Source organism: Populus alba, chromosome 14, assembly GCF_005239225.2.
Source record: "Populus alba chromosome 14, ASM523922v2, whole genome shotgun sequence".
In the NCBI taxonomy this organism is placed as follows: Eukaryota; Viridiplantae; Streptophyta; class Magnoliopsida; order Malpighiales; family Salicaceae; genus Populus; species Populus alba.
Window position 1 is genome coordinate 22734746 of NC_133297.1, and position 72089 is coordinate 22806834.

The window sequence follows — 72089 nt, forward strand, 5'->3', positions numbered from 1 at the left end:
CAAGGCACTCTCTGCTTGTTTGGTTTAGGTTTTTGTTGGGAAGGAGGAAGGGAAGAGCAACATGCAGCTGATGCAGACAACTTTGGGAAAAGGAAGGGTCACCTTCTCTCTCCTCCTTGTATTTATACTCCCTATTAAATGAGGTAGGGTGTTTGAGGTAGGTTTATATGTGTTCTTATCCTTGTTTTGGTCTCTCTAAAACTGGTTTTACCCCTCCCTCCCAGCTCCTTAAGACAATTCAATTGCTTTCCCTAACTTTTAATAAAACTGTGTCGCTGCCGATTCAGGAATCGGCAACCAAAACTGCATCGCTGCTCAGGAAATTAGCAGCGATGGTGGAGTCATCAATTATATATATATTTGGTGTTTATATAATGGATATTGGAATCTCATAGAGCCATACTACGTTGTTTATGTAAATCTTGGCAAGCTTGTCTACCAAATCGGTCATCTTTATGGGTAAGAATAATACGGAGTTCGTCAAGTGATCTACGATGACCCATATTGTATCATTTCCTCTCCTACCTTTGGGAAATCTAGACATAAAATCCATGGTGATCATCTCCCACTTCCATTCTAGAATTTGTAATGGTTGCAATGGTCCTGCGGGTCTTTGGTACATCCGCCTCTTTAATCTTCATCTGATAGTACCCTGACCTTAAATCTATTTTTGAAAATGCTCTGACTCTCTTTATTTTATCAAATAAATCATCTATTTATGGTAGAGGATACTTATTTTTCATCGTTAATTTGTTCAACTAACAGTAGTCAATATAAAGCCTATTGGTTCCATCTTTCCTTCTTACGAATAGAACTAGCACTCCCCAAAGAGAATTATGGGGCCGTATAAACCCTTTGTCTAGTAACTCTTGCAGTTGAGTCTTTAGCTCATTCAATTCTATCGAAGCCATCCAGTATGGTTGTTGGGCTATATGTGGGATTCTAGGGAAAGTATCTATAGACACTTCTACCTCTCACTCTAGAGATAGTCCTAGTAGTTCTTCAGGAAACACGTCTAGGAATTCCTTCACCATATGAATATCCTTCAGTCGTGGACCTTTGTCATCTGAGTTTAAAATGTAAGTGAGGTATCCCAAACATCTTGTTGCTACCCAATTTTTGATCCATGTTTTGATAAATTTTCAAAAAATAAAAAAAATAAGGGTTTACATGTTGCAATAACATAGAGCATCAGGGCTAATATCAAGAAACCAATATGTAGGAGATAATTACTAAATCATATATAATTACTGCAATATAAATACCATATATATATGATTTGATTCGTGCTGGTTATGGAAAATAATCACTACACTATAAAATACCATAAATATAGAATTTGTTGGTGCTGGTTATAGAAAACAATCTCTGCAATAATTATTGCAATATTTCCTTAAATAGCACTTGTAGATATTTTTTATATAAGTGAACCTCCAACTATATGCAAAGGGGAAGAAAAAAATTACTGAGGACAAATTTTATAAAGAGAGATATTTAGGGCAGCCACAAAAAAACCCAAAACCTAATTTTTTCTCCGGGTCGAAACTAAGTCGTCGCCCCCATCTTTCTAATTTTTTTCCCTCTCTAAGCCAGCCACCAGCGAGAGCCCCTCCATTTCTCCATCTCAGCCACTGCACCCCCATAGACACCCGACCACAACACCAACACTCTTTTCTCCCCGATTCCAGCCTTTTCCCTTTGGTTTTCTTCTTCCCCTCAACCCCTACATGCACGACCTTCCCTTTTCAGCTGAACACAAACTCACGGTCTTCTTTCCTAACCAAGAGGCAGATGGCACTGCTCTCCCTCTCCACAATAGCCATCACTGCTCCTCCTCCTTTCTCAACTAAAACTTTCCCTCTGCACACAAGCTTCTCTTCTCCCTTCGCCAAACATCATTCCCCCAACTTGCAACCACTGTGAACACCACTTATAGGCCTTCCCTCTCTATCAACATGACAACCAGAAATGAGCTAAGCCACTTGCCCAGCTATAGCCTCCTTCGCAGCCATATCCTTCCTCAGCTACAGTAATGGAACCAGCAGAAGCTACACCATTCCTCAACCGCAGTAGCAAAAGCCATCCTTCCCTTCTAGCAACACGAGAAACAGAGGAGAAATATCGACTAGCCAGTGGGCCACCATTTCCCATTTCATCTACAACTGTGCCTGAAACAAGCAGCAACAATAGCCAGCAAGCCTGGCTCCACCGTGAACAACGAGCAGAGGCATCCTTCATGAGCAGCAACCAGTCGTCTTCCTCCACTTTGCCTCCAGCCTTTGCCTCGCCAGGTAAGTCATTCTTTCCCTGTTCTGTTTTGCATTTAGTAAAGGATTTGGACACTGTGCGAAGGTAAATTAATTACCTTCGCATTATGCAGTGCATGTGTGAGTAATTCACGCATGCAATCTGCAACAGTGCCCAACCGGGTCACTGGTTTGGGCCAGTGACCCGGCTAGGCCTGCTGGGTTCAGCCCCGCCACATGGGCCGAGCTGGACCCAACAAAAAAAAAAAACGAGTAATACCGTTGGTTTTCTCATATATTTAGTTTATGGTTTGTTATTTTTTATATTGTGGAAATACAAATCTGATATTAAAATACCCGGTTTTTCCACGAAATGTTGCAATATATATATATATATATGTCTGAAAAACAAAAAAAAATGTTTTTTTGTGTTGTTGCATACGACCAATACCCTTACATATTTTGAATTTCCTTTTTTTATATTAAAATATATATATATATATATATATATATATTTAAAGTTTTGAAAATGTGTTTTCGCATGGATTTCTTAAACACAACAAAAAATTGTTTTCTTGCATTTTTTAATTTTACAACATGTTTGTAAAACTCCAAAGGGTATTAGCCAATATTCCAAAAAATACAAAAATCTTATTTTGGGGGAATTCATCTATTATTCACCGTTAATGTTTGGATAAAGAAATACCAAAGGGATGAATATCCAAAATATTATTAGGGAATAACATTCACCGTTAATGTTTGGATAAAGAAATCCCAAAAGGATGAATATCCAAAATATTATTGGGAATAACTTGTTATTATTCGCTGTTAATGTTTGGATAAAAAAACTCCAAGTGGTTAATATCCAAAATATTTTTCTAGGAATAATAAGTCATCACACATCCTTGAAAGAAGCCTCGATTATAATTGATGACATTTTAATTTTTGACTCCACGGTTTACGAGCCGTAAAAGTATGAAACACTAAGGCAAAAGGAAGCTTTTAAAGCGCTATGAATTCCTTCTAAATTTTTTCCCTCCTCCTTGCGATTTACGAGTCGCAAACTTTTGAAATACTAAGGGAAAAATGAGCTTTTAAAGCACATGGAATCTCCTTGGATTTTTATCTTAATAAATTTAATCTGCATCAAGCACAGATTTCAAGAGATCTACATTGGTTCTCCTTGGTACTTTATAGACATATCTAAGGGTGTGATCCACATTAACCAAGGGTTATTTATTTTTAAATTTCCAATCCAAGTTTGTTCATTATAGCAAAACATATCCTAGGAAAACACCAGCACCATAACAATTATAAGGCAAACCAAACACCAAGCAGCTTACCGTAGGTATGACATACTAGGAGTGTTAATACCTTCCCTTTACACAACCAGTCCCTTGCCTTAGAATCTCTGAGAGACCAATTAGGTTTCCTAGTGACCATAATATTAGGTGGTGACTCTGTTATTCACAAAAACAACACAACCCAAAATCATTCGAGGATCATCGTGAGGGTGCGACACATCCATTTCTTAGAAGTTTTTGAGCTGTTACAACCAATATTAAAGCGGTCGGTTTGGGAATTCTTTCTCCTTCAAAAACCATCCTCCTACCCTTAGGTGTTTGGAATATAATAGTTTTAGCATAACAATCTATCAGGGCCTTGTATTTACTCAACCAATCCATGCCTAGAATTATATCAAAATCATGCAATTCTAAAGGAATCAAGTCTACTTCAGTTTCATACCCAGTTAAACTAACCTCAATCCCACATATATATTATTTGTTTCAACCATGTTCCCCATCGAAGTTCCAATTACAAACCACTTTTCTATCACTTCTACTCCTTTTCCTAATTTGTTGATAATTTTCCTAGCAATGAATGAGTGGGTGGCACCCAGATCAAACAATACATGCACATTAAAGTTATTTATTAGTAGTGTACCTGCCATTACATCCGTTGCAACCCTGACCTCCTCTTATGTCAGGTGGAAGATCCTCCTTAGGGTCTGGTTGTTTTGTTCCCTCAGCCTCCCTTGATTGGAGTTTGCCCCTGATTGAGAAAATCTCATCGGTATATTCATTGTGACTGATTGTTGATGGCTCTGACTCGGCTGCCTATAGCTCTGTACCTACCCAGTAGCCCTGTTAGGGAACTTCTTCTTATAATGACCTATTTCGTCATAGTAATGACATCCTAGCCTCAGATACTAGCAATTTCTCCACCTATGTACTTCCCCTCTGTACATAAAGCATCGCCCTGGTTAAACTGAGCAGTCCTCAGGGTGCCATTGTCCACATTGTACACAAAGAGGATAGTCAATACCCTTGCAGTTGTCGGTCCTTACTATAAAGTTTGTCCTTGAATGCAACTGCCCCTCATCATTCTCCCACTCGATTTTTGGTGGAGTGGCACTATTAAGGCCTCTTTTTTCCTATAATGTTCAAACACTATGCTCTTTCCTTTCTTTGGAAACGGTGGTTTGCTACTGGGATAAACCCCATCTCTTTTTTTTGCTTGTACTCAAATGTCCCTGTTGACTTTCTCCATTATAGGCCTTCAAAGCCTATGCAGCCTCAATTAACTCCCTCCCGGATTTAAACCGTAAGGTGCTCAATCCTTATCTCAAATCCTGTTAAGCCATCTCTCAACTTCTTAATCATATGTTCTTCTGTCAGCACGTAATATGGGGAAAATAATGAGAGATCATGGAACCTCATTTCGTATTCTAATATCGACATATCCCCCTGCCTTAAAGCCAAGAACTATTGTTCCTTCACCTTGCGATGGTATCTGGAATAAAACTGATTCTCAAACTCTGTCTTGAAGTCACTTTATGTTAGTGTCTCAGTTGCACACCTCAGCTGAATTGTTTCCTCTATGACATGGCCCTATCATACAATAACTAGGTGGCACAGTTTACCCTCAAACCCTCGAGTATATTTATCTAGATCATGGTCTTCTCAACCTTATTGATCCACCTCTCAGTCATCCACCTACAGCTGGTATTGACTATTGTTAATTTGTGTTATGTTTCTATATTGCAATTTTGGGTTGATGAGATTGGATGTCTGGCTTGAACTGGATATTGGTATGTTGTTCTGGTTTTGGTGCTCTTTAGTCTCTGATGGTGTGTTGGTTGAGTTTCTTCTTTAGCCGGGGGTGTTGCACGATGGTGTATCATTCTGCTGGCTATTGGAGCTACTCGGGTTGTTTCTTGGTGTTTGGTCGTGTTGGCATTTTGGGATTTCTAGTCATAGCTTATGTTTTGCTATGGTTTAGGTTTGTTGGAATTTATGTTTCCATGGAGTTTGTCCCCTATTTTTGTATATGTCTTTTCTATCTGCAGGTTGTTCTACTATAGATTAGACTACGTTGTTTATTTTAGGATTTAGGTTGCCAGGGAGTTTGTTCCTTATTTTTTGTATATGCCTGTATAGTTGACCTGCTGGTTTCTAGCGCTGTTTCATTTTGATCGATAAATATACTTACATTTTGATCAGTTAAAAAAAAAAACCAAATGATGGAGGAAATGGACGCATGAAATCTATACCCCAACAGTCAAAGATCTCAATGACAAGAATAGGATTTAAAGGCATCATATAATGTTTTGAAATAGATCCCAACTTTTGACAATTTTCATAAGTCTTGCAGAATGCATGTGAGTCCTTAAACATGGTGGGTCAGTAAAATCCACTTTGTAAGATTTTTACAGTTGTTTTTCTTGATGAGAAATGACCCCCACACGCCTCGGAATGATAAAATTTAATGACATTACTTACCTCGTTGTCTAGAATGCATCTTCAAAATATTTGATCAGGACAATATTTGAATAAATAAAGGTCATCCTAATAAAAGTTCTTCACTTTGTTCAATAACTTTCGTTTGTCTTGGATACTCCAATGAGTTGGCAAATGTTCTGAAACAAGAAAATTAATAATATTAGCAAACCAAGGCATTGTAGAGACAGAAAATAAAGATTCATCAGGAAAGTAGTCATCGATTGGTGTGATGTCAGATCTCGAATTTGTTGTCAATCATGACAAATGATCTGCGACAACATTTTCGATGCCTTTCTTATCTTTGATTGTGATATCAAATTCTTGAAGTAACAAAATACATCGTACCAATCTAGCCTTAGAATCCTTTTTTGAAAAAAGATATTTCAAAGCTGCATGATCACTAAAAATGACAACAGGTGAGCCAACAAGATAAGATCTGAACTTGTCACATACAAATTCTATTGCAAGTAATTCTTTTTCAATGGTAGTGTAATTCATTTGAGAACTATTTAAAGTTTTACTTGCATAGTAAATCACATAAGGTTTTTTTATCTTTTCTTTATCCTAAGACAGTACCTATTGCATAATCACTAGCATCACACATTATTTCAAAAAGTAATGACCAATCAGGAGGTTCAATGACTAGGATAGAAGTAAGCAAGCTTTTAAGTTTAACAAAGGCTTTTTCACATTGTTCAGTCCATTCAAAAACATTTTTCTTTGTTAAAAGGTTACACAATGGTTTAGATATTACACTAAAATCTTTGATGAACCTTCTGTAAAAACCAGCATGTCCTAAGAATGATCTAATATCTTTAATAGATTTTGGTGTTGACAAGTTAACAATTAACTCGATTTTAGATTTGTCCACCTCTATTCGTTTTGATGAAACAATGTGACCAAGTACAATGCTGTTTGTTACCATAAAATGACCTTTTTCCCAATTCAGTACAAGATTCTTCTCTTCACACCTGCTCAAAACCTTTTCTAAGTTAGTCAAACAATCATCAAATGAATCGCCAAAAACAGAAAAATTATCCATAAAAATTTCAAGAAAACATTCAACCATATCACTGAATATGTTAAGCATGCATCTTTGAAACATGGCTGATGCATTACATAATCCAAAAGGCATCCTTCGATATGTGAAAGTACCAAATGGACATGTGAAAGTAGTCTTCTCTTGATCTTCCAATGCAATTTCAATTTGATTGTAACTTGAATAGTCGTCTAGAAAGCAATAAAATTCATGACCTGTAACTCTTTCTAGGATTTGATCCATGAAAGGTAAAGGAAAATGATCTTTTCTAGTCATTAAATTAAGTTTACTATAGTCAATGCACATGCACTAACCAGTAATAATCCTAGTTGGAATTAACTCATTTTTCTCATTTGTTATCATAGTGACTCCAGACTTCTTGGGTACAACTTGGTAGGACTTACCCATTTGCTGTTAGAAATAAGATAACTGATTTCATTATCTAGAAGCTTAATGACTTCATTTTTCACTACTTCTTTCATATTAGGATTAAGCCTTCGTTGCATTTCTCTAGAGGGTTTAGCATTTTCCTTCAAATAAATCATGTGTGTGTAAATCAAAGCACTAATTCCTTTTATGTTAGTTATAGTCCATCCTAATGTATTTTTGTGCATTTTTAGAGTTTGTAATAACTTACCTTCTTGATGTGCATTAAGTTTGGAAGAGATTATTACTGAAAAAGTTTCATTTTCTCCCAAAAATGAGTATTTGAGATTGAATGGTAATGGCTTTAAATTAGGTTTTGGTGGTTGAACACTTGAAAGTATGGACTCAATTGATCATGGTGGAAATTCCTTAAGTTTTGGTCTCCAACTATTTGCCTTTGATTCTTCCTAAAAATAAATCATTTGTAAATCGTCAGATTCATCAATCTCAGTTTCACTAGAAGTGGTTTGAAATTGAACATGAACTAATTTTTCAATAAAGTCCACTTCCTGTAAATCATTATTATCTCCAAGTTGCTTGCAAATGTTGAAAATATCCATCTCTAATGTCATGTTTCCAAAAGATAGCTTCATAAGTTCATTCCTATAATTAATCAATGCATTAGAAGTTGCAAGAAATGGACATCCTAAAATAACAGGAAATGAATTACATGCTTCAACAGGTTGCGTGTCCAAAACAAAAAAATCCACAAGATAAATGAATTTATCAACTTGTACTAACACATCCTTAACTATTCCTCTAGACACTTTGACATATCTATCAGCAAGTAAAAGAGTTACAGAAGTTGGTTTTAACTCACCTAGATTGAGACTCTAAAAGACTGAATATGGAAGTAAATTCACACTAGCTCTAAGATCAAGTAAAGCTCTTTCAATTTTATGTTCTCTAATAAAGCAAGAAATTGTTGGACAACCAGGGTCTTTATATTTCAAAGCATTATTGTTCTGAAGAATGGCATTTACTTGTTCGGCTAAAAAGGCTTTCTTTTTCACATTCAGTTTTCACAATGCACAAATCTTTTAAAAATTCAGCATAAGAAAGTATATGTTTAATAGCATCCAACAAAGGTGTATTGATCCTTACATGTTTAAAGTTTCAAAGATTTTAGAGTTGTAATTGACTTTCATTTATTTGGTCATGGCATGAGGAAATGAAAGTGCTGACGGGGAATCAATCTTTTCTTTGAAATGTTTAGATTCAACCCCTTCCTTACCCTCAAAGATTAACTCATTATCTTCCTTACAAAGTTCAAGAGTGGGTTTTTCAATAACTTTACCATTGCGAAGAGTGATGAACAAATTTGACTTGATCCATGTGATGGCTTCCGGAACTACTTGCATTGTATTGCTCCTTTGAATTTTGTTGTGGTTCAAATGGAAACTTACCTTCCTCTTGAAAACTGATAGCAGATGTGAATTTTGTAAGAGCATCTTTTAGATCTGCCATGGTTTGAGCATTTTGAGTGTTGATTGTCTCCTGCTTTTCAATGAATGCATGCAATGTTTCGTCAAGATTTCTTCTAGGAGGTGGAGCAAAAGGAGGTGCATATCCATGAGAATTTTAGAAATTATGGTGTGCTTGAAATGGTGGCTATGAAGTTTATGCATTATTGTTATCACTCTTCCAATTGAAATTTGGGTAATTTCTCCAACCAGGGTTGTATGTTTGCGAGTATGGATTATGATTGAGCCTTTGAAAACTGTTTAAAGCATGGGCTTGTTCATGGAGGCACTAAGGCAAAGTTGGATAGTCATTGGTTGTATGTTCATTCATTTCACAAATTTGATACATAATGTCTTGAACAAATTTTAATTGACCACTCTTTTTAAATTCAAGTGCCTCAACTTTTCTAGCTAAAGATGCAAATTTGGCTTAGAGGTCATGATCTTCTCTAAGGTTGTATATACCTCCACTAGATATATGAGGTTGAGTTTTACTTGGTGCCTTATAAGTGTCTGAATTTTGAGCATTTTCAACTAACAAGTCTAGGTACTCCGTTGCTTCATCAGGGTCTTTACTTTCAAAAGTTCCATTGCACATCAATTCCACCATTTGTGTGTCTGTAGATGTTAACCCTTTATGAAAATGTGAAATCAATCTCCATGTTTCAAAACCATTATGAGGGCAAGTATTAAGCAAGTCTCTATACCTATCCCAACACTAATAAAATGTTTCTCCTGGCTTTTAAGTGAATGTGGTTATTTGTCTTTTGAAAGAGTTTGTTCTATGAGAAGGGAAAAACTTCTTTTAAAATTGTTGTTGCATTTCATCCCAAGAAAAAATGGATCATGACCTAAGATTTTGTAGCCATGTTTTAGCTTTATCTTTTAATGAAAAAGGGAAAAGCTTTAATTTGATGGTATTCATGCTATAATTTAAGTTAATATAGATGTTACAGACTTCTTTAAATTCTTTCAAATGCTAGTATGGATTTTCTAGATCTAAGCCACGAAAAAAAGGTAAAAGTTGAATATTGTCTAGCTTAAAATTGAAGGGAGATGCATCAAGAGGAAAAACTATACATGAAGGTGCACTTGTTCTTATAGGATTCATGTGGTCTCTAAGTGTTCTAACTCGGCTATTCTCATTATTCTTATTATGAAGCGACTGGTTATCTTCTTCGGCCATATTTTCTGAAAATGATGAGGATACCCTACAAAGTCTACCACTTAATGTACGCGATCAAACATTCATGCATGTGTAGAAAGAAAATAAAAGGAAGAAGAAAACAAAACAAAAAGAAACAAAAGTTAGATATAAGAAAAGTGAAAAGAGAAAACAAAATAAATATTATAATTTATACAAGAATTTACCTCCCCAGTAATGGCGCCAAAAACATGACATGACCAAAAGATTAATGTCTTATCCCAAGTACAGGAGTGTCTAAGTAATAAATAACCCGGCAAAACTGGGGTCAAACCATAGGAAGGTTAATTGTATAAATTATAGACAACAATAATACAACAACAACAATAAAGAAGAAGTTGATGAGGACTTTGAGATGGTTAACTATATAATAATAATAATAATAATAATAATAATAATAACAACAACAAAGTGGTGGTGGTGGTTATGAGTTAAAGAGGACTTTGAGATGTAAGATTAATGTGAAGATTAAATAATGATAAAAACAATTGTCAATGTTAGAGGATCCACTAATAGTATTTCAAATAATTATAATATAAACTCTTTTTATCACTCAACTGGAAACCACACACAAAGGAAGTTCCAATCGGATGATTTGTCATTAATAGCCCATTATAAATTATTAACATGATCATATTAATTATCTTATTTAAGTAACACCAAACTTTTAAATATTATCAGGAATTCATGATGCTAACTTATGTTAACAACAAATCAAGTTTATTTCATAGCACAGGTGTAGGTTATACCATACGGTTGGCTATGAAAGTGTCAAGCATTTGTTGTACCAAGTGTTATACAACACAAATCTAGATTGACCATTTAACAAGCAAGGTGTTAAGAATTAATAAGATAAAAATGATAAGACATGTTAATAGCAAGTTGTTTAGGATATAAGCATTGAAGTCCATATTGAGTTTATATTGTACTTATATTAACACCATTAGTGAAACATTTTCACCTTGACATAATGAACTTAGCTAAACATAATGAAGAAGAGAAACATAGATAAACAAGATAAGAACATAATTATATAAGTATAGTAAAGGAAATGAAAAGTATAACCAAGAGATTAATGAAAATATAACATGGAATAAAACTTGAACATTACAAAATAAAAATAAAGAGAGCAAGAGCAAGATCTTGATCTGAACAACGAAGATGCCTAAATACATGGCAAATGCCTCCTTTTACAGGCCAAAATTCAGAATTATTGATTTGATGACTAATTATTGAGTTGGTGGTGATTAGTATTTAAAAGTGCATATTTATCAAGGTTTTATATCATCATTTTGCACTTAAAGTATCAATAACTCCTTAACTAAAGCATATTTTATAATAACAAATCTAATACTATAAAATGCCTTAATATATGGTAAATGTTCATCTTAAATGCAGGCCTATCATATAAATTAAAGGATTGATTGATGAGTTCAAGTATGGAAATTGAAAGGACAAAGAGAGGGCCAAACTTAGAAAAGAGATGTTGGTGCAGTCCAAACTAGAACATTGTTCGGTAATTGGGTCATATCTCGAGTTATAAATGTTAAAATGATCTCAAATATTTATACAAATTCAGTAAGACATAGGCCTACAACTTTCATGTGGACACCAAGATCTAAGAAGGTCGTTTGCAAGTCCAAATTATAGCAATAACAAAGAAGTCCAAATTTGTCTTGCAGCCCAAACACTGTTCAGTGTTTGGCCCATATCTAGAGTTCTAGAAGTCAAAATGACCTCCATTTTTTTTCTTGGAAAGTTGAGTCAATTGCCTACAACTTTCATATTTTAAAGTGGTCCCAATTTTGATGCTAGCAATTTCATTTTATTCAGACAAGAAGATAAAGATTTTCACAAAGTCAAGAGTTGACCACCCACTCAACAATTAGTCATCAAATCAATAATTCTGAATTTTGGCCTATAAAAGGAGGTATTTGCCATGTATTTAGGGGCTTGGTTGTTTAGATCAAGAACTTGCTCTTTATTTCTCTTTTTATATTTTTTTTTAATTCTTAAGTTTTGCTTTCATTAATATCTTGTTTATGCTTTTCATTTTCTTTTCTTTCCTTAGTTAACTTGTATCTTATTTATGTTCTGGTTTTGTTTATTTATGTTTCTCTTCTTCATTATGTTTAGCTAAGTTTATTATGTCAAGGTGAAAAGGTTACTCTAATGGTGTAAGAATAAGTATAGTGTAAACTCAACATGAACCTTAATGTTTAATATTAACATGTCTTATCTTTTTATTTTACTAATTCTTAATACCTTGCTTGTTAAATGGTTAGTCTAGATTTGTGTTGTATAACACTTGGTACAAAAAATGCTTGGCACTCTCATAGCACAACCGTATGGTATTACCTACACCTGTGCTATGAAAGGAACTTGATTTGTTGTTAACATAAGTTAGCATCATGAATTCCTAATAATATTTAAAATTTTGGTGTTACGTAAATAAGATAATTAATATGATCATGTTAACAATTTATAATGAGCTATTAATGACAAAACATTCAATTGGAACCTCCTTCGTGTGTGGTTTCCAAATTGAGTAATAAGAGTTTATACTATACTTGTTTGAAATACCATTAGTGGATCCTCTAACCTTGATATTTGTTTTTATCATTGTTTAATCCTTACGGTAATCTTCCATCTCAAGGTTCTCATTAATTTCTTCCTCTTTTACTACTACTACTACTACTACTACTATTTAAATTCTTGTTATATTTTATATACGTTAAGTATGCTCTGTGTTTGATCAAGGATCCTGACATTGTTGGTCCTGCCTTGTTCATTCGCATCAGAAATCTGTTTATATTATATAATATATCTCTTTGATCTTTTCAAAAACTCAGTATATAGGCTGGAAACCTGTGACTCAATCTTTTAGATCATTCTCAGGTATAACAACGCCACGTACTGAGTATTATTATTATTATTATTATTATTATTACTATTACTATTATTGTTATTATTGTTGTTGTTATCATTGTTGTTGTTGTTGTTGTTGTTGTATTGTTATTCATAATTTATACAATTAACCTCTCTGTGGTTCGACCCCGGTCTTGCCGGGTTATTTATTACTTCGACACTCCTACACTTAGGAGAAGACATCAATCTTTTGGTCATGTCAGGTTGCCACATCTTGACTTGGTGACAATCCTTATCTTCTTGTCTGAACAAAACGTCATTGCTAACATCAGAATTTGAACAGATTTTTGTCATGATAGTTCTAGGAAATTCTCTCAGCTTTCCAACAAAAAAAATCGATACATTTGGACTTTTAGAACTTGAGATACGGGCTGAACAGTGCCTGGGCTGCAGGACAGATTTGGACTTCTCCGTTGTTGATACAATTTGCAATTTGAACTTGAAAACAACCTTTTTAAATCTTGGACTCCCATGAAAGTTTTAGGACAATGTCTTAGCTTTCTATCCACATATAGCATACCTAAATCCAAGTTCTACAACCCTAATTATGATCCAATAACCAAATGGTGTTCTAGTTTGGATTGAACCAGCATCTCTTTTCTAAGCTTAACCTTTTCTTTGTCTTCTCAATTTCAATAGTTAAACTCAGCAATCAATCCCTTGATTTATGATAGGCCTGCATTTAAGATGAACATTTATCATAAATTAAAGGTATCTTATATTATTAGATATGTTATTATAAAACATGCTCTAGCTAGGGAGTTATTGATACTTTAAGTGCAAAATGATTATATAAAACTTTGATAAAAATGCACTTTTAAGTACTAATCATAGACCCTTCATAATACTCATACAGATATTTCGTAATAGCTTAGTTTTTAGTATACACAACAATAGGTCCTTTGTAATACTCAACAAACATTCTGTAACAGTTTAGCATTCAGTATAATACAAAAATAGACCCTTTGTATTACTCATCCAACCATTCATGACAGTTAATGTTCAGTACAATACAACAATAAATCCCTCTTAATACTCTCATACAACCATTCATAACAATTAACATTTAGTATAATGCAACGATAGATTTTTCGTAATACTCATACAACCATTCATCACAGTTTAGCATTTTATATAGCATAATAATAGATCCTTCATAAGTTTAGCATTTTATATAGCATAATAATAGATCATTCATAATAAATTCACTTCAAAAACTAACATGTGGTAGAAGGGGTGGAAATCACCTTCCTGTTCCTCTCGCAAGTATACTCGTCTGGTCAAAGGTTTGATTCCGGTTTCACCACCTTATTATTTTTAGTAGTTTTAGGAAGGGATTTAACAAGTTTTCACCAATTCCCCCCCCCCCAAACAATTTTTCTCTTTTTCTTCCTCTCTAGTTTTGGTTTTTCCTTCCTTCTCTAGCTACACCAGCCGACCTTTTACACACCCTCTCTTGTCACGGTTTCAATCATTTTTGTGTACTTTTTAACTCTCATTTCCTCTTTATGGTTCAAAATAGATGCATGCATGTGGGTTGGGGGTCTTCTCTTTGGAAAGAGGGAGAGGATCTATTGTATGTAGCTAATCGGTTTTGCTTTGGGAAAGAGCAAGATTGCTGCAATCTAGGGCTGTTTGCCGCCCATTTGGGGAAGAGGAAAGGTCATCCTCCCTCTTTCTTTGCATTTATACCCTCTCTTAAATGAAAGAGGATGTTTGCGTGCTGGATATCTTTGATATATATCCCTTTTTTTAGTTATGCTAGGTTGATTTCTATCCAATTCTACCCTAAGATGAGCCGATTCAACACTAATTTTTGTTGGGGTTTACTGTGCCGCTGCCAATTAAGAAATTGATAACAACAGTGGAGTCATTTCTAACTTTTCCTTATCTTTTTTTCTGGGTGTTTACTGAATGATACTAAAATATATATTCATCTACTTTTTATTTGTTTTAAAGAAAATATTGTGACCTGAGGAAGTCAAACCCGGGACCACTAATATATAACGCACACCAATCACTTTAGTTAGAACATGAAATTGATTCAAAATGATTAAAAATATATATTAACATTGTTTATTATATTTATATTAACAGTTAAATTGAATCTCAGCTCTTTTTTTGTTATTAGTATAATTGCACCCATATCTCTCATGCCTAGGTAGAATTCATTAATAATTTTCACTTTGAAATTTTGTGCAAGGAGGATGAGTATGTTAACTCTAGGTACCTGAAAGCTAAAATTATATAGTTTGCACAATAGAATTGGATCGTTAGCTCTTGCGTTAAACCCGTAACATGGAGAAAATAATAAACAAAATGAAAGAACATATGCTTAGTTTGTGTGTTTATCTTAAAAAATTATTAAATTATTTTTTTAATATTTTTATAATTTAGATTTGTTATAAATAAAAAAAAATAAAAAATTATTTTAACATATTTTTAAATTAAAAACACCATATAACACACGTATAAAATCTAAAATATTATTTTAATAAACAAATAATTAAAGAAATTGTTTTTCATAAGCAACAAACTACTTATAATACGTAATAGTTAGGTACCTGGATTACACTACAGACTCACTTTTTATTTTTATAAAAAATATTATAAAAATTTATAATATAAATAATAATATTTTCTCAATATTAATAATAATATTTTTTTAAAAAAAATTATTAATTATTTTAATAATATTATTAATTATAATAAAAATAATAATATTTATAATACAAATAATAATATTTTTATTATTACTTCTTCCAGATACAATAAAAATAATAATATTTATAACACAAATAATATTATTTTTTTATATTAATATTTTTAGTTATAATAAAAAATAATAATATTTAAAAAACTAAGATCCAAGAACCTGGGTTCTGACGAAGAACCCAATAGAATTGGGTCCTAATGCAAGATCCATTAAGCTTGGGTCCTGATATTGGACTCAAGACAATCGGGTCCTGACATAGGACCCTAGTAAATTGGATCCAGACACCGAACCCAAGAGATTGGGCCTTATGCACGACCTATTATGCTTGGGTCCTGACGCAGGACCTCTTCGACTTGGATCCTGAGGCAGGATCCAAGATCATTGGACCCTAACGTAGGACCCATTACTATTAGGTTCTGACACACGACCCAGGCGAATTAGGTCTTAAAGTAGGACCTAGATGAATTGGGACCTGACGCAGGATCCATTTGAAGGGTAAAAATATAAATTATTGTTCTTATTATCATTAAAAATTATTATTTTTATAATAATAATAATAATTATAATTATTAGTATTAGTATTAGTTTTAGTATTAGTATTTTTGCTATAAATATTATTATTTTTGTTATAATTGAAGGTAGTAATATTAAAAAGACTATTATTTGTGTTATAAATATTAATATTTCAATTATAGTTAAAAGTATTATTATTTGTGGTAAAAATATTATTATTTTTATTATCACTAAAAGTATTAATATTAAAAAAAGTATTATTTGTGATATAAATATTATTATTTAACTTGTCTACCCAAATTTTTATATTTTTTTAATCTTTAAAAAACAATTATAGTTTTTCTTCAACAATAATAATAGTTTTTTAAAATTTATTAATAATGATGATGATGATGATGATGATAGTAATTTTTAATTTTACCTTTCAAATGTTGTTTTTCAATATTACTAATAAGTTTTTTTTCAAATTTATTAATTATTTTGTTAATCATATTAATTAAAATTAAAATAATAATATTTATAAGAAGTGGGGGCAAAACGAATACACTTAAAGAAAATAGGGTCTAAATGCAAATAAGAATAATTATAGAGCATAAGTACTCATCTTTTCACCAAAAATAGATATGCAAATAACGTAAAGAAAGAAAAGAGGGAGTTTTTATATTAATTTTTATAAATCAAGAGAGAAACACCAAAATTCCAAAAACCCATCCAAAATTAAAGGTTATAAGTAGAATAAACACTAGTGGGAAAGGGATTAACAAGAAAAATTAAACAAGAAGAGAATAGGGGAGGGCCGGCTGTCATTAGAAAAAAAAAAAAAAAAAAAAGAGGGATCCAAACCTTGATTCGTACTGGGTAAGGTATTTTAAACTTGCTCTTATGAGTCATTTCAAGTAAATTATGAATTGATGCCTAGATGTTAATTTATAGGTTGGAGAGTAATAGTTGGACAGTAACAATTAAAAAACGAGATAGTAACAGTTCAAAAATAAAACAGTAACAGTTCAATGTCTAGATAGTAACAGTTCAAAAATGAGACAGTAACAGTTCAATATCTAGACAGTAACAGTTCAAAAACGAGATAGTAACAGTTCGATATCTAGATAGTAACAGTTCAAAAGGAGACAATAACAGTTCGATATCTAGATAGTAATAGTTAAAAAATGAGACAATAATAGTTCAAAAATGAGATAGTAACATTCAATATCTAGACAGTGACAATTCGAGATTTAAGTAGAAACAGTTTATATATATATATAAAAGGAATGATAACTGTGATTGGACAAAGAATGGCAATATTAATGGGTGAAATGAGAAAAATATAAAATATTAAGAAATGACTGAAAGAAAGATTTATTGGTTGTTGATATGGTTATAATAAAACATATCCTTGAGTGAGGAAAATTTATGAGATAAACCTGTAAATTTCAGGAGGGACCACAGGCATGGTGCAACAACAGTAGTAGGAGAGCACGAGTAGAGGTTCTATTGTAGGTAGGTGAATCTCACCTATACTTCCTAGTTAATTTCATGATTTATTTATATTACCAATGTGAAATGTGAATTACTGAATGTATGTTTTTTCAAGGTGAAAAGTTGTTGTGTGAATTGCCAAATAATGAAATTATCACTGACAAAAGAAATATGAGAAGTGCGCTTTGAGGCGTAAACTAGCATACATTTATTGTATGTTAGGATCTCAGGTAAAGGGATCACCATGAATAAACTAGCATACATTTAGTGTATGTTAGGATCCTGGATAAGGAGATCCCCTTAAGTAAACTAGCATACATTTAGTGTATGGTAGAATCCCTGGTAAGGGGATCACCATGTATGGACTAGCATACATTTATTGTATGTTAAGATCCTGGGTAAGGGGATCACCTTGCATCGACTCCTATGGGGTGATGATGATGATACCAGTGAAATTAATATCGGTAATGTGATTAGCAAAAAAAAATCATGTTTTATTTCATAAAGTCTAGAATGAAGGTTGAAAGTGGTAGAGGGAACAAATATTAATAATTGGATCAGGAAGAGATTCTAATAAAAACTAGAAGGGAGAAGCGAATGAACTATGAATGCATTTTGCCCTGTTGAAATTGTTAGATATTCGTGTTGTTATATTTATTGTAATATTCACCTTTCAATAATATGTATTTTTTTTCAGGATCATCACATGCACGACAGGAGTAGATCCTAGCTTATGTTCCCTTCTTGTAATCTAGGTTCTAGGGAGTATGCCCTTGTATTTTGTAAACATGAAAATGTGTGTGTGTGTATATATATTTATATTTTTTTTATTCATCCATAATGATATTTTGTTATCTAATGCATATCTTAAATATTGTGGTTGATGGGTGTAAGTATAAGTGTGGAATTGAAATCCAGGAAGATTGGGTCGAGAATTAAGTTATGAGATACGAGCTATTAGAAGTGTAAATAGATTCCATGTCAATAACTTGGGACCGTCCGGTATAGGGGGGACTTCATCGAAATTCCAGTAGATTTTAATACAAAGACCATGAATATATATATATATACAAAAAAGAAAAAAATTTACTTTATTTTTTTTTCGATTGACATGAGATTGTCGTTTTATCCTGGAATGAGGGATGTTACATTTTGGTATCAAAGCCCAGGTTGCTATTTTGGGTACAGGAATAATTAGATGATTTTGAAATGTGTTTCAAGATGGTGAGAACAAGGCAAGGAGCTAGGAGTGATCCATTCCCAGTTCGAGGAAATGACCAAAGTTTTCGTAATGAAAGTGATCCAAACTGGGATCCCTTAGCAGACACCTTCTCTTATATACCTGCAGCATCAATGTACATAGAAGGGGGTGTGTCGGTGAGACTTCAAGATGATTCGTTGTTCCATCAGGCAGATGTGTCCATACCCGAGGTATCAGATAGACAGGGGGGAGATAATATACCCCACCAGGGGCACCGATAGCTAGATCAAACCCATTTTCAGATCCTGCTTTTATAGAACATATAGTGAGAGTTGTAGTAGCAGGAATGGTAACGAGAGCCTCCAATATGACTCCTAGATCAGGGGGAGTAGTCACCATAGTGCAATGCGTGAAGGGTATGAGAGAGATGGGTTGAATGACTTACCGTGGTGAAGAGGATGCTGAGATTGTTGGGCATTGGCTGAGGAAAGTGGAAAGAGTTATAAATAAGATGCAAGTGCCAGAAGAGCTACGGGTGGATTGTGTGATTCAACTATTGGTTGAAAGTGCCCACTATTGGTGGGAGACCATTAGAGAGAGGAGATTAAGGGAGGTATTGAGATGGAGGGATTTTCATGAAGAGTTTGAGGAGAGGTACTATTCTTGGGAGCATAGGAGGGAGAAAGAACATGAATTTTTGGATTTGAGGTAGGGAGATTTGATAGTTCTGGAGTATAAGAGGAGATTTCAGGATTTAACAGCTTTTGCCTCCACTTACCTTCCCACAAAGCTCCACAAGGTGGAGAGGTTTCATGATGGACTGAGGCGTGAATTGAGGATGATATTGATAGCCATGCAGTTTCAGTTTGTGCGGGAATTGGCACGGGCTGCTCAGGGTATGGAGAGGGTAATATAGGATATCCTGAAGACAGTGGTTAAACAGAGTCAGGCAATGGGAGCTAAAAGGAGAGATTTTGAGTTTTTGACTTGGAGACCTCCTTTCTCAAAGAAGGGGAAGAGCGAGCAATCATCAGGATAGTTCTAGAGAAGAGGTGAGAGTTTCACCCCAGGAGGGAGCTGAGCTGGTCAGTGGAAGAGAAGTGACATGACTAAAAGATTGATGTCTTCTCCCAAGTGCAGGAGTGTCGAAGTAATAAATAACCTGACAAGACCAAGATCGAACCATAGAGAAGTTAATTGTATAAATTATAAATAACAACAACAACAACAACAACAATAGTAGTAGTAGTATAATAATAATAATAATAATATAATAATACTCAGTACGTGGCGTTGTTATACCTGAGAATGATCTAAAATATCGGGTTACAGGTTTCCAGCCTATATACTGAAGTTTATGAAAAGACAAAGAGATATAATTATTATATAATATAAACAGATTTTTGATGTGAATGAACAAGGCAAGACCAACAATGCCAGGATCCTTGATCAAACACAGAGCATACTTAATGTACATAAAATATAACAAGAATGTAAGTAGTAGTAGTAGTAGTAGTAGTAGTAGAAGAGGAAGAAATTAATGAGAACTTTGAGATGGAAGATTACTATAAGGATTAAACAATGATAAAAACAAATGTCAAGGTTAGAGGATCCATTAATGGTATTTCAAACAAGTATAGTATAAACTCTTATTACTCAATTTGGAAACAACACACGAAGGAGGTTCCAATCGAATGTTTTGTCATTAATAGCTCATTATAAATTGTTAACATGATCATATTAATTATCTTATTTACGTAACACCAAAATTTTAAATATTATTAGGAATTCATGATGCTAACTTATGTTAACAACAAATCAAGTTCCTTTCATAACACAGGTGTAGGTAATACCATATGGTTGGGCTATGAGAGCACCAAGCATTTGTTGTACCAAGTGTTATACAACACAAATCTAGATTAATCATTTAACAAGCAAGGTATTAAGAATTAGTAAGATAAAAAGATAAGACATGTTAATATTAAACATTAAGGTCCATGTTGAGTTTACACTATACTTATTCTTATACCATTAGTGTAACCTTTTCACCTTGATATAATAAACTTAGCTAAACGTAATGAAGAAGAGAAACATAAATAAACAAAACAAGAACATAAATAAGATACAAGTTAACTAAGGAAAGGAAAGGAAAGGAAATGAAAAGCATAAATAAGATATTAATGAAAGCAAAACTTAAGAATTACAAAAAAAAATATAAAGAGAGAAATAAAGAGCATGATCTTGATCTAAACAACCAAGCCCCTAAATGCATGGCAAATGCCTCCTTTTATAGGCCAAAATTCAGAATTATTGATTTGATGACTAATTGTTGAGTGGGTGGCCAACTCTTGACTTTGTGAAAGTCCTTATCTTCTTGTCTGAAAAAAACAAAATTTCTAGCATTAAAACTGGGACCACTTGAAAACATGAAAGTTGTAGGAAATTGTCTCAGCTTTCCAAAAAAAAAAATGGAGTTCATTTGGACTTCTAGAACTCCAGATATGGGCCAAACACTGAACAATGTTTGAGCTATAGGACAGATTATAACTTCTCTGTTGTTGCTATAATTTGGACCTCCAAACGGCCTTCTTAGATCTTAACGTCCACATGAAAGTTGTAGGCCTATGTCTTACTGAATCTGTGTAAAAATTTGAGATCATTTTGACATCTAGAACTCGAGATATGACTCAATTACCGAACAATGTTCCTGTTTGGACTGCACCAACATCTCTTTTCTAAGTTTGGCCCTCTCTTTGTCCTTTCATTTTCCATACTTGAACTCATCAATCAATCCTTTGATTTATGTGATAGGCCTGCATTTAAGATGAACATTTACCATATATTAAGGCATTTTATAGTATTAGACTTGTTATTATAAAACATGCTTTAGTTAAGGAGTTATTGATACTTTAAGTGCAAAATGATGATATAAAACCTTGATAAATATGCACTTTTAAGTACTAATCACACCCCCTAACTAGCTTATTACTAGTCCCTAGTAATCAAAGCGTTAAAATAAAAATAAAAACAATTTGCAAGTTCCATAAAGCAAGGCATTCATCATTCAACTTCCATTAATCTATCCAGATAAACAAACTCTCATTAAATTCATATATTTGCTCAATACCTCTTAAACAAGATATTATTAAACCTTTTTTTTGTGCTCAAAATATCAACATATAGTTATGGGGCTTTACTTGGAAGAACAACAAATTTTTGCTCTAATGTTTAAGGTTAACTTCCTTGGGTTAGGATTATTATTATTATTATTATTATTATTATTATTATTAATTATTAATTACACAATGCATCTTTAACCCATGTAACGAGCTTTCAGCTAATGACTCCCAGACCAATTGGTCTTAGGGCATTAGGTGTTGAGACACCCTTATGAGCTTAGTAACTCGGGTTGCAGATACTGATATGTAAATAGTGTAATATTTGATTCCCTTAAGCTTTTCTCCTCAACCCATGTAACAAGCATTGGGCCAATAGCTCCCAAATCAGTTGACTTTAGGGTATTAAGTGTTAAAACACCCCTTCAAGCTTAATTGCTTTAGTTAGGGAGGCTATGAAACCAAACTTATCTACTTTTTTATTATCATTATTTTTTTGTTTTTTTTTTTTTTTTTGCAAATTATGTACTATCCATTTCCCTTAGCTGTTACCTTTAACAAAAGAACATAAATAATGTAATAATCTAATGTGCAACCCACAATCATATGTTAAAGTGTGTGTGTGAAAATAAAGATTTAAGAATACTTGTTAAATGAGCATATGAGCAGAATCAAGTGCTAACAATATGAGAGTTTGAAAACCTGAATATTTCAAGAAGTATTCTGATAGACCTTGTTAAGAATTTTTACTAAGATGCGTCTCAAGAGTCACTTTAACAAAAGAACTCCTTTTACTCTATCATCCTAGTAACAATAGTTTTGCAAATAGTTTATGAAATAGAAAACACAGTTTTTTTTTAATATATCAACTACTACCCTTTCCCCCCAACCAAAATGAGACATTGTCATCAATATCTTAAGGTAGAAAGATAGAGTATAGAAGACATCACCTGAAATAGCGAACACTGACAAACCTGAAACAGCGAACACTGACAAACCTGAAACACACTTAAACAAATATAAGAAACAACAAAACACAATAATAAAACCAAAAGATGCAAATATTTACAAATGCATGCTCAAATCCAATCTAATCTTTTTATGGCTTTCCTTAGTTGACCAATTTATGCGACTCATGGAGGGATTAATTACAGGGATGAAAGATTGTAGTTGGTCAATCAATTGTTCAGCAGTAGTAGCAGTAGAGATTATGATTTGTCGTGCTAAAGATGTTAGAAATTCCTGTTCCACAGCATGATCAAGAAAAGACAACAACTCATCGTAAAAACCATTAACATTTAACAAACCTATGAGTTTATGGTGAATGTGTAGTTGGGCCCAAGAGAAAATATGAAAGATCTCTTCCAATGTGCCCAGACCACCTGGTAAGGCAATGAAGGCATCAGCATGGTTAAACATTGCATTCAGTCGATCAGACACTGTAGGGACCTGTAATTCCTCTCCAATTATTTTTCCAATGATGTCCCCTTATGCTAAAGCTTTGGGGACTACCCCCAAAATTTGACTACCTCCTAAAAATGTAGCTATTGACACTCCCCTCATTAACCCAAGGCTACCTCCTCCATACACTAAATGAATCTTTCGCTCAGTTAGTACCTGACCAGGATGATTTGCTGATTCTAAAAACTCTTTTTCTTTCGCAGGACTGGATCCCTAAAAACACAAATATTGTTTATGTGATGACTTGAGGAACCTGTCATTTCTACACACTTCTATATTTGATGAATGTATAGGTTGAGTAGAAATGAAGGGAAGGAAAAGAAAAATTTATAGATGAGAAATTGAAAATACAATCATACCACCTATATGTAGGCCAGTCGTAGTCTCACTCTCTCTCTCTCTCTCTTTATTTATTTATTTATTTATCTTGAAAAAGCATGTGTATATACAGGTAGTTGTGATTGTGGCTCACATCTTTCCTTGGTTTTACGTCCAAGAACGACTTAAATGCCCTCTATGGGTTGGGGATAGACTTTCCATCCATTTTTCTTAAAAACTGGCAAACAAGGTCTTTCTTAGTCAGATTCCCAAGACTAAGTCAAGCATGTTCTTTATGGAATTGTGGCCATAAATCATGAATTGCATGATGCACATCTCCACTAGGGTGCGTCTCAAGAGTCAATAGAAGATTATCTAAAAACCCCTTACTCAAGCCATCCTTAATGAATTGTATTTTATCTTCACGGTTTACAAATATAATTCCTAAAGAACGACATGTGGCAATACAAGTCCATTTAGCACATCTGTGATAGACTTTCAGTCATTTTGCATGATGTTTCTTTGCAAAAGTGCTCTTACATGTTCCAGCCATGTATGAAATGAAAAAATTGGGCTCACCTGATAATCGGACCTTTGCTTCAATTAGCCAACAAATATCTTCAGGAATTCCATGGTTCATTAACAACCTCAATCTTTCACACCTAGCACGGTAAATTTTTGTAATCGTATTCTGAGGCAGTGCGGGAAAATACTTTTTCATTTTTTCAAGAGTGGTGTCCATTTTCAACTGAGAATTGGGGGAGAGATTCAAAGAAAGAAGAAAGAGTAAAGAATTGCACAAATATATACACAGATATCAGTTATCATGGGAAACTGAAAGAACCGACTTAAGAGTCACGGAGTACCGTTATCCGCCATTTGACCGGGGTGAGAGACTAGCAAAACAAAAGTCACACAAAAACAATGTGAGAAAAAGAATCAATCTTTATATATAGGATCACCCAATTTAATAGAGTCATTTTCAACTGAAAAATTATCAAAATAAACTTTCAAACGATGGCCATTTACTTTGAAAACATTACCATTCTTTGGATTTTTGATATCACAGGCCCCATATGGATACACATGTTTCACAATAAAAGGACCGCTCCATCTTGATCTTAGTTTTTCAGGAAATAAATGGAGTCGAGAATTATAAAGCAAGACTTTTTGACCAACATTGAATGTTTTTCTCAGTATTTTCTTGTCATGAAACTCTTTGATTCTTGCTTTATGAATTCTTGAATTATCATATGCATCATTTCTTATTTCCTCAAGCTCATTTATTTGCAATTTTCACAGCTAACTAGCATCATCAATGTTTGAATTGAAAGCTTTAATAGCCCAATAAGCTTTATGTTCAATTTCCACAAGCAAGTGACAAGGTTTTCCATAGACTAGTCTATAAGGTGACATACATAATGATGTTTTATACGTAGTTCAATAAGTCCAAAGTGCATCATTAAGTCTTAAAGACCAGGCTTTCCGATTAGGGTTCACCGTTTTCTCCAAGATCTGTTTTATCTTCCTATTAGCAAGTTCTACCTGTCCACTCGTCTGAGGGTGATAAGGGGTGGCAACTTTGTATGTGATTCCATATTTCTTCATTAAAGACTCAAATGGCTTATTGCAGAAATGTGTTCCACCATCACTTATCATGGCTCGAGGGATTCCAAATCGACTTAAAATGTTTTCTTTTAAAAGCTTTATCACTGTTTTGTGATCATTGTTTCGACTTGGAATTGCCTCTATCCATTTTGAAACATAATCTACTACGACTAATATGTACAAGAAACCAAATGATGGAGGAAATGGACCCATGAAATCTATACCCCAATAGCCAAAGATCTCAATGACAAGAATATGATTTAAAGGCATCATGTGACGTTTCGAAATAGATTCCAACTTTTGATAATTTTCACAAGTCTTGCAGAATGTATGTGAGTCTTTGAACATGGTAGGCCAGTAAAATCCACTTTGTAAGATTTTTGCAGTTGTTTTTCTTGATGAGAAATGACCCCTACATGCCTTAGAATAACAAAATTTAATGACACTACTTACCTCATTGTCAGGAATGCATCTTCGAAATATTTGATCAGGACAATACTTGAATAAATAAAGGTCATCCTAATAAAAGTTCTTCACTTTGTTCAAGAACTTTTTTTTGTCTTGGGTACTCCAATGAACTGGCAATTGTCCTGAAATAAGAAAATTAACAATATTAGCAAACCAAGGCATTGTAGAGACATAAAATAAAGATTCATCAGGAAAGTAGTCATCGATTGGTGTGATGTCAAATCTCGAATCGGTTGTCAATCTTGACAAATGATCTGCGACAACATTTTCGGTGCCTTTCTTATCTTTGATTGTGATATCAAATTCTTGAAGTAACAAAATCCACCGCACCAATCTAGCATTAGAATCTTTCTTAGAAAGAAGATATTTCAATGATGCATGATCACTAAAAATAACAACAGGTGAGCCAACAAGATAAGATCTGAACTTGTCATATGCAAATACTACTGCAAGTAATTTTTTTTTTCAGTGGTAGTGTAATTCATTTGAGCACTATTTAAAGTTTTACTTGCATAGTAAATCACATAAGGTTTCTTATCTTTTCTTTGTCCCAAGATAGCACCCACGACATAATCACTAGCGTCACACATTATTTTAAAAGGTAGTGACCAATCAGGAGGTTGAATGACAGGAGCAGAAGTAAGCAAGCTTTTAAGTTTAACAAAGGCTTTTTCATATTGTTCAGTCCATTCAAAAACATTTTCCTTTGTTAGAAGGTTACACAATGGTTTAGATATTACACTAAAATCTTTGATGAACCTTCTGTAAAAACCAGCATGTCCTAAGAATGATCTAACATCTTTAACAAATTTTGGTGTTGGTAAGTTGGCAATTAACTCGATTTTAGATTTGTCAACCTTAATTCCTTTCGATGAAACAATGTGACCAAGTACAATATCGTTTGTTACCATAAAGTGACTTTTTTCCCAATTCAGTACAAGATTCTTCTCTTCACACCTGTTCAAAACCTTTTCCAAGTTAGTTAAACAATCATCAAATGAATCACCAAAAATAGAAAAATCATCCATAAAAATCTCAAGAAAACGTTCAACCATATCACTGAATATGCTAAGCATGCATCTTTGAAACGTGGCTGGTGCATTACATAATCTAAAAGGCATTATTCGATATGCAAAAGTACCAAATGGACATGTGAAAGTAGTCTTCTCTTGATCTTCCAATGCAATTTCAATTTGATTGTAACCTGAATAGTCATCTAGGAAACAATAAAATTCATGACCTGCAACTCTTTCTAGGATTTGATCCATGAAAGGTAAAAGGAAATGATCTTTTCTAGTCATTGAATTAAGTTTTCTATAGTCAATGCACATGCGCTAACTAGTAATAGTCCTAGTTGGAATTAACTCATTTTTCTCATTTGTTGTCACAGTGACTCTAGACTTTTTGGGTACAACTTGGGTAGGACTTACCCATTTGCTGTCAGAAATAGGATAAATGATTCCATTATCTAGAAGCTTAATGAATTTATTTTTCACTACTTCTTTCATATTAGGATTAAGTCTTCGTTGCATTTCTCTAGATGGTTTAGCATTTTCCTCCAAATAAATCCTATGCGTGCAAATCAAAGGACTAATTCCTTTTATGTCAGCTATGGTCTATCCTAATGCATTTTTTTGCATTTTCAAAGTTTGCAATAACTTACCTTCTTGATGTTCATTAAGTTTGGAAGAGATTATTACCAGAAAAATTTCATTTTCTCCCAAAAATGAGTATTTGAGATTGAATGGTAGCGGCTTCAAATCAGGTTTTGGTGGTTGAACACTTAAAGGTATAGACTTAATTGATTGTGGTGGCAATTCTTCAATTTGTGGTCTCCAATTACATGCCTTTGCTTCTTTCTGAAAATATTTCATCTGCAACTCGTCAGGTTCATTAATCTCAGTTTCACTAGAAGTGGTTTGAAATTGATCATGAACTAATTTTTCAATAAAGTTCACTTCCTGTAAATCATTATCATCTCCGAGTTGCTTGTAAATGTTGAAAATATTCATCTCCAATGTCATGTTTCCAAATGATAGCTTCATCAGTCCATTCCTACAATTAATCAATGTATTAGAAGTGGCAAGAAATGGACGTCCTAAAATGACAGGAATTGAATTACATGCTTCAACAGGTTGTGTATCCAAGACAATAAAATCTAAAGGGTAAATGAATTTATCAACTTGTACTAACACATCCTCAACTATTCCTCTAGGCACTTTTATAGATCTATTAGTAAGTAAAAGAGTTATAGAAGTTGGTTTCAACTCACCTAGATTGAGACTTTGAAAAACCGAATATGGAAGTAAATTCACACTAGCTCAAAGATCAAGTAAAGCTCTTTCAATTTTATGTTTTCCAATATAGTAAGAAATTGTAGGACAACCAGGGTCTTTATATTTCAAAGCATTATTGTTCTGAAGAAAAACACTTACTTGTTCGGCCAAAAATGCTTTCTTTTTCACATTCAGTTTTCTCTTCACAGTGCATAGATCTTTCAAAATTTTAGCATAATAAGGTACATATTTAATAACATCCAACAAAGGTATATTGATCCTTACCTGTTTGAAAGTTTCAAGGATTTCAGAATTGTGATTGACTTTCCTTTGTTTAGTCATGGCATAAGGAAATGGAAGTGCTGGCGGAGAATATTCAGATTCAACCCCTTCCTTACCCTTAAAGATTTACTCATCATCTTTCTCACAAGGTTCAAGAGTGGGTTTTTCAATAACCTTACCACTGCGAAGAGTGATGACTGATTTGACTTGATCCATGCGTTGGCTTTCGAAACTACTTGCATTTGCATTGTATTGTCTCTTTGGATTTTGCTGTGATTAAGATGGAAACTTACCTTTCTCTTGAAAACTAAGAGCAGATGTGAATTTTGCAAGAGCATCTTTAAAAATTTTCATGCTTTGAGCAAGTTGAGTGTTGATTGTCTCTTGCTTTTCAATGAATGCATGTAATGTTTCCTCAAGATTTCTTCTAGGAGGTGGAACATAAGGAGATGCATATCCATGAGAATTTTGGAAATTATGGTGGCTGTGAAGTTTGTGCATTATTGTTATCACTCTTCCAATTGAAATTTGGGTGATTTCTCCAACCAAGATTGTATGTTTGCGAGTATAGGTTATGATTGGGCCTTTGGAAACTGTTTAAAGCATGTGTTTGTTCATGGTGACATTCCTTAAAAGAAGGCAAAGTTGGACAGTCATTGGTTGCATGTTCATTTGTTTCACATATTTGACACATAATGTCTTGAACATATTTTAATTGACTACTCTTTTTCAATTCTAGTGCCTCGACTTTTCTAGCTAAAGATGCAAACTTGGATTGGAGGTCATGATCTTCCTTAAGGTTATACATACCTCCATTAGATGTGTAAACACCCAAAGGAATAAATAATATAATATATATATATATATATATATATATATATAGAGAGAGAGAGAGAGAGAGAGATGATGATGATGAATGCAGTTTTCGCTGTCGATGCAGAAATCGACAGCGACGCAGTTTTTGCTGCCAATGCAGAAATCGGCAGCGACGCAGTTTTCGCTGCCGATTCTGGATTTGGCAGCGACGCAGCCTTCACTACCGATATAGAAACCGGCAGCGACACAGTTTTTCGCTGCCCATTTCTTGATCGGCAGCGACGCAGTTTCTACTGCCGATTTCTGGATCGGCAGCGACGCGGTTTTCGCTGCCGAGGTAGAAATCAGCAGCGATGCAGTTTCTGTTGCCGATTTCTGGATCAACAGTGACGCAGAGATGGGAGGGAGGGGTAAAACTGGTTTTAGATCAACCAAACAAGGATAAGAACACACCTAAACCAACCCCCAAACAACCCCTTTCATTTGATGGGTAGTATAAATACAAAGAGGGGAGAGAGAATGATCCATCTTCTTCCCAAACCAGCAGTTGCATGCCATTTTTCCCTTCCCCTTTCACAACAGAAACGTGAATCAAACCAGTAGAGATTGCCTTGTGAACTTGTGAGGGAGAGATGAGACCTTGAGAGAGGAGTGGGTAGCTGCATAGAGGAGAGGAAAAAGAGAGCTGGAAAACGTGAGAGGAAGAAGAAGGAGGAGAACCAGCAGTTGAAGAGAAAATAATAGTGTCAAACCTTCCTCAAACTTAGTTAAATTCAGAAGGTATGGGTCATGAAACTCCCTTCATCTTCCCCTTAAAATCAGAAACGAAAATGAAGAAGAAAAACCCTAAGAAAAATTGATCTAAGACCTAAGCCAGCTATGAAGGAAACTAAAATTAACTAGGAGAACTAGCAAACAGAAGTGAAATAAAGTCAATTTCAGAACATCTAACAAATCATGGTAGAGGGTTGGCTTTAACTATGGGGTAGGCCAACATGCATGTGTGTGTGTGTGTGTTCTGCTGGGGTAATTAATGTGTTCTGCTGTGATGTTGTTGCTGGTATTCTGGATGTTATTGCTGGAATTTTGTTGAAGAATTATGTGCTGAAATTAATGTGTTCTGTTGTGATGTTGTGTGCTGAAAATGGTAGAGGGCTGGCTTTAACTATGGGGTAGGCCAACATGCATGTGTGTGTGTGTTCTGCTGTGATGTTGTTGCTGAAATTAATGTGTTCTGCTGTGATGTTGTTGCTGGAATTTTGTTGAAGAATTATGTGCTGAAATTAATGTGTTCTGTTGTGATGTTGTGTGCTGAAATTAAGGTGTTCTGTTGTGATGTTGTTGCTGGAATTTTGTTGAAGAATTGTGTGCTGAAATCGATGGTTCTGATTTGTGTGTTGTTCAGCGAAATTCTATTTCGCTGTCGAAACTGAGCCTTCTGCAGCGAATTAATATTCGGTGCCGATTTGTGTATTGTGCAGCAGAATTCTGTTTCGCTGCTGCAACTGAACCTCCTGCAGCGAAATTCTGTTTCGCTGCCGAAACCGAACCTCCTGCAGCGAATTGATATTCGCTGCCGATTTGTGTGTTGCGCAGCAAAATTCTGTTTTGCTGCCGAAACTGAACCTCCTGCAGCGAATCGATATTTGCTGCCGATTTGTGCATTGTGCAGCGAAATTCTGTTTCGCTGCCGAAACTGAACTTCCTGCAGCGAATTGATATTCGCTGCCGAGTTGTGCGTTGTGCAGCGAAACTATGGCACCAACAGCGATGCAATTTTCGCTGCCGAACTGGCAGCCTGCGGCGAACCAGTTCTCGCTGCCAAATTGGGCAGTCCGCGGCGAACCAGTTCTCGCTGCCGATTTCTACAATAAGTCTCCTAGGCAGGAATGACTTAAATGCTAGTAACAATTTCATGATATGATGGTGTAAAATATGGAACACTTGAATGTGAACATATGAACTCTTGAAATAAGTGTGATGCTGAATATGATTTAAAAATAAAATAAATACAACTGTGCTGATTTGTGACCATTGATGTCTTAGGTGGTGCGGTCAGGATTGGACCATCATCAAGACAGGAACAACCCACAGGTGGAGCAGGTAGGTGACTTGCACCTTTCTTTTTCACCCCGGGGAGGGTCTTCCACCTGACACAGGAGGAGGCCAGGGTTGCATCGGATGTGGTGGCAAGTACACTACTATTGAATGATGTTAATGTGCATGTATTGTTTGATCCGGGTGCCACCCACTCATTCATTGCTAAGAGAATTGTCACTAAATTGAGAAAGGAAGTAGAAATAGTAGAGAAGGGGTTTGTAATTGGAACTCCAATGAGAAACATGGTTAAAACAAATATTGTATATGTGGATGTGGGGGTTAGTTTATCCGGGTATGAAACAGAAGTAGACTTGATTCCCTTAGAGCTGCATGATTTTAACATAATATTAGGCATGAATTGGTTGAGTAAATACAAGGCTCTAATAGATTGTTATGCTAAAACTGTTACTTTCCAAACACCTAAGGGCGAGAAAATGACTTTTGAAGGAGAGAGAGTTCTCAAACTGAATGCTTTAATATCGGTGGTAACAGCCCAAAAACTTTTAAGAAAGGGATGTACGGGATACCTCGCATACATCTTAAACTCTGATGATGAAGGTCCACGATTGAAGGATATTCCTATGGTGAAGGATTTCCCAGATGTGTTCCCTAAAGAACTACCAGGACTACCCCCGGAGCGAGAGGTAGAGGTGTCTATAGACACTTTTCCAGGAGTCCCACCCATAGCCCAACAACCGTATTGGATGGCTCCAGCAGAACTGAACGAGTTAAAGACTCAATTACAGGAATTATTAGACAAAGGGTTTATACGGCCCACTAATTCTCCTTGGGGAGCACCAGTCCTATTTGTAAGAAAGAAAGATGGAACCCATAGACTTTGTATTGACTATCGACAGTTGAACAAAATAACAATGAAAAACAAGCATCTGTTACCTTGGATAGATGATTTGTTCGACCAATTAAAGGGAGCGAGGGCATTTTCGAAGATAGATCTGAGATCAGGGTACTATCAGATGAAGATTAAAGAAGCGGATGTAGCAAAGACCGCATTTAGAACTCGTTACGGACACTATGAATTTTTGGTGTTACCGTTCGGGTTAACGAACGCCCCAGCCCTCTTCATGGATTTGATGAATCGGGTTTTCCAACCATACCTGGATAAGTTTGTGGTGGTATTCATTGATGATATACTGGTGTACTCGAATTCTTTCGAGGAGCACGAAGAACACTTGAGACAAACCTTACAAACCTTGAGAGATCACCAGTTATATGCAAAACTAAGTAAATGTGAATTTTGGTTGAAAAGAGTGACGTTTCTGGGACATGTCATCTCAGTCGAAGGTGTTTTTATCGACCCCTAAAAAGTCAAAACAGTCTTGAAATGGGAAAGACCGACTTCGGTCACTGAAATACGTAGTTTCCTAGGACTTGCAGGATACTATCGGAGATTTATAGAAGGTTTTTCCCTGATTGCAACCCCTTTGACCCAGCTAACTAGGAAGGATAAGAAGTGGGTGTGGTCGGAAGAATGTGAGGCAAGCTTCCAAGAATTGAAGAGGAGGCTCACCACTGCTCCAGTGTTAACTCTCCCCTCAGGGACCGAGGGTTTTGTGGTATATATTGATGCCTTGGGGAAGGGATTGGGGTGTGTTTTGATGCAACATGGGAAAGTGATCGCCTATGCATCAAGGCAATTAAAGACTCATGAGGTGAACTACCCGGTGCATGACCTGGAGTTGGCAGCTGTAGTATTTGCCTTGAGGATATGGAGACACTATTTGTATGGGTCTCGAACCCAAATTTTTACTGATCATAAGAGCCTGAAGTATCTGATGTCCCAAAAGGAGTTGAACATGCGAAAAAGAAGGTGGATAGAGCTCATTAAGGATTATGATTGCACCATAGAATACCACCCGGGGAAAGCAAACGTGGTGGCAGATGCCCTCAGTCGCAAAAATAAAGCCTCTTTGGGAAGCTTAACAGTGGGAAAGGAGCGGCAATTGGCAGAATTAAAAGAGTTGGGTGCAGATTTGGGAATTGATGCAAGAGGTGGGTTAATAGCCCAATTAGTGGTGCAACCAACGTATCGAGAACAGATACTACATGCCCAATTCCATGACAAGGTGGGGTCCAAGATTAGGAAGAATGTGGAGGCCGGGGTAGAAATGAAACTCCAAGTAGCGGATGATGGATCCTTGATGATAGGACAACGGTTGTACGTGCCTGATGACGAAACAGTCAAATGAATGGTTCTACAAGAAGCACATGAGTCCAAATTCTCCATACATCCTGGCAGCACTAAGATGTATCGAGACCTGAAACACCTCTAATGGTGACCTAATATGAAAAGGGAAATAGCTGAGTATGTGTCAAAGTGTGGGGTATGTCAACAAGTCAATGTTGAACACCAAAGGCCTACGGGACCATTACAACCATTACAAATTCCAGAATGGAAGTGGGAGATGATAACCATGGATTTCGTGTCAGGATTTCCCAAAGGGAGAAAAGAAAACGATGCGATATGGGTCATTGTAGATCGGTTGATGAAATCCGCACTATTCTTGCCTATAAAGATGACCGACTCGGTGGACAAGCTTGCCAAGATCTACATAAATGAGGTGGCACGACTTCATGGGATTCCGGTGTCCATTGTATCAGATCGAGATCCCAGGTTCACCCTCAAACGGATGGCCAATCAGAAAGAGTCATCCAAGTCTTGGAAGACCTATTACGGGCTTGTGTGTTAGAATTTGGAGGAAACTGGGAGGAACACATGGCATTGGTGGAGTTCACGTATAACAATAGTCACCAAGCCACAATAGGGATGGCCCCATATGAAGCCTTGTATGGTAGGAGGTGCAGAACTCCTTTGTGTTGGGAGGAAATTGGGGACCAGAAGTTATATGGCGCAGAGTTGGTCCAAGTCACCATGGAGAAAGTGAGAACTATCAGGGATCGCATCAAAGCCGCACAGGATAGACAGAAGAAGTATGCCGATGTGAGGAGAAGACCTATGTGATGTTGTGATGTTGTTGCTGGAATTTTGTTGAAGAATTGTGTGCTGAAATCGATGGTTCCGATTTGTGTGTTGTGCAGCGAAATTCTGTTTCGCTGTCGAAACTGAGCCTTCTGCAGCGAATTAATATTCGCTGCCGATTTGTGTATTGTGCAGCGGAATTCTATTTCGCTGCTGCAACTGAACCTCCTGCAACGAAATTTTGTTTCGCTGCCGAAACCGAACCTCCTGCAGCGAATTGATATTCGCTGCCGATTTGTGTGTTGCGCAGCGAAATTCTGTTTTGCTGCCGAAACCAAACCTCCTGCAGTGAATCGATATTTGCTACCGATTTGTGCATTGTGCAGCGAAATTCTATTTCACTGCCGCAACTGAACTTCCTGCAGCGAATTGATATTCGCTGCCGAGTTGTGCGTTGTGCAGCGAAACTATGGCACTAACAGCGATGCAGTTTTCGCTGCCGAACTGGTAGCCTGAGGCAAACCAGTTCTCACTGCCGAATTGGGCAGTCCACGGCGAACCAGTTCTCGCTGTCGATTTCTACAATAAGTCTCCTAGGCAGGAACGACTTAAATGCTAGTAACAATTTCATGATATGATGGTGTAAAATATGGAACACTTGAATGTGAACATATGAACTCTTGAAATAAGTGTGATGATGAATATGATTCAAAAATAAAATAAATACAATTGTGCTGATTTGTGACCATTGATGTCTTAGGTGGTGCGGTCGGGATTGGACCATCATCAAGACAGGAACAACCCACAGGTGGAGCAGGTAGGTGACTTGCACCTTTCTTTTTCATACGTTGAATCGGCAGCGACGCAGTTTCCGCTGCCGATACAGAAATCGGCAACGACCCAGTTTCTGCTGCCGATTCTGGATCGGCAGCGACGCAGTTTCGGCTTCTGATTCTGGACCGGCAGCGATGCAGTCTTCGCTGCCGATACAGAAATCGGTAGCAACATAGTTTTCGCTGGCGATTCCTTGATCGGCAGCAATGCAGTTCCTGCTGTCGATTTTGGATCGGCAGCGATGCAGCTTTCGCTATGGAATCCGGATGGATGGCCGGGACAAATGAATGACTAGTTTCGGCGAATGGCATCCGAAAACTTGTGTATCTATATATACTACTAGCTGTTACATCAAATACATGAAGAAATTATAAATGTTAATGCTTTACTTAATTGCCAGACCGTTAGTTACTATTATTATTATTATTAAGTACTTGCATTCTCTTAAATGTTTTGTACTGCTGCAGGGACGTCACACCAACGAGATGTCTAGGAAACCCGATACACGGGAACCTACTTTTGCAAGGAATTATGTAGATGCATTCTAAATCACAATGTATTTTGTATGGATCAATGTACTGAATGTATAACTTTTATTAGATCCTTTTTGTTTAAAATTGTGATGGCTATTAGTAGGATAAGAATGTAAACTCATGTCTATGTATATATTTTTTAATATGAACTTCAAATCATGCAACCTTAATATTATGTGTTTGTGTAAGATTCGCTTTTAAATGAAATGTTGATTGTATGGATTGTATTTTAATGATGTGAGGATTCAAGTTCTTTGATTATCGGCACTATGTGTATTAAATATAAAAAAAAATTACTGTTGTTTTGGGCTTGGAAAGCCGGGTTGTTACAAGATGTATGAGGTTGGGTTTTACTTGGTGCCTCATAAGTGCCCGTAGTGTTCCAATTTTACGCATTTTCAACTAGCAAGTTTAGGTACTCCATTGCTTCATTATGGTCTTTATCTTCAAAAGTTCCATTGCACATTAATTCAACCATTTGCCTATCTTTAGGTGTTAACCCTTCATAAAATTGTGAAACCAATCCCCATGTTTCAAAACCATGATGAGGACAAGTATTAAGCAAGTTTTGATACCTATCCCAACATTGGTAAAATGTTTCACCTGGTTTTTTAGTGAAAGTGGTGATTTGTCTTTTGAAAGAGTTGGTTCTGTGAGATGGAAAAAACTTCTTTAAAAATTATTGTTGCATTTCATCCCAAACACGAATGGATCTTGACCTAAGATTATGTAGCCATGTTTTAGCTTTATCTTTTAATGAAAAAGAAAAAAGCTTTAATCTAATGGTATTCATGCTACAATTTAAGTTATTATAGGTGTTACAAACTTCTTCAAATTCTCTCAAATACAAGTATGGATTTTCTAGATCTAAACCATGAAAAGAAGGTAAAAGTTGAATAATGTCTAGCTTAAAATTAAAATGGGATGCATTAGGAGGGAAAACTATGCATGAGGGTGCACTTGTTCTTGTGGGATTCATGTGGTCTCTAAGTGTCCTAACACGGTTATTCTCATTATTCTCATCATTCTCATTATGAAGTGACTGGTTATCTTCTTCGGTCATATTTTCTAAAAATGATGAGGATACCCTACAAAGTCTACCACTTAATGTACGTGACCAAACACTCATGCACGTGTAGAAAGAGAATAAAAGGAAGAAGAAAACAAAACAAAAAAAACAAAGTTAGATACAAGAAAAGTGAAAAGAGAAAACAAAATAAATACTATAATTTGTACAGGAATTTACCTCCCCGGCAACAGCGCCAAAAACTTGACATGACCAAAAGATTGATGTCTTCTCCCAAGTGCAGGAGTGTCGAAGTAATAAATAACCCGACAAGACTGGGGTCGAACCACAGAGAGGTTAATTGTATAAATTATAAATAACAACACAACAACAACAACACAACAACAACAACAACAACAACAAGAATAACAACAACAACAATAATAATAATAATAATAATAATAATAATAATAATAATAATAATAATAATAATAATAATACTCAATACGTGGCGTTGTTATACCTAAGAATGATCTAAAAGATCGGGTCACAAGTTTCCAGCCTATATACTGAGTTTATGAAAAGATCAAAGAGATATATTATATAATATAAACAGATTTGTGATGCGAATGAACAAGGCAAGACCAACAATGTCAGGATCCTTGATTAAACACAAAGCATACTTAACATACATAAAATATAACAAGAATGTAAATAATAATAGTAGTAGTAAAAGAAGAGGAAGAAATTAATGAGAACTTTGAGATGGAAGATTACTGTAAGGATTAAACAATGATAAAAACAAATATCAAGGTTAGAGGATCCACTAATGGTATTTCAAACAAGTATAATATAAACTCTTATTACTCAATTTGGAAACCACACACGAAGGAGGTTCCAATCGGATGTTTTGTCATTAATAGCTCATTATAAATTGTTAACATGATCATATTAATTATCTTATTTACATAACACCAAACTTTTAAATATTGTCAGGAATTCATGATGCTAACTTATATTAACAACAAATCAAGTTCCTTTCATAGCACAGGTGTAGGTAATACCATACGGTTGGGCTATGAGAGTGCCAAGCATTTGTTGTACCAAGTGTTATACAACACAAATCTAGATTAACCATTTAACAAGCAAGATATTAAGAATTAGTAAGATAAAAAGAGAAGACATGTTAATATTAAACATTAAGGTTCATATTGAGTTTACACTATACTTATTCTTACACCATTAGTGTAACCTTTTCACCTTGACATAATAAACTTAGCTAAACATAATGAAGAAGAGAAACATAAATAAACAAAACAAGAACATAAATAAGATACAAGTTAACTAAGGAAAGGAAAGGAAATGAAAAGCATAAACAAGATATTAATGAAAGCAAAACTTAAGAATTACAAAAAAATATATAAAGAGAGAAATAAAGAGCATGATCTTGATCTGAACAACCAAGCCCCTAAATGCATGGCAAATGCCTCCTTTTATAGGCCAAAATTCGGAATTATTGATTTGATGACTAATTGTTGAGTGGGTGGCCAACTCTTGACTTTGTGAAAGTCCTTATCTTCTTATCTGAATAAAACGAAATTTCTAGCATTAAAACTGGGACCACTTGAAAACATGAAAGTTGTAGGAAATTGTCTTAGCTTTCCAGGAAACAAAATGGAGGTCATTTGGAGTTCTAGAACTCCAGATATGGGCCAAAAACTAAACAGTGTTTGGGTTGCAGGATAGATTCGAACTTCTCCGTTGTTGCTATAATTTAGACTTGCAAATGGCCTTCTTAGATCTTGGTGTCCACATGAAAGTTATAGGCCTATTTCTTACTAAATATGTGTAAAAATGTGAGATCATTTTGACATCTAGAACTCGAGATATGACCCAATTACCGAACAATGTTCCAGTTTAGACTGCACTAACATCTCTTTTCTAAGTTTGGCCCTCTCTTTGTCCTTTTAATTTCCATACTTGAACTCATCAATCAATCCTTTGATTTATATGATAGGCCTGCATTTAAAATGAACATTTACCATATATTAAGGCATTTTATAGTATTAGACTTGTTATTATAAAACTTGATTTAGTTAAGGAGTTATTGATACTTTAAGTGCAAAATGATGATATAAAACCTTGATAAATATGCACTTTTAAGTACAAATCAAGAAGCTTGGGGAGGAAAGTCTAGACAGGGAGTTAAAACTGCTGGAGGGTATATAGAGCAGAAGGGACTAGGATATCCATTTTGTCAGAGGTGTGAGCAACGACACCCTAGAGATTGCTTTGTGATGCCGGGGAGATGTTATATTTGTAGAGGTGAGGGGCATTGATGAAGAGAGCACCCGCATATAGGCAGAGGATGTTCCTATTGTAGGGACATGAGTCATAGGAAGAAGGATTGTCCTTGTAGAACTACCGAGGGAGTCCATGGTCAAAGGATTGAGGTTCAGAGCCAACAACAATCAGTGACAGTTGATCGTCCTATCAGGCCTACCTATTCAAGGACAAGTGCTACTCGTGGGAGGCCTAGAAATCAGGAGGGGAGGACTCAGGGTCGGGTATATCACATGACCTACTAGGATGTGGGAGTTGTACCTGATATGGTAGCAGGTACTTTACAATTAGATACAATGCAAGTTTATGCTTTAATTGATCCTGGAGCTAGTCGTTCCTTTGTATCTTATAGAATTGTGAATAACTTGCATATGTTATCTAGTAACTTGGGTGTAAGGGTGACGGTTAGTACACCTCTAGGAGAGAATATACATATTAATGATATTTATATAAGGGTAAAACTATATATTAGAGAATTAGAGTTGAGGGTAGATCTTATGTCGTTAGAGTTATATGATTTTGATGTGATTCTGGACATGGATTGGCTAAGTAAACATAAGGAACAAGTTGATTGTTTCACCAAAACGGTGACAATCCAAGGAATAGGTGATAAAAGTGTAGTGTTTAAAGGGGAAAGAAAAGTAATTCCAAGTTGTGTAATCTCAGTCTTGGTGGCTAGAAAATTACTGAGGAAAGGTTGTTCTGCTTGGTTAGCCCATGTAAAAGAGTTGGAAAAGGGTAGCATATATTTGGCTAGTATTCCTGTTGTGAGGGAGTTTCAAGATGTATTCCCAGAAAAGTTGCTTGGATTACCTCTAGTTAGAGAAATTGAAGTTTCCATAGAAACTATTCCAAGAGTTTCTCCTATAGCTTATTCTCCTTATAGGATGGCACCTATGGAATTGGCAGAATTGAAGGTCCAACTTCAGGAGTTGTTAGATAAAGGCTTCATCCGGCATAGTAACTCGCCCTGGGGAGCTCCGGTATTGTTTGTAAAGAAAAAGGATGGCACCCTTCGTTTGTGCATTGATTATCATCAATTGAATAAAGTGACGGTGAAGAACAGATACCCACTCCCACGAATAGATGACTTGTTTCATCAGTTAAAGGGTGTTAGAGTGTTCTCTAAGATAGATCTGAGATCTGAGATCTAGATAACACCAGTTGAGAATTAAGGAACAAGATATACAAAAGACTGCCTTTTGAACCCGTTATGGGCATTACGAGTTTTTTATGATGCCTTTTGAGTTAACCAATGCTCCGACTATGTTTATGGAGTTGATGAATCGGGTGTTTCGGCCTTACCTGGACCAATATGTGGTTGTATTTACTGATGATATTTTGGTATATTCAAACTCTCACTTGGAGCATGAACAACATCTAAGGGTTGTACTATAGACTTTAAGGGAGAATCAATTATATGCAAAGTTGGATAAGTGTGAGTTTTGGCTCAAGGAAGTAGTATTTTTAGGCCATATAATATCCGCAGAAGGAATAATTGTGGATCCAAGAAAGGTTGAGGCCGTGTTAAAATGGGAAAGGCCTACCAATGTGACAGAAATCCGGAGTTTCTTGGGTCTTGCTGGATATTACCGAAGGTTTATTAAGGGGTTCTCCACCATAGCATCACCTTTAACTAAGCTGACCCGCAAGGAAGTCAGGTTTGTTTGGTTAAAAGAGTGTGAAGTGAGCTTTTGAGAACTGAAGGAGATGCTTATTTATGCTCCTGTGTTGGCCCTTCCATCGAAGACAGAAGGGTTTATGGTATATAGTAATGCCTCAAAAAGGGGGTTTGGGATGTGTATTGATGCAACATGGGCGTGTGATTGCTTATGCAACGAGACTGTTAAAGTCGCATGAGGTGAATTACCCGGTTCATGACTTAGAACTTGCAGCGATGGTGTTTTCCTTAAGAGTATGGAGACATTATTTGTATGGGACACAAGTTCAAATCCTTACAGACCATAAAATTTTGAAGTATTTGATGTCACAGAAGGAGTTGAACATGCAGCAGAGAAGATGGGTAGAGTTAATAAAAGATTATGATTATGTTATTAACTACCATCCTGGTAAGGCTAATGTAGTAGCTGATGCCTTAAGTAGGAAGGGAAAAACAATGATGAATGATATGGAGCTTAAGGAACAGGAAAGTATAGTGGAGTTAAAGAAAATGGGCTTGCGGCTAAGTGTTGGGCCTGAGGGATCACTGTTAGCTAAGTTAAATATCCGATCAATGCTTTAAGATAAGGTCTTGGTGGATCAACAAGCAGATGAGAAAGTAAAAGAGATCAAGGAGAGGGTAAACAAGGGTATAGAGACATCATTTCAAATGTTATTCGATGGGTTAATAGCTATGGGTAGATGAATTTACTTGCCTGAGGATAAGATTTTGAAAGATGAAATATTAAGAGAATCTCATGAATCTCGATTTGCTACTCATCTTGGGAGTACAAAGATGTATAAGGATTTAAATGAATACTACTGGTGGCCAAATATGAAGAGGGAATTAGCATAATTTGTGTCGAACTATGGGATTTATCAATAAGTAAAGATAGAACACCAGAAACCTGCAGGGGAATTACAGTCATTATCAATTTCGGAATGGAAATAGGAGGATATTTTTATGGATTTTGTGACGGGATTACCTAGGGGAAAGAAGGGGAATGATGCCGTATGGGTGGTCGTGGATCGACTAACAAAATCTGCTTTGTTTTTGCCTATGAAGATGATTGATTCGATGGATAAACTGGCAAAATTATATGTAAATGAGGTAATTAGACTTCACGGAGTGCCAGTTTCAATTATATCGAATTGGGATCCAAGGTTCACATCAAGATTGTGGCCTAGCTTACAACAGGCAATGTGGACAAAGTTGAATCTAAGCACGGCATTTCATCCTCAAACAGATGTTCAATCCGAAAGGACCATTCAAACTCTTGAGGATATCCTGAGATCCTGTGTGTTGGAGTTTGGAGGGAATTGGGAGGATCTCCTACCATTGGTGGAGTTTACTTATAATAATAATAGCCATCAAACTATTATTGGTATGGCTTCTTATAAAGCATTGTATGGGAGGAAATGTCATACCCCAATTTGTTGGGAGGAAGTAGGAGAAATGAAGGTTTTGGGACCTGAAATGGTGCAACTGACATCTAATAAGGTGAGGCTGATCAAAAAGAGGATGAAAGAAGCCCAGGATAGATAAAAAAGTTACGCAGATAGCCGAAGAAGGCCCTTGGAATTCCAAGTAGGGGATAAAGTATTTCTAAAGGTGGCTCCTTGGAAAGGCATCATTCTATTTGGAGTAAAAGGGAAATTAGCCCCGAGATATAGGCCCTTTTAAGATTAAGGAAAGAATTGGACCAGTTCTATATCGATTAGAATTGCTTGTATATTTGGATAAGATTCACAATATATTCCATGTATCATTGTTGCGAAAGGCCAAAATAAACCCCTCATGGGTATTGCCACAAGTTCCTATAAAGATTGAAAGGGATCTAACCACAAAAACTAAGCCCGTCAAGATCTTAGATCGAGATGAGAAGTTGTTGAGGAATAAGAGAGTTCCCTTAGTGAGAGTATTGTGGAGAAGCTCTCGAATAGAAGAACAAACATGGGAAAGAGAATCCGAGATGAAGGAAAAGTTTCCGCACTTGTTCTCCGACATAGGTACATAGCTTGAATTTCGAGGAAGAAATTTTATTAGGAGGGGAGAATGTAAATCCTGAGAAAAAAAAATCAAGGTTGGATTAAATTAAAGGAAATAAACTAAACTAAAAAGAAGTGGGGGCAAAATGAATAAACTTAAAGAAAATGGGGCCTAAATGCAAATAAGAATAATTATAGAGTAAAGTACTCCTCTTCTCACCAAAAATAAATCTGCAAATAACATAAAGAAAGAAAAGAGAGAGTTTTTATATTCATTTTTACAAATCAAGAGAGAAACACCAAAATTCCAAAAACCCATCCAAGATTAAGGGTTATAGGTAGAATAAACATTGGTGGGAAAGGGATTAAAAAGAAAAATTAAACAAGAAGAGAAAAGGGGAGGGCCGGCTGTCATTATAAAGAAAAGGAGGGATCAAAACCTTGATTTGTATTGTGTAAGGTATTTTAAACTTGCTCTTATGAGTAATTTCAAGTTGATTATGAATTGATGTCTGGATGTTAATTTATAGATTTAAGTTCTTAGACTTAAATTGAGGAAAAAGTATGAGTTGCTAAATTAAAGAACTTCATGTGTTGTATGTAAATGGAAAGGTTGATAAATTTGGACAATTTCTTCTCTTGACTTTCAGAGAGATTTCGGGTAGGAGGATGAAGGAATTAGGATCAGATTCCTCATAGAAATTGTAGTTTTGGATGTTGGTTAACTAATGAAATTGGTGTTACTTAATTTGAAGTTATAGAACTCCAACTATGGGTCACCAACCGAGACTGAGTCATGATAGACCCTATAGGGTAGTAGGTCTGGTTCGTTGTTGAGAAATTTTGACTGTCTTAGAGGCAGAACTGGGTTCTCCTTCCTTTAGAGAACTTGTAGCCTCATATCTTAGCTTCCAACAAGATTAATCTTGCTTGAATCGGAGTTCTATAACTCTAGATATAGTTAAAAATCTAAGAAGAGGTTGGAGAGTAATAGTTGGACAGTAATAGTTCAAAAACGAGACAGTAACAGTTCAAAAACGAGACAGTAACAATTAAAAAATGAAACAGTAATAGTTCAATGTCTAGATAGTGACAGTTCGGGATTTAAGTAGAAACGGTTAATATATATATAAAGGAATGATAACTATGGTTGTACAAAGAATGACAATATTAATGGGTGAAATGAGAAAAATATAAAATATTAAGAAATGACTGAAAGAAAGACTTATTGGTTGTTGATATGGTTATAATAAAACATATCCTTGAGTGAGGAAAATTTATGAGATAAACATGTGAATTTTAGAAGGGACCACAAGCATGGTGCAACAGCAGCAGTAGGGGAGCACGAATAGAGGTTCTATTGCAGGTAGGTGAATCTCGCCTATACTTCCTAGTTAATTCCATGATTTATTTATATTACCAATGTGAAATGTAAATTACTGAATGTATATGTATTCAAGGTGAAAAGTTGTTGTGTGAATTGCCAAATGATGAAATTATCACTAACGAAAGAAATATAAGAAGTGCGATTTGAGGCGTAAACTAGCATACATTTAGTGTATGTTAGGATCCCGGATAAGGGGATCACCATGAATAAACTAGCATACATTTTAATGTATGTTAAGATCCCGGGTAAAGGGATCGCCACGATTGGACTAGCATATATTTAGTGTATGTTAGGATCCTGGGTAAGGGGACAACCATAATTGGACTAGCATACATTTAGTGTATGTTAGGATCCCGAGTAAAGGGATCACCTTGTATTAACTCTTATGGGGTGATGATGATGATACCAGTGAAATTGATATCGGTAATGTGATAAGCCAAAAAAAAATAATCATTTTTTTATTTCATAAAGTCTGGAAAGAAGGTTGAAAGTGACAGAGGGAACATATATTAATAGTTGGATTGGGAAGAGATTATAATAAAAACTAGAAGGGAGAAGCGAATGAACAATGAATACATTTTGCCCTGTTGAAATTGTTAGATATTCATGTTGTTATATTTATTGTAATATTCACCTTTCAATAATATGTATTTTGTTTCAGGATCATCGCATGCATTATAGGAGTAGATCCTAGCTCATGTTCCCTTCTTGTAATCTTAAGTTCTAGGGAGTATGCCCTTATATTTTGTAAACATGAAAATATTTGTATAACTTAATTTGTATAATTAATGTTTAAACTTGATTGAATGAATTTAACCATGTAGTTCATATAACCATATTTCATGTTCATGTATTTATATTTTTTATTTTTTTATCCATCCATAATAATATTTTGGTATCTAATGCATATCTTAAATATTGTGATTGATGGGTTTGAGTATAAGTGTGGAATTGAAACCCAGGATGATTGGATCAGGAATTAAATTATGAGATGCAAGTTATTAGAAGTGTAAATAGATTCCATGTCAATAACTTGGGACCGTACGGTATAGGGGACTCCGTCGAAAATTCAAGTAGATTTTCATACAAAGACCATGAATATATATATACAAAAAAAAAAACAAAATTACTCTGTTTTTTTTTTTATTTACATGAGATTGTCGTTTTATCCCAGAATGGGGGATGTTACATTTTTATTATTAATACTTTCAATTATAATAAAACTAATAATAATTATAACACAAATAATACTATTTTTAATATTAATACTTTCAATTACAATAAAAATAATAATATTTATAACACAAATAATACTATTTTTAATATTAATACTTTCAATTACAATAAAAATAATAATATTTATAACACAAATAATATTATTTTTCATATTAATACTTTTAATTATATTAGAAACCTAAGACTCAAGAACCTTGGGTTTTGATGATAAAGAACCTAATAGAATTGAGTCATGACACAAGACCTATTAAGCTTGTATTATGATATTGGACTCAAGACAATCGGTCCTGACACAAGATCCTAGTAAATTGGATTTGGACACAGGACTCAAGAGATTAAGCATGACGCAAGACCCATCGCTCTTGGATCCTGACGCAGGACCCATTCAACTTTAATCCTAAGATTGGATTCAAGATCAATGGGTCTTAACACAGGACCCGTTACCATTGGGTCCTAGCAAAGGACCCAAGTGAATTGGTTTATCACGCAGGAACCAAGATAATTGGGTCCTAATACAGTACTCATTTGTAGGGTAAAAATATAAATTATTGTTTTTATTATCATTAAAAAATATTGTTTTTATAAAAATTAATAATAATAATAATAATAATAATAATTATTATTATTATTATTATTATTAGTAGTAGTAGTACTAGTATTAGTGTTTGTGTTATAAGTATTATTATTTTTATTATAAAAGGTATTAATATTAAAAATATTAATATTTCTATTATAGTTTAAAGTATTATTATTTGTGGTAGACATATTATTATTTTTATTATCGTTGAAGGTATTAATATTAAAAAACAATATTATTTGTGGTATAAATATTATTATTTAACTTGTTTGCTGAAATTGTTATATTTTTTAATTTTTAAAAAACAATTATGGTTTTTTTTATAGTAATAATAGTTTTTTTTTAATTTATTAATGATAAATAACAACAATAACAATAACAATTTTTAATTTTACCTTTCAAATCAAATTTATGGTTGTTTTTTAATATTAATAATTTCAATTATAATAAAAATAATAATATTTAAAACATAAATAATTATATTTAGAAACTTAAGACTCGAAAACCAAAAACCTTGGTTCTTAATGAAGGAACCCATAGAATTGGGTGCTAACACACGACCCATTAAGTCTGGGTCTTGACATCGGTCTGAGGATAATCGGGTCCTAACTCCGGATCCAAGGGAATTGGGTCCTATCGTAAGACTCATTTTAATTGGGATTGGGTTAGAACACATGGCCCATTACCATTAAGTCCTGACGTAGGATCTATTTGAATGGTAAAAGTATAAATTATTGTTCTTATTATCATTAAAAATTTGAAATAAAATATTATTACCACTAAAGAAAAATCATATAATTAATTTGAAGGATAAAATTAAAAATTATTATTATTATTATTATTATTATTATTATTATTTTTATATGTGCTATCAATGTTATTATTTTTATTATAATTGAAGGTATTAATATTAAAAATAATATTATTTGTGTTATAAATATTAATATTTCTATTATAGTTTAAAGTATTAATATAAAAAAATATTATTGTTTGCGGTACAAATATTTTTATTTTTATTATAATTGAAAGTATTAATATTAAAAATAGTATTTTTTATGGTATAAATATTATTGGTTGCGGTACAAATATTTTTATTTTTATTATAATTGAAAGTATTAATATTAAAAATAGTATTATTTGTGTTCTAAATTTTATTATCTTTATTATAATTCAAATTATTAATATAAAAAATACTATTATTTGGGATATAAATATTATTATTTTTATTATAATTGAACTAATAATATTTAGAACACAAATTATAATATGTTTTATATTAATACTTTCAACAATAATAAAAATAATAATATTTATAAGGAAAATGATTATATTTAGAAACCTAAGACCCAATACCCTTGGGTCCTGACAAAGAACCTAAAAAAATTAAGTCCTAACGCAGGACCCATTAGCCTTGGGTCCTGTTGCTAGACCTAATAGTACTCGGTTCTGTTACAGGTGCGAAAAGTATTGGGTTCGAACACAAGACCCATGAGCCTTGAGTCCTGACGAGAACCTAAGAGAACTGGGTCCTGACGCTGGACCCATGAGCCTTAGGTCTTGCCAGAGTCTGCAGTTATGTGCACGGGTCTGGCTAAGTGCTTAGGGCTTGCCAGCCCTAATGCCAAGTGTCCACATCTCATGGTCTACAACCCTGCCAAAATTGAAACTGGCTATTTTCTCTTAAACCATTCTTTTAATGTCAAATGCATTCTAGTGAAAAGACAACCCCATTCCTTCTTTGTTGTCCTTGCAACTTTCTATGACAAAGATAGCTCTGTCATTACACTATTTCAATCCACAATGTTTTATGTCTAGGTAAACAGTAATAAGGACATTGAGCTCTTTTAGTATATTGCATAATTTAATATTGTGACACATTATATTTTTTAAAAGTATTTTAAATATATATATATATATTAAAATATTTTTTGTATTTTTAATATTAATATATATAAAAAATAAAAAATATTAGTTAATATTATTTTTTGAAACAAAAATATTTTTAAAAGACATCTAATTAAATAATTAAAGATAATTCGGGTGCACTCATTTTCCTCTCCCCGTTTCTTTCTTTTATTTTTTTATAAAGGGAAAACAAGAAAAAATCCGTGAGATTTTCTTGAGCAAATGCAATAAATAAATAAATAAAAGAATAAAAAGAAGAGAGAGAAGAAGCAGACATCTCACGTCGATAACATACATACTGCGATTATATAGTAGTACGAAAATATTTAACTACTGTCTTGTTCTGTGTACATACATACCGTATAGTATATAGCCATAGCCGGATCTTTTTTGTCTTCTTTATGGTAGCGGGTAGCGGGTAGCGAGTGAGAGAAGAGAAGGCGATGGATTATAGCAATGACAAGTAAATATCTAATTTCTATTTTACTGGGTTTATTTGGAAATGCAGTTTCTGTTTTCTGTTTTCTGTTTTTTGTTGGGACTAAAATGATGATGAGGGATGTGGGCTCTGAATGTATTGGTGGGTCATTCTATCTTCTGTTTTGGCTTTTGCTTTTTTACTGTATTTTACTTACTTATTGTCTAGTTATGCTAAATTTATAATGACATGCAACTTTACCTAAGCAAAGATTGTGGTATAATGTTATCATCTGGGCTAAGAGATCCAAAAGATGGTTATGTTTTTTTTTTTTTTTTTAATGCATGGTTAGGACTACACAACAATTTTGATCCAATTGCTGCAATTTTATGATGTTATTTCCTGCTGTTTGATGTTTGTTTTTATCGTGCTGCTGTATGTTCCATTTCGGGTTTGATTTTTGCTTGTGTGGTTTGTGATTATGCATTACTTTCACTGCTTAATTCGTTCATCTTAAACTGTGATATAGTTCACCAAATTTTCCTTGTGATTTTCTTATGCTTCTTGTTATGATGTTAGAAATGCGTGTGTGTAATTCTAAATTTGTTTTCTTCTTTGCATTGTGAAGTGGCAATGGGGAACATTGGGGCTGGCAACGTGACGAGCGCTGTCTTCAAAAACATTTCAATGGTGGTAAGTTGCTGCTGCAGTGCATCCTAATTTTCTCCCCAGAGAAGATATGTATTTCAGCACCTCGTGTTTTGATGAAACACCAAAAATAAATGAAGTTGCTGATGTATAGTTGCTCTTATTATTATTATTTTTTAATAGACATATCTCAATGTTTATGGGATGAAGTGACTCCGAACGGAGAAGATCTTTCCTACATGCTTGATGAGACAACTCCGTTTAAGGCTTGTGGTGATTTGGCTTACCATGTTGATCATGATGGTGGTGTTTTAGTTCCAACTTCCTTTTTTCCTTTATGGTAATTGATAGTTGCTGGTTATTCTATCTCATTTGTAAGAGTGGATTTTAGCTAACATGAACAAGGAACATGAAGAATGGAGGGGGGCTCACTTGCAATTAAAAAGGCGTCGGCTACAGTTTGACACTCAATTAGAAGATTCCCCCTTTTGTGATGAAGAAATAACTCCTGTATTCTTAAAATCAAATGTCAGTGCTGCTTATCTACCTACTCATGCCTAAAGCACGTTGTTATTTTTAATTTGGTTCTGCTATGTTGGGAGGTCTAAAGGCCCTTGGTATGGCATGAGATGTGGTCCTCTATCTCATCGGCCCTGTGCCTCCAACCCACTGAGATTTGAATTCAGGACTTCCAAGTTGGGATTCAAGCTTAAATAAACTGGAATTTTCCTTAGGAACACTGTGACCTGACTGATGATGGAAGAATGTGAAATTTGAATTTTATACTATACTAGTTTTTTGTTGTTGGTTATGAAACTCATACAATGTGTATCCATGCAAACCATTTGTGGGAGGTATGGTGATTAATCTTAGTTATCTGATGAAATGGGCATGGAGCTTTGAGAATATTGCCTACAATGCAGTTTTCAGATCTGTCTTAAATATCAGATTGAGCTAATTGAACATCTTTTCTTTCTTTGACCTCTTATTTTCCTATATTATTCATGAGGAGTATCAATGTGCACTCCATTTACTTCAGAGCACGGATTAGTCCCTTATATTCCCTTGTATTTGTATTGAATATTTCCATAATTTATGTTTTTGGTTCCATCTTCAGGAGACAAAAGAGTCACTTGAAGAAGTTTTCCCACAAGCATCACGGTGGGATTCTGCTTATCAAGGTTTATCTCTTTCAAAGTTCTGTTGCTAAAACAGATATGAACTTGAATATCCATGCTAGGCTTTCTAATCGCAGCGCGTCATATTTTTGTAGATATTTCTGCCTCCAGTTATAATGGCCTGGATCAGTCATCTGAGCGGTGGATCGCAGACTGTTTTAATGACTCGGAGATTCATTTTAGTCCCAACGATATGTATGCTTTGTTTGAACTTTAGACTTCTACACCTTATTACCCTACAACTACAATCTAATTGTTTTGTTATGTGAGAACCAGGAATCTCCCTGGAGCATCTGATATTCAAATTGATATTTCAGGTATATGAAATTAACTTTCTAGTTCAGAAAGTGTCCGAGTCCTTTTTTATTAAGCATTTAGGTGTCATGTACAGTGTATAAATGTTAGTTTGCTGCTGCAGATTTCTGCAATGACCCTCCTGAGTTTGAAGCTAATGTGGTTCAGAAGTGTGTTACTCGGACACCTCGAAATGTTGTTTTTAAAGGTCTCTCTATTCTCAAATATTCTTCTTGTTTTTTTTTTGCTTGTATATACTAAAGCTTAATATGTGCTATCAAATTATTTATTAGTATCCTTTGATGACTTGGAAGTATCTCTCCTTGAGGTCATTGAGTTTGATAATTTCTTGACTTTGTTCTGGTTTCTGTTTCCTTTTGGCCAACAAAGGAGGAAAAGCAAGATAAAGCATAGAAGTACCGTGCCACTATAACATTCATGGCTTTATTCTTAATGTTATTTATGCTTTGAAGATTACTGGATTTCTTTCCTTTTTTTTTTTTTTGAGATTTTTACTAATCAAAAATTGAAAAATAGAAAGTAATTATGCCTGGCTTTCTGTTTTTATACCCTCAGGTATGAAGTCCTTCATCCAGACACCCACTAAGTTAGCTATTTCTGTTGCCTATCCATTTGCTTTTATCAAACCTTGTGGGGTTCATGGAGATGTCACTTTGAATGAAATAAACCGGCGGATCCGCACTCCACCATCGAAAGCAAAGCTAAGGGATGAAGAACCCGTTGTTTATCCCATGTCCGCTTTTTCTGGGAACCCTGTTGTTGGCAAAACTAAAATTCGCACAGAAGGAGGGAAAGGAAACATCACAATTATGAGAACTAAAGGCTAATATGACAAGAGTCCCCTTTGTTCTACGGTAGAGTTTTTTCCTATGTTGTTCTCATCCCTTCAAGTACAGAAGTTCGTAGTGCTTTATTTTTTTGTTCATGCTGTTCTTGGAATTCATATATCACCTCATAGTGTTTATGCTTCCGGATAGCATTTTAGGTTTCTATGGCTGTTGTTCTATACATAGTTGCTTGGTTATTTCGACAAGTAAAAACTCCATGTTCTTTTGGCTTCGGAAATACCCTGTAAGTGCTTTCACTGGAATCCTTTAGATGTGCAAAGCTTTTGTACTGGACATGTGCATCAAGAACTGGAAGCTGTATTTAACATTGAGTGGAAGCACCACTTGTCTGATTTTGGTTGAAGCTGGATGCATTTTTCAAAGTTTTGGTCGGCCTCAAATATCATGATTCACTAATGTTCTTGACAAATCCATTTCTTTCTTTCGTGTTCTTGATCGATTTTTTGTTTGTTGCAGCGCCTGCACTTGGTTTTCTCTTGCATTAATTCTTGAACTTCGGTTTGGTAGAGTATTGTGCCAATATCAGTTTACCACCTTGGAGGAGTAACTTGGGATATCAGTTGACCATAATCATTCTCAGGAAGCAAATCTTGAATATCATTATTATTATTACGGAAAATTACAAAGCCTTCATGTGTTTGGAAACATATCATAGACAAACTATTAACAAAACATATGAAGCTAACTATTAACAAAACATATGAAGCGTGCGTGTTTCACGGTAACACTAGCCATAGTTTATTGTGTATTGCTATAATAAAATTATATTTTTGCTCGAGTAGAACAAAAAAACCTTGAGGGTGGGGTGTTTTGGTTTTTTCCACCAGCTCATTGGTTATTATAAAATTGTCATGGATATGTTAGTTTTTTCAAATACTTCTTTACATTAAGATAAAAAAATGTCGGGTTGTTGGGCAAGGGATTTTTTTTGTTTTCCCCTTCTTTATATAGAATTAAAACATGTTATTAACCTTAGAAAAAAAAAATATAAGGTTTGCATTCCAGGGTGCTTTTGTATTTTCACACACTTTTTTTTATATATAATTACCGAGATTAAGGAGATGTTTTTGTATTTTTTCATTTACATTTTATTTTTTATTTAAGAAAGCTATTAGCGCGTGCTTATTATGCACCAGCGAGTGGATGACGTCCACGCTATTTGGGTAGTGTGTGTGATGCCACTTGGTGCCCAAATATAACATTTCATCGTGTCTTTGGAAGCGTTATCGTGTCATCTTTCTCATGATGTGACGCGTGACAACGTATGATGATTGAATTATCACACGTGGTCATTTTTTCTTTTTCCCCTTTTATTGTTTTATGTCAGAGAAGTGCTCGACTGCCCTTTTTGTTTTTTCTTAATTTTAGTCATCATTCGTTATTTTGATTTAATATTTTTTTTTCTTATTCCTTTTATAAAGTCTTTTTTATTTTCAATTTAGCCCTTCAATTACAATTTTTCATTTATTTCTTTTCATTTTGGTCCTTATTCTTTTAATTTTTAATTTATTTATTGGCCTTTTTTGTTAAATTTTTATTGGCTTTCAATTTTATCCTTCAATCAAAGTTCTTTGTTTTTGTTTATTTAATTTCAATTCTCATTCTTTTGATGTTTTATTTTGTTCTTATTTTTTTTATATAAAAATTTTGATTGTTTTCAATTTAATTCTTCAATTACAATTTCTCATATGCTTTTTTTTTTTTTTTTTTTTATCTCAATCCTTATTCTTTTGATTTTTAATTTATTTCTTTGGCTCTTTTGTTAAAGTTTTATTGGCTTTCAATTTTATCATTCAATCAAAGTTTATGTTGTTTTATTTTTTCTAATTTGACCCCATTCTTTTCATTTATTTTTTCTTATGTTAAAGCTATTTTTCAATTCAATTTAACCCTTTAATTGATAATTTTTGTTTGCCTTCTATGTTTTTTTTTTTGTTTTTTTTTTTATTTTCACCCTCATTCTTTTAATTAAAAATTTTTCTTATATCTTTTTATGTAATTGATTTTTTTTTCTTGGTTTTATCTTTCGATATTTGATTTGTTAGGCATTCAATTTCATATTTTTTTTATTGGTAGCGTTTTCGATATGATGACCCGGGTCACGAATTTAAAAAGTTAATATCATTCGATTTTTTATTACTCATTTTGTTTTTACAATTTTATTGTTCTGCATTAATTATTTATTTTTTTATATTAGTTTTGTGATTATTTTTATAGATTTATCTTAATTTCATAATATAGTCTCGTAACATTTGACATTGATTCACTTTAAAATCCACTAAAAAAGAAGGGCATAAATGGATTAATGTACAAGCTACTTGCAATTAAAAATCTGAAACTATTCAAATTTTCTTAATAAAAGCCCAACATTAAAAACAAAAAGGCCCATCGGCGTCGTCTTCTTCTTCATGTATTGTAAACCCAGGCCCACTACTACACGCAGAGGGAGGGGGAGGGGGAGGGGGAGGGGAGGGGGAGGTCTCGCATAGTACCCCCTCGATTTGGAAAAGAAAGCACACGCACAAAAATACCAGATAGAACAAAAATAAAAAAATAATAATAAACGAAGGAAAAAAAGAAAACAAAGAACAGGATCAAAGGCAGAGAGAGGCAGAGTAAGTCGCTCTGATGGTTAAATTTCGAAGGTGTTGTTAAATTCTAGGGCAAATTTCATTTCGTTTTGATTTCCAAAGAACAAACCCCAGGAGAGAGAAAGAGTGCAATTCGGTGGTTACTAAAAGCCGTGCCCTAGCTTCTCAAATTTGTAATTCAGGTGATTATTGCTTTACTTTTTTCAGTGATTTTTGCTACTACTTTGGAAACCCTAGAGTTGGGGTGCAATGTTGGATTTTTGAGAATTGTGCGAAATTAGGGTTTTTTTGAGGCAATTCCTTTTTTGATTAAATGCTCAAGGATTTACGCGGTAAGTCATATCTGTATGCGTAAAGGTGGTGGGGAATTAATGCACTAACTGGTAAGCTAGTGGTTTTAAGTTATTGAATAGCTGCTGCCTGCTTGTGTGCGAATTTGAAACGACGTGGGTAATAATGTATTTTGGCACTGCTGCTTGCTTGTGTGTGAATCTGAAACGACGTGGGCACTACTGTATTTCGCCACTGCTGCTTATTTGCGTAGACATGCATGTTGTGGGAACTAAGTACATTTATTTGGTTGTTGTGTGATCATTAATTGCTTTGTTTTGCACACTTATGGATAATGTATTTGCTTCTTTTTAGAAACCTAACCTGTTTGAAATATATTGCTTGACTCACTGTGAATAATACACGTTTGCTTGTGGAAGTTTGGTGGGGCTTTGTGATGCTTGCAAAGGAGAATGGCATAGCAACTCTGCTGTATAATTGGCCATGGAAATCATTTGGTTGGGTTGATTACAAAAGATATTTCAGGGTTTATGGCTAGAAAAAGGGTCTTTAATTTTCAGGATTCTTGCTAGCAAAGAGAAAACTGTGTAATAGTTGGGAATGCATTCATGATGTGTCCATGCTTTATTTCTTGTGATTCCTTTGTTTTAAGCAGAGTTGAGATTGTTTAAAAAATTTCCAACTTTTTGTTGAAAGCTAGATTATTTTACAAGCTGATTTGCAAATGACATGTGTTATAGATTTGGAACAGCAAACTTTTTAGCTCTCTGTCTGACTTGCTTGAGTATTCATTTTTTATTTCTGTTTTGGACATTGGGGGAGCTATCATATGTTTTTCGACGTTCATGTTTCCATAGCATGATGCATTACTGTAAATTTTTCTAAAAGGATGTTCACTTATTTCCTTTTCTATTTTGGAGAAATAATTTTTAAGGTGCTGCACAGATCTAAATTCCTGCATCTTTTATTGCATGCAATACTTATTTACTGGGTCAGTTCAAGAACTCAAGCATTTTAATGTCTACATGCTTCCATGTAGCTTATCATGCTCATGGAATGAAGGGAGAATATATAATATTAAGACATCTTAATTTGACAGGATGATTACCTTTCTGATATAGATGGCCGGGTCTAATGCATTTACATTTTACTTTTGCTACGTACCATTGCTCCTTGAATTTTTGAATAAGCCATAATAAGATATCTAGACTAGCCCATCTATCTAATACACCTGCAACCTAATTTAGTCAAACCTTTGGACTTGAAAAGACTGATACACTTATACAAGAAGATCTATTCATCATGCATACGATGCTAATTTCGTTTTCATTTTACTTGGGGGGAAGTGCCTTTTCATTCTAGGCCACTCTTTTCTTCATTCTAATATTAGTCTTATGTCTAATCAAAGAATTCGACAGTTTTTTGAATTGATGGGAGGAGTACAGGCCTCTAGCTACTGAAGTGGGAATGCATGGATGTGGTCCAGGGTCTGCTCCCCTAGTAAATGCTGAAGTTGATTCCATGGGTGGGGTTGTTGATGGTGGAGTTGGTATTGGTATAAAAACCTCTCCACGGCAAGCAGCAATTGAGAAGGCTCATGCAGAACTTAGGTAACACTGGCATGCTTTTTTGTGTGTTTTACTATCAGTTTTTGTAATTTCTGCATTTCTTTTGCTACATGAGAAAAATATGTCCTAAATTTCTTGATATTGGCAACTACAATTTGATGTTAACAGACAAGAGTATGATGTTCGTGAGGAACGGAGAAGGGAGCTAGAATTTCTTGAGAAAGTATGGCAATTTAAGCTTTTTCTTGCTATTTTGAACCCTTTTATGTTTTTACCTCCCTTTTAAATTCTTCCTTACTTGCAGGGTGGCAATCCTTTGGATTTTAAATTTGTGAATTCAGCTTCGGTTAGTGTCCAGTCTACTTCACTCACAGATCATCATGTTGAACAGTTTGTTACTAGGTATATTCCTTTTGCTGTGGTGTTTGACTGACTTATAGTTTGCTAGTTGGCTAATGCTTCTCCTGCTTCAATTTTCCCTTCTCCATATTGTATTACAGTGAAGCCAAAGGCAATTTTCCACTGACAACATCACTTCACGGGGATTTTGTAGAAAGTAGTGGGAGACCAGGGGCTACTGCAGTTTGTGAGCCCAATAGTGCTGACAATTTTGATGGTGAAAATGAGTTACTTGAAGTTGAAAGGAAACCTACAAATCCTAGTAGAAGGAATAAAGTGACTCAATCAGAGCAGTCTTCACAGATGGATGGGACTCATAATGCCAAGGAGTCTGAAGATTCTGCTATTTTTCGGCCATATGCTCGAAGGAATAGGTCCAGACCAAACCGTGATAGTGCTCGATCAAGTTCAACTGATATTGTTCAGAGTTCAGGTGGTCATGGATCTTCCTTACCAGTTCGTGGGGGTGCAAGGGATGTGAAGGGTTTGGTAACTGAAACAGACAATCATAAAGACCAGAATATCACTTTAGTGTCTAACCCAAAGTCTCCAGCTTCAAATGGTATGGTTTCCCAGATTGAGGCTTCCAATACCCATTCAAACATGGAACTTGATTGTGTGCAGGCACTGAAAACAGTTGATAACCTGCCTGAATATAGGCTGGATGTTACAGAGTCCAATGTCTTGAGGGATAACCTGCATGATCAACCTTCAGAAGCTGATACTGAGAATGCTTCCAAGGAATGTGATCATGATGGAGGAAGAGAGCAGGTTATTTCTGCTGGTCCTGAAGGTCTACCTTGTGCTGAATCAACAAAGACTGAGAATGAAACTGGTCCAGGTCTGCTTAACGGTTTTAGTGACTTGAAAACAGATGGAAATGAAGGTCAAAATGGTAACACAGCAATGGGAACTAAAGGATTTGACTCAGAGTCCTCGTGCACCCAAAATAGCATAAGCTTGGATGTAAACAATGACAGTGATTTGTGTGCCAATTACAGAAATGATGATACCAATGAAATACTTTTTAAAGAACTATCAAAACTTGAAGGAACACAAAGTTTACTATCAGGTAATATGGGAAATGAAAAGAAAGAGACTAAGTCTATTGAACGTGTTACTGCCATCAATGATGGTTCTGTGCATCAAAACTACTCTGGCAATGATTCTACTGTCAAAAGTGAGGAAGAGATGAGAAGTTGTTCTCGCCCTCAAAATGAGGTGAAGTGTCATAATCTTGAAGGGGTGGAACAAAATGACCATGTAGCACCTGAGGCTGATATAAAGGCGGGCAAGATGTTGGCTGACGGTTCCAATTCCAACAGAGAAAGCATTTACCCCAGTGGTCCCCAGGGCTTTAAGGATCCATCTATTCAGGAGCTTCACCACCTTATTTTGTTAGATAAAAAATCTTCTGCGGCCCTTGACCCACAATCTTGTTCTTATACTCAATTGAAATTGGTAGACAAGGCTCATGAAGATTCTGTTTTGGAAGAGGCACGGATTATCGAGGTTGTTCCTTCATACTATCTCTTAAACATACAACATCTATTTCTTCAAAAAGCTTTTAAAAGAACTGACATAGTTTGGCTTGCAGGCTAAGCGGAAGAGGATTGCTGAATTATCTGTTGGAACTGTGCCCTCAAAGAGTAACTGGAAATCTCACTGGGATTTTGTCCTTGAAGAAATGGCATGGTTGGCAAATGATTTTGCACAGGTCTGACTTTTTATATAAGGAATTTCTTGCTCAATTGTTTTTTTTCCCTCGTGAAGAATTTATCTTGTACATTTAAGAACTCACTATTAGTGCCTATATTTAACTTCATCTCTATTTAAGCTTTGTTATTTATTCTATTTCCTCATAGGAGCGTCTCTGGAAGATGACTGCTGCTGCTCAAATATGTCGCCATGTTGCTTTTACTTCTAGATTGAGAGTTGAGGAACAAAAGCAGCATCTGAAGCTAAAAAAAGTTGCTTATAGTCTGGCTAAGGCTGTCATGCAGTTCTGGCATTCAATGGAGGTGTATCTAAGTAACAATTGTCAAAGTTTTGGTTCAAAGAATGGCAAGCATGAGTCGATAATCTTTTATGGGAATGAATTTTCTGTCAACAAGTTTGGAGAAATTGATAAGGTGCTAGCAATGTTTGGAAACCACCTTTTCCATACTCATCTATTTAACCGCCTGGAATTCATTTTTCCTTTGTTTTTTTTCTTTCAATCTATAGTATTTCCACTTTCGCAAAACTTTTCACTTAATTGAAATGCACTTTATCTGATAAGTGGAGATATTATTTATTCCACACACACACACACACACAAAGACAGCTTTGGATCAAATTCATTTTCCTTCGGATATTGATAACATAAAATGAATATGCTCTCAATGGAGTTTAGAACTGCATTAATTTTCAGAAATGTTATGATTTTCATCCTATTTGTACCAAGTATTGACCCATTCTGAACATTTTGTTCATGAGCAGGCGGCATGCAAAGAGTTAGAGATACAAAAGCCTGTCAAAAACATTGCCCATGCCATTCATGGATATGCTTTAAGATTTTTGAAATATAACAGCTCGCCAGTTCCTTCCCTTCAAGAAGTACCAGCAACTCCTGACAGAATAGCTGATTTAGGCATGATGGACATTTCATGGGATGATCACCTCACGGAAGTATGCATACCTACCTTCTTTATGTTTTTAAATCTGTTGTCTTGTTTATGTTTACCAAAGCCATCTCCTTTTGATCTCTTAGATGCATGCCTGGTGTGTTTTACTCTAACCTTGTTTGCACATAAATCACTCATTATGCATTCAACTTTTTATTTGCAGGAAAGCCTGTTCTATGCAGTTCCCTCAGCTGCCATGGCAATGTACAGATTGTCCATTGAATCTCATATCATGCAAAGTGAGGTAATTAAAATATTTTGAAAGCTTTGGAACATGTTCTTGGTTTTCTCTATGCTTGAAAGACATACAGTTTGACAAAATTTAGAAAGAATACCAGAGAATGACTTCTAGCGGGTGAAGTTGGCTTGGCACTTGATGCTTGTAAACTACAAACTGTTGATTTTTTCCCTCATCATGTTGTTTTCAAGTTTGTTCCATCTTAATCTTGCTTATTTGTTGAACTTTGTTATTCTTCCAGAAAACTCACAATAACATGCAGGATGAGGTTGATACATCTATGTATGACACTCCAGCAGGTAATGCTAAATGTACTTTATCTACTAGTTCCTTGTTGATTGAATTTGTTCTCTTTCATTGGTTCATTCCCAAATTTCAGACTTTCAATGTCATGACAATGCATATGATGAGGAAGAAGAAACACATGCCTACTATATGCATGGCGTCTTTGAAGGTATCAAGCAAGGAAAGCATGACCAGAAGAAATGGAAAAGCTTCACAAAGTCACCCTCTGCAAGATCATATGATCTGGCAACTGATTCACCTAATGGACACTGTGCCACTGGGCCTCAACAAAATGTATTGAAGGGGAAAAGACCTGCTAATAATCTTAACATTGGCTCAATTCCAACAAAACGCATGCGTACTGCTTCTAGGCAGAGGTTTACAAGTCCTTTTACTTCTGGAACCACTGGGGTTCTACCCCAGGCTCCAATGAAGACAGATGCGTCAAGTGGAGATACTAATTCTTTTCAGGATGACCAGAGTACTTTGCATGGCGGATCACAAATACAAAAAAGTGTGGAGGTTGAGTCAGCTGCAGATTTTGAAAGGCAGTTACCATATGACTATGCCGAGACGTCAGAAAAACTGAAGAAGAAGAAGAAAGAAAAACATCTGGTACCTAGGAATTCTCATAGTTCAGCTGGTGCTGGGGGCTTAGTTTATTTTAATAAAGTCTGGGTGCTTTCTAAAGTGGTTTTCTTTGTAATGCTTGTTGACTAGCACCATTTTTGCAGGGTTCTGCTTATGAGCAGGGCTGGCAGCTGGATTCCACTGTTCATAATGATCAGGTGATTTGAATTTTTTTAGGTTTGGATGTTAGATATAATTTTTCATTTTTTTTAAGCAGAAAATGTGTAGTGTCATTAATTTAGAATTTCAGCATGCATTTTGGTCTAGAGAATTTTAAAAAAATGTTTGGTGTTCCTGGAGAGAGCACTGTATGAATTAAAGTACGACTTCAATTGCTAAGGAGCCATGTAATCACCATTTTAATAAAATTATGGCCGAAGAAAAGCAGACACTAGTCATAATTGATGCAAAATATGACAGAGAACCTTGCAGTGATGTGTCAAAACATGATCATTCGCTCAATGCTTGTTGCTTTTGGGGTGTAAAACAATCTTGGGCAGAAGCACTTTTAAAATGTGGAATCATATATTGAGTTTGTTGACTGCAAAAGTCACTGATAAACTGAACTTGAGAGATTATGAGTATTAGCTTCTGCTAGTTAAAGTTGCATCCAGTTCACAGATGACAATGTTGGTCAAGTTCTCTCTAAAAGAATTAACACTTTTCCTAACTTTGCCATTTCTGCTGGGTATTGGGATGGGGGAGTAGTTATGGTAAGTCTTTTGATGGAAAAACTGGTAGAGAACACCACGTTGACCATACTTTCTATTAAATGAATGATATGAACAAATTTATAATGAGTTTATGTAACTTTTCTGGTATATTGTTAGTGCATTTATTTATGTAGTGTAAGCACTTGAGTGATCAATGTTTTCTTTTGTCTAATCTTCTGTCTACCAAATTTGCGTTATAAAAGCTATTTTCTAAACACTAATTTTTATACTGGTGCTTTTCTACTAGCAGAGGGATAATTTCAGAAAGAGACCAGAGAGTCATCATTTTGACTCTAATGGAACCAGTGGTAAAATCCCATTCATCTCATATTATTTTAATAGTGATTTGACAGGTATACATATTATTTCACGTTCCTCTTCATCCTTGACACTTTGAAATATCTTCTTTAAGGTTTATATGAGCAACATGCTGCAAAGAAGCCAAAGATAATGAAGCAATTGCTAGATAATACTTTTGACAGCATGGTGCAAATGACTGGGTCCATCCCATCCCCAGCCCTTTCCCAGATGAGTAAGATGTCAAACACAAATAGATTCATCAAATTGATTGGTGGGAGGGAACGAGGAAGAAAAAATAAATCAATGAAGGTACTCCCTGGTGAAGTTGTAGTTGACCATGTGCCATATGATCTCAACTCATCACTGTTTTCTTAGATATATCTTTCTTTGAGTTTGAGCATTTGATTTCCTGTGCAGATGTCTGCTGGGCAGCCAGGTTTTGGAAGTCCTTGGTCACTTTTTGAAGACCAGGTTGCTTTTCCCTTGGTGTCTTTCTTGAATCTGTTCTTTGGTTGCTAAAATTCTGATCAAGTACTTGAGACTTCTTTGTTCTGCTTCTTCAGGCTCTTGTTGTTCTTGTGCATGACATGGGTCCTAATTGGGATCTTATAAGTGATGCTATCAACACCACTGTTCAATTCAAGGTACATAAGATATTTTCATCTATCAATTTTTACCTCTTTGTTTGGGGATGCATATCAGGTCACTACACAATAGTGTCTACTGTCTACAATGTTTCATAGCTGGTAAAAATCTATCTCTTCCTTTTTCCCTACATTAGTAGTTTTCACTTTTCAGATGGTGAAGCATCTCCCCCCCCCCTCCACCCCTCTTTGTTTTTTCTGCTGAAAATTGCATATATTGGCACTTGCCCAACTTGTCCAGTGTATATTTCGCAAGCCTAAAGAATGCAAAGAACGCCACAAAATCTTAATGGATAAGGGTGCTGGTGATGGGGCTGATAGTGCTGAGGATTCTGGATCTTCTCAATCCTACCCGTCAACTTTGCCTGGCATTCCAAAGGTAAGGTTTCTAATGTTGTGTCCTTTTCTGACCTGAAACTCTATGCTTGCTTTTGTAATTTTAGCCATGTACCATTGAGCTTAAGCTTTGCTACCCTGACAGTCTTGACTGTTCTGTATTGCTGTATTTTAAGCAGGGCAGTGCCAGACAGTTGTTTCAACATTTGCAAGGGCCAATGCAAGAGGATACCCTGAAGTCTCATTTTGAGAAAATTATCATGATTGGGAAGAAGTATATTTACAAAAGGAGTCAGGTTTGTTTGTCACTCAAAGTGTAGCTGTATCTGTGCTGATCATGTCATGTTGCTAGTTCTCAGAAGCCCAACCTAACACTGTTTTATACCTTCCATTCAAATAAATCCAAACTCTATTTACCCGTCTTTATACCAAAATTTATTTGCCAGCTGAAAGATATATCAGGCTTCACTTCTTTTCTCAATTTTCTACCATGTTTTTTTTCCCTGATATTCCATTCTTTTGAGATTGTTACAGAATTTGAGGACATGTTCCTTGTGGCAGCTGTATAAAGTAGAATTGTTACCTACCCCGGGAAAAAACCTGACTGAACATTTTGTATCTGAAAGCATTACAATCATGCTTTGTTTATGATTTTCCTATTGCAAAATACTTTCGTGACTGATTTTAATTGCTGTATCTTGTGAAGAATGAAAACCAGGATCCTAAGCAAATAGCAGCAATTCACAATTCTCATGGTATTGCTCTCTCCCAAGTTTGCCCAAACTTAAATGGAGGTGTCCTAATGTAAGTTTTTATTCTTCGGTGCATATCTATGGTCTAGCCTGTGGTGTTCAGCTTATCACTATACATCCAGCTTCATTACTTTGCAATTTCTATCTTCTTACTTTTCCTGGAATGTATATCATGCCTTTTGTCTTGTACAAGAAATTGAATATTACTTTACTTTATTGTTTGGATGAAGGCCCCTTGATCTCTGTGATCCAAGTGCTTCAAATCCAGATGTTCTTCCCATTGTGTATCAAGGTTCACATGCTAGCAATTTGGTAATGCTAAATCAAGGTGCTATAGCATCAATGCTTCCTACGTCTGGCGCAAGCTCTTCTCTGCAAGGTTCTTCTGGTGTGGTTCTTGGCAGTAACTCATCATCACCATTTGGTCCCCTTAATGCACCTCTCAGGTAGTATGCTATTTTATATCTTCACATTATCATTGTGTTTTTAATCAAATTGTGATTTTTCAAACTTTGATTTTGGGTCGTCATATTTAATCTCAGAGATGGTAGATACAATGTTCCAAGGACATCCTTACCAGTTGACGAGCAGCAAAGAATGCAACACTACAATCAAATGTTACCTAATAGAAACTTGCAGCAGTCTAACTTGTCTGTTTCTGGGGCTCTTTCTGGAGCTGATCGTGGTGTTCACATGCTACCAGGTGGAAATGGTATGGGCATAATGCCAGGGATGAACAGAAGCATGCCACTCCCAAGGCCAGGATTTCAAGGAATAGCCTCACCATCAATGCTGAATCCAGGCAATTTGCTTTCTCCCAATATGGTTGGGATGCCAAGCCCTGTAAATATGCACTCTGGAACTGGTTCTGGTCAAGGGAACTCGATGAGACCTCACGAGGCTATGCATTATATGAGGGTAAATACTAAATCTTTGTCTACATATGCACTCCATCTCTATCTTCTCCCCCTCTCCTCCCTCCTTCCCCCTCTCTCTGTATGCTCATGCATGCGATTGCATTGCTCTTGACTGAGGCTGTTTCATTAACTTTTGCATTATATGTCTTTTAAAGTTAATAGCTTTATGCATTACACAAAGTATTCATTGCAGTTACATGACATTCTAGACCACGGGTCATTACAACTCTGATCTGGTGTGATAAGCTTTCTGCTGCTGGTATTTGCAATTTTACTTTTCTTTTCCTGTGGAAATCAACATCTTGATGTTATGGTATATGTTCATACGTGTTTCATTGGCATCACTGCATTATAGTGATCAGTACTTCTATATTATATGACAACATATTATATTTTTGCCTTAGCTTGGCCGTAACCCTGAGCATCAAAGACAAATGAAGGTACCAGAGCTTCAGATGCAGGCAACACAAGGGAACAACCAAGGAATTCCTGCCTTCAATGGGTTGAGTTCTGCTTTTGCTAATCAGATGGCCACTACGCCAGTGCAGACATATCCAGGCCATCCCCAGCAGCAGCATCAAATATCCACACAACAGTCCAATATATTGAGCAATCCTCATCATCCCAATCTTCATGGCTCCAACCATACTACAGGTTCACAGCAGCAAACATATGCAATGCGCAAAGAAAGGAAAATGCAGCAGCAGCTTCTCCAGCAGCAGCAGCTTGCTGCATCTAGTGCTTTGGTGCCCCATGCCCAACATCAATCCCAACTTCCCATAACATCAACTATGCAAAGCAGTTCTCAGATTCCATCACCAACTGCATCGCAGCCATTGTCACCACCCCCTCAAACTCCACCTTCCCCAATGACTCCCATTTCAATGCAGCAGCAACAGCAGCAGAAACATAACTTGCCACATAATGCTGTCAGCTGGAATCCCCAAACTGTTTCCAGCGGGTTGACCAATCAGATGGGAAAGCAACGCCAACGGCAGCCACAGCAGTTCCAACAATCTGCTCAGCATCACCCTCAACAACGACAACACTCACAGTCTCCACAGCAGGCTAAACTCTTGAAGGGTATGGGAAGAGGGAACATGGTGGTGCACCAGAACCTCTTGATTGATCATTCTCCTTTGAATGGCCTTGCTGTTCCTCCAGGAAACCAAGGTGCAGAGAAAGGAGAGCAAATCATGCACTTGATGCAGGGTCCGGGCTTGTATTCTGGGCCTGGGTTAAGTCCAATTCAGTCGTCTAAACCACTGGTTTCTTCACAATCCCTGAACCATTCTCAGCCACAGCAAAAGTTATATTCTGGCTCAACAAACCCTTCTTCAAAACCACTTCAGCAAGTGCCTTCCCATTTGGATAATAGTGTTCAAGGCCAGGTTCAACCAGTACTCTCTGGTCAAGCACTAGCGGCCACTCACCAAAACACTCCAGTTATGTTCCCTAATCATCAGCATCTGCAACCACATCTACAGCCACACCAGAAGCAGGTTAGTCAACCTCAACCAGCTGTTCAGAGGATGCTTCAAAAGAATCGTCAGGTGAATTCTGATCTGGCAACTAAGCCTCAAAATGATCAGAGTCATACTGATCAGCAAACTCCAAACATCTCCCAGACAGGAACAAGAACATCCACAGTGACAACCCAGGGCTGTAATGATACAGCTAATGTGGCACCAGTTGTCTCTTCTGCCCCTGCGATACAGTGGAAATCATCAGAATCACCCTTGCATGATTCTGGCATGGAAAATTCAGCCTCTCAGGAAGGTCCTATTGGTAGCCCATCTCTTACATGTGCAACTGGGAGTGAGCCAGCTGTCAGCCTAGGTTCAGTCCACAGGCAGTTATCAGGAGGTTTGCCCATGAATGGCCATAATGGTGGAGCACAGTGGCAGCACAAACAACCACAACAATCAACAGCCTTACCACCCCCATGCCAACAACTGTTGCAGCCACAAGAACAAAAGTCACAGCAAGAACAACAACACTCACCTCAACCGCTGCCACCACCGCATCCGTCTCAGCTGTAGACACAGCAACTTCAATCAGTACAAGGCAGTTTACATATCAGGCCAAGCAATTCTAGTCTGGAATGGAGCAATTTGGTGGATTGTGCAGTTCAGGAAGCAGTCAGTGCTTCTGGGGTCGGGTTTGCATGCCCTTGTGACAGCTGTGTACAGGTAGATTTGGCTTCTCTTTTTTGTTTCCCACTCAGTTAAGCTGCAGATTCTGATCGACTCTGATAGGATATCATTGCATTCACATTAACTTTTTGGTTGTTACCATCAAGCAAAATTCTCTGATTCTACTAGCTGTATCCTATGATGCGGGCAGTTCAGTTGTTTTAGTAAAGATGAGCAGAGATTAATTGTCATGAATTTCATGCAGATGAAGCTGGTTACCTTGCAGCAGGGGCATTGCAAGATGAGAAGAGGTGGCTTGTCATTTCCAGATTCTGTTAGCAAAGAGATCTCTTCGGGCCATTTTTTTTTTGTTCTTTTTTATTTTTGGGTTTTTTGGGGAAATCTTGTAAATTACCACTGGTGTAGAGCTTTGGGAAGATGGAGACAGATATAGAGATGTGTACAGGGTCTCATCTCCCCATTTCTTGTACCTATCCCCACCTTTTTGTCTGGTTTCCCCACTTCTGTGCAGAGGGGGCCCGTTTATTTTTGTTTGTGCCCCAGTAGGTTAGTGCATGTATCCTTTACACACACTTCCATTGTTATGGGCAAAGCCTTTGAGAAGTTTTGTGAATACACGGTCCACGCAATTAGAATGGGAATCACTCTCTGCCATGGTACCTATCAACATACATGAACTTGCTTCTTCCATATGCAGCAAGCCTTGATCCATCTCCTGCTGTACATATTGAAATTGGCGTTTCTGTTCATCAGAAGGCTTAACTTTGTTTTTACACCCTTGATTACAACAGTTGTGATCACCGAGGTTGCTGTAGATGGCAATGAAGTCTAAAGTGGTTTGCTTTAAGAAATGCAAATCGCCTTCCCTCCCTTGTTCTTGGTTACAAGAGCAAATTGTATTTGTACAGCACAAACTAGGACATTCTTTGGCAGCATCTTTTTGGAGTTTTGATACTCTTCCAAGTCCTCGTTCCGAAATTGTTTTGGCGCCTTCCACTATACAACGGTCAATTTTTGTCCCCTTTTTTTTTTTATATATATTATATATATATATATATATATTTTCTTTCATTTGCTTATTATTTTATTGTAATATTTGTAACAGTGGACAATAATAATAATAATAATAATAATATGAATGAGCATGTGGGGGTTAAGTTCACGCCTGATTGGATTTATAATCCCCAGGGATTCTTGTGCGCCTGGAATGATCAGAAAAACCCAATCCTCTTTGTTGGGATTGAAAACTAAAGGATTTCGATGTCCTTCAGTTTTCTGCTAGTTAGCTGGCTGGGAGAGCTATCTCTCGGGTTTATTTTTTATTTTAATAAAAAAATATCATAAAAATTAAAATTTAAAAGTATTGCATTACTGTAACATTGGATTCAAAAGCATTGAATTTGGCTGTAACACCAAATCCAACAATAATATTTATAATATTAATAATAAATTTAACTTGTGTGCTAAAAAATTTAATTTTTTTTAAAAATTTATTATTGATAACAACAACAACAATAATTTTTAATTTTACACTTCAAATCAAATCTATGCTTGTTTTTTAATATTTATAAAAATGTTTTTCAAATTTATTAATGATAATAAAAATAATAATATTTATAACACAAATAATACTACTTTTAATATTAATACTTTTAATTATAATAAAAAAATAATATTTATAATACAAATAATTATATTTAGAAACATAATATCCTGAAATCTTGGGTCTTAACACAGAACTCATTAGCTTTGGGTGCTCACACTGGACCCAAGAGAATTGGGTCCTAACGCTGAACCTGTGAGAATTGGGTCCTAACACAGGACTTATTAGACTTAGGTCTTGATATCAGATCCAAGAGCATTGGGTCTTGCTAGAGCTCAAATGAACTAGATCCTGACGTAGGACTCAATAGCATTGGATCTTAACGACGGACCCATTAGCTTTAGGTCATAACGAAGGACCAATAATCTTGGGTTTAGTGGGACTGCAAGACTCAAGAAATTTGAGTATGTGCTCTAGCCTGTCCCAAGTTTCTTGGGTCTAGAAGGAGATGCCTGGCCCAAGTTAATAATAATAATAATAGTAATTGATTTTACCCTTTAAATCAATTCTATGTTTTTTTTTTTTAGTAATAATATTTTTTTACAAATTTAATAATATTAATGAATATAATAATACTAATAATATTAAACTCGCCTGACCTGACCTAAGTTCTTATAATATTTATAACACAAATAATACTATTTTTTCATATTAATACTATTAATTAGAATAAAAATAATATTATTTATAACACAAATAATAATATTTTTTTATATTAGCACTTTTAATTATTATAAAAATAATAATATTTTATAACACAAATAATACTATTTTTAATATTAATACCTTTAATTATTAAAAAATAATAATATTTATAAGACATAATTATATTTTTTATATTAGTATTTTTAATTATAATAAAAATAATAATAGTTATAAACACAAAAAAACCTAAAACCCAAGAACCTTGGGTCATGACGCTAAACCCAAGAGAAATATATAATAATAATAATAATAATAATAATAATAATAATAATAATATTTGTGATACAAATAACAATATTTTTAATATCAATAACATTAATTATAATAAAAATAATAATCTTTATAACACAAATAAAAATATATTTTATATTTAATACTTTTACTTATAATAAAAAGTCTTGGGTCTTGACCCCAGACCTAAGTAAGTTAGGTCCTGACGCAAGAGCCATTAGCTTTGGGTCCGGACCGAATGCTTTTGGGTCCCCAAATTTATTGGGTCTTGTTGTGTAGCCGGTCTTAAAGCTATTTTGGGTCTTACTCCCAATAAGACTAAACTCTAATGGATCATGCTAAATGAAGAACCTAACACATAATTTATTTAATAATATATATAATTCGAAAACTACTTAAATGAAAATTTAAAAACAATAAAACATTGATAAAACTTTGAATCTCATACACTAATGTTATAAAATTAAAATATTTTCTATTACCCAAAATAATATTATATTATAATATTTATAAATTATTTTTTAATATATTTTATTGTTTAAAAAATATCTCTTATATAATACAAATATATAAAGTATATGATGTAAATAAAAAATTTATTGAGAGCTCTATCTACTTTAATATGATAATATTAGAGAAAAAAATTATAAATTTTCAAATTTTTTTCAAAAAATTTTTGAAACGCAAAAATAAACATGTCTTAATAGAAATTTCAATACATCCTCAAATGGAAAAACATTATGACCACCCAACTTTTAAAGAATATATAAAAACTCCCATCAATTTATTTTCTCTTTACTGGATGGAAAAAAATTAAATGAGAGAAAAAAAATTAAAACTTTTTTACTAATAGGTCCTGCTCGCGTCAACTATTGGGTCCAGCAGCGACTCAAGCTAAAGCTATTTTGGGTCTTTCTAGAGGCAGGACCCAACTCGAATGGGTCATGTTAGGTAGGACCCAATTTAATATATTCTCTTTATAGCTGCGCAGCAAGATCAAATCTCAATATATTTAAAAACAAAATTAAAAAAGTACAAAACATCAAAAATATTAATTTAAAGTAAAGAAAACAATAAAAAAATTTCAATTTCATTTCAAAACATTTTTGAAATGTAAAACCAAACATGCTTTAATAAAAAAAATAAAATGCAATCCAATGTTAAATGAAAAAACATTTATCATCACCCAACTTTTGTATAACATAACAAAAGTCACATTAATTTATTTTCTTTTACGGTATGAAAACAAATCAATAAGAGAAAAGAAAAAAAATTTCAGAGGGAAAAAAAATAAAATTGAAAATATCTTAAAATATGTTTTTAAAAATATATTGAGATAATATTTTTTATTTTTTAAAATCTATTTTTTATATAACCACATCAAAATAATATAAAAACATATGAATTAAGAAAAAAAAACTATTAATTTGAAGTAAAGAAAAAAACAAAATAATAATAATAATAATAATAATAATAATAATAATAATAATAATAATAATAATAATAATAATTTATTTTACCCTTAAAATCAAATCTATGTTTTTTTCTCTAGAAATAATATTTATTTTAATATTTTTAATATTAATAATAATATTTAACTTATTTATCCAAGTTCTTATATTTTTCAATCTTTTTTAAAAAATATATATTTTTCCTCAATGGTAGTAATATTGTTTTTAAAAAATCCAGCAATGACAATAACAATAGTAATAATAATTCTTAATTTTACTTTTCAAATAAATTTTTTTTTTTTTTCAATATTAATAATATTTTCTACAAATTTATTAATTATTATATGAATAATTTATAATAAAAATAATAGTATTTTTAATATTAATAATATTAATTATAATAAAAATCATAATATTTATATCACAAATAATAATATTTTTAATACTAATACTTTTAATTATAATAAAAATAATAATATTTAGAATATAAATAATAATATTTATCATATTAATAATAGTATTGAACTTGTTTGTCAAAAGTTTTGATAGTAATATTTTTTTAATTTTTTTTAATAATAATAAAACAATAGTAAGAATAATAATTGATATTATATTTGTTTTTCATTTTGCTTATTTGCAGGGTGTGTAGACCTAGTTGCTCAAGTCTGCAGACCTAAGGCGTGGGTCAGAAGAGACCCCAGCGTGTGGGTTTGCACCCAGCGCCTGGGTTTGCAGATTCAGGCTTGCGGGTCTGTAGACTCTAGGCACGTGGGCCTGTAGACTCATGCACACGGGCCTGAAGACCTGCTCATTGGGTCTTCAGCGAGGCATGTGGGTTTTCCTAGCACCCAGGGCATGACAGTCCCAATGCTAGGTGTCTGGAGTTAGATTAGTAAGTTAAGGTTGCACCATACCCTCTACAATGTCTTTCGCATTGTATACTAAACCATATTTACCGACAGAGTTACCCTAGAGGTGACTATTATTTTAAAAAATAAAAAAAATTAATTTTTTTTTCTTATTTATCGTTTATTGCTTGTCTTTAGGGATGATTTTTATTTTTTATTTTTATGTAATGATAATATTGCTTATTTGTGATTTTTTATAAAAACATATTGTTTTGTACTATATTGTGAGTTGATTTGGGTTGAGTTAACGTGACTCTAAAAACTCTATTGAGAGTGAGTGATAGCCCACAAGCTTAATTTGGCATATAATAAAGTAAATGCACTCAAAGATCCAATTTAATATTCACCATTCTCTTGGGTCTAATGCCTGCATTTCAGGAAATAAGGATTGAGCTTTTAGATAAAGCTCTTATCCTAAATCACTTTTAAGAAAACCCATGTTGAGTTTAGGCAAATTAGGATACTTTAGGTTAATGACTTTTACCTTTAGTATAATCAGCTTCTTACCTAAAAATGTTTGCAGATCAGTTACAATTTCCAGTTACAATAAACTAGGTGACAACTCTTTATCAATTTTTTAATTTTTTCTTAATTTTTCTATGATGTTGGGTGTTATAAAATGATGACTCCACTAGGAAGGTCTTGACCATTAGAGCTAAGCTTCATGCGTTTGATTTGTTGATGAACATATCTTGTCTAATTTTGTTTGTTTACTCTTTTGTGTTTAAATTTTTCAAAACTTTTTTCTTTATATTCCTTTTTTTTTTTGTATGCATACATGCTTTTATTTTATTGGATATGGACTTATGTGCACACACTACACAACATGTTTTTCACACACATTGCTTAAGGCTATGATTGGGGAATTAGTGGTGTCTCGATGGTCATTTACTTGAGAAACACTCGCAAAACCACCAAACTCTCATGAAGAGTCTACTTTGCCAAGATTAGTAAACCAATAAGGCTTCACCCCAGTCTACTTTGTAAGCCTCAATTCAGCCTATTAATTGAGCAATGAGAGACCCTTCTAAGACTAACTAGTTAGTAAATTTACCCATGCACATAATGGCTAGAACCTTTCTTAGGTTGTCATCTTGTAATACCATAATGGGTAGGCCTTGTAAAAATAAATTTTAAAAATAAAATTTTGACTTAAAGTCATGAAATTTTTAAGAGGAAATGGACGATAAGATGGTAACATATACCCTATAGTAATTCCAACAAGAGTTTGAAAGCTTGCAAAAAATATACAAGGATTATTTGATTTAGAAACTTGTTACCAAGCTCCTTGACTTGAAGAATATAACTTGCTAGATTCAACTTTACAATGAGAGGTAAGAAGAACACTAAAAGAACCTATATGATACCTCAGTAAGGGCTAATGATGATAGTGTGGCAAATCTGTAAGACATAAAAGACCATGCAAAAAAAGTATCCTTAGGAGCTAAAATA

The 72089-nt window shown here is 34.8% G+C and overlaps 2 protein-coding genes and 1 pseudogene across 12 annotated transcripts; 2 read left to right on the forward strand and 1 right to left on the reverse strand.

Moving 5' to 3' along the window:
- Positions 1-974: 974 nt before the first annotated feature.
- LOC140954569 (uncharacterized) lies at positions 975-37109 on the reverse strand (annotated as a pseudogene).
- A 10920-nt stretch (positions 37110-48029) lies between these two features.
- Positions 48030-52256, forward strand: LOC118039421 (protein XRI1). Of its 7 annotated transcripts, XM_073404361.1 has the most exons (10): positions 48030-48309; positions 48893-48957; positions 49096-49215; positions 49304-49440; positions 50030-50093; positions 50186-50285; positions 50367-50407; positions 50509-50592; positions 50961-51259; positions 51710-52256. In XM_073404361.1, exons 1-9 carry the CDS (start codon positions 48290-48292, stop codon positions 51230-51232), a joined length of 903 nt encoding a protein of 300 aa, XP_073260462.1. In that variant the 5' UTR covers positions 48030-48289; the 3' UTR covers positions 51233-51259; positions 51710-52256. The 7 variants fall into 7 exon arrangements, with proteins under 7 accessions (XP_073260462.1, XP_034902003.1, XP_034902002.1 ...); XM_035046112.2 differs by lacking the exon at positions 51710-52256 and having other exon boundaries at positions 48031-48426; positions 50961-51596; XM_035046111.2 differs by lacking the exon at positions 51710-52256 and having other exon boundaries at positions 48031-48309; positions 50961-51596.
- Positions 52257-53689: 1433 nt separating this feature from the next.
- LOC118039422 (chromatin modification-related protein EAF1 B) lies at positions 53690-66352 on the forward strand. 5 transcript variants are annotated; one of them, XM_035046118.2, is made up of 23 exons: positions 53690-54026; positions 55544-55745; positions 55872-55926; positions 56008-56105; positions 56204-57614; positions 57700-57819; positions 57968-58234; positions 58584-58772; positions 58932-59012; positions 59248-59305; positions 59386-59906; positions 60026-60079; positions 60882-60942; positions 61047-61243; positions 61352-61405; positions 61498-61578; positions 61820-61957; positions 62091-62210; positions 62621-62718; positions 62897-63112; positions 63209-63584; positions 63988-65775; positions 65984-66352. In XM_035046118.2, the coding sequence occupies exons 2-22, from the start codon at positions 55603-55605 to the stop codon at positions 65623-65625; spliced, it is 5976 nt and encodes a 1991-aa protein (XP_034902009.1). In that variant the 5' UTR covers positions 53690-54026; positions 55544-55602; the 3' UTR covers positions 65626-65775; positions 65984-66352. The 5 variants fall into 5 exon arrangements, with proteins under 5 accessions (XP_034902009.1, XP_034902010.1, XP_034902012.1 ...); XM_035046119.2 differs by having other exon boundaries at positions 55554-55745; XM_035046121.2 differs by having other exon boundaries at positions 55554-55745; positions 62094-62210.
- Positions 66353-72089: the final 5737 nt, after the last annotated feature.

Bases quoted from the DNA above. Each gene is read 5' to 3' on its own strand.
- LOC118039421 (XM_073404361.1), top strand. From the start codon at position 48,290: ATGGATTATAGCAATGACAA. The intron at 48,958-49,095 runs GTAAGTTGCTGC...ATTTTTTAATAG, and splicing joins TCAAAAACATTTCAATGGTG to ACATATCTCAATGTTTATGG. The intron at 49,441-50,029 runs GTCAGTGCTGCT...TTCCATCTTCAG, and splicing joins CTGTATTCTTAAAATCAAAT to GAGACAAAAGAGTCACTTGA.
- LOC118039422 (XM_035046118.2), top strand. From the start codon at position 55,603: ATGCATGGATGTGGTCCAGGGTCTGCTCCCCTAGTAAATGCTGAAGTT. The intron at 56,106-56,203 runs GTATATTCCTTT...ATTGTATTACAG, and splicing joins GTTGAACAGTTTGTTACTAG to TGAAGCCAAAGGCAATTTTC. The intron at 61,406-61,497 runs GTTGCTTTTCCC...CTGCTTCTTCAG, and splicing joins GGTCACTTTTTGAAGACCAG to GCTCTTGTTGTTCTTGTGCA.